This window comes from Schistocerca nitens, chromosome 3 (genome assembly GCF_023898315.1).
Source record: "Schistocerca nitens isolate TAMUIC-IGC-003100 chromosome 3, iqSchNite1.1, whole genome shotgun sequence".
NCBI lineage: Eukaryota > Metazoa > Arthropoda > Insecta > Orthoptera > Acrididae > Schistocerca > Schistocerca nitens.
In genome coordinates, this window is record NC_064616.1 from 921,994,068 (window position 1) to 922,066,156 (window position 72,089).

Consider the following 72,089-nt stretch of genomic DNA (forward strand, 5'->3'; position numbering starts at 1 on the left):
CCAACAATGTCAAAGTCAACATCAACAAACAGTTCACTAACTGTCTCTAATACCTCAGTTTTGTTCCTTTGTTAGACACACTTACCTCAGCAAAAATATTTATCAGCTGAATTCAGTCTAAAAAAGTGCTGCTATAACACTACAGGAATTTTTACGAGAGAGAGAGAGAGAGAGAGAGAGAGAGAGAGAGAGAGAGAGAGAGAGAGAGAGCAAGCATATGTCTAAATACACATGTGCACTTTAACATAACAGTTTCATTGGAATTTGCCAACAGTAGTGAATAATGCATCTCTCTTAATAATATGCAGCCTCACCAGATCTGCAACAACTCCTTTTAGGCAATGGTTGATTGGGTCTTCTGCAATCATGTTTCAAGCATGATCTAAATTTGAATTAATTCTGCAATTGGAACTGTAGTTTCACACATGGTCTATTATTCAGCCAGTTATTTTAGCAATTTTGCATTTTTAAAACTACTGTATTCTGAGCACTACATGTCCAACAAAACTTCTCTACAGCATTTTATCTCTGTTTTATTTCTGCTTTAATGTTTATACAGAACTAAACAGGACTAACATCTGTATTATACTTTCATACTATTTGTTATACAATAGTCAAAAAGTACACAAATAAAAATGAGGTAAAGACATATAAAAAGTAATAACTTAAGTACATGGAATGCAACAGCAAGCACTGTACGTTTAAAATTACATAACAGAAAATATCACAAGGTTTAGGCCAACCACGAAAATGTTTACTGCAGATTATTCATAACCTCCGCCAAGAAGTATTTCATCTTCAGGTCGTGGCTGGCGTTTGTATTTTGACTCTGTCAAAATAAACATTACCAGGCATGCAAACACCACAACAGCAACACCGATGAAGTTAATTAATAATGTTTCAGATGTCAAGTCACTGTATTTCCTGGAATGAAAAATGCGGTAATTAGAGTACTTTTGTTATTTCAAGACTACTGAATTGAAAAAAATTCAAGCAGTAATGGTCATAATTTTACTACTTGCAGGTATGAGATACTCTGGATACTCAAGACTACATCACAATTTCTTGGCACAAAACTACTAACACTTTGGAGGGAGAATATTAAGTACATGGTAGTCTTACATTCAGGTATCTCAGTGCATGAAAACTGAAAAATAAACAATTCTCTCTCAAGTTAGGAGACAAAAGCAGATCAACTAAGTTCACTGGAACAAATGAGATATACCCTTCACCTGTATCAAACAGGCCACCTTATATAGTAAAATATGTATCTTACTTCCATGAAACTATACTTAGTAACTGAAGGAGAAAGTTCAATACTTTCTAAATGAGCGGGCTGGTATGCAGGACCAAGCAGTGAAGTATCAACTAGGTTGAAATTCATTCTACAGTGCAGTGTAACGTAAAGGAGTGTTGGTGCCTTTACTTTGGATGTATACACACAGCTCAGGGATCTGAATGCACTGGACATACGTTCCATATTGTTAAGAAATACCTCTACCTTTCGAGTTAGTATTTATTTGTGTGACTGGTTGTCTTGTCCTCTTATTTTTACCTCCAACAGTCATTTTGCTCTTGTGGATATGCACAGAAATTTGCCTCCTTAGGATGCCATTAAAATCTCTGATAAACTTCTCTGCCTGTAGAAGCACAATTTCTGAAGTGTGTCACTGCATTTAATATAATTATACAACTATGCCATAATACTACCTATAACTGAGTTGTGCTAATTCTTTTCACATCTGCAGACCATAATCTTTCCAGGGTAGGAAACTTAACTTAGCATCACTGAAGGTATTTAAAGTGAGGTCACTGAACTGAAAAACACAAATGTTCAAAACTAAATGGAAAAATGATGAAGTAAACCAGTGAAACCAGATATGTTATTATAATTAATATAAACGAGACACTGCATTTTAATTGTGGTCCAAATTCACAACATGCTCAAAGAAAATATTTTATTATAAACTGAGATAACAGAAGTTTTGCATTAATATGTATTAAACGTAAATAACAGACTGAAGACACCAATGCCTTTCATATAAAAGGATTTCAGTTAGAAGAAGTAACAAATACGCAAATGTCTAGTTAATGCATGCAATTAAGACCACCACTTATACAGCACACAACTGTTTTTAATAACATTTCAATTTGTTGTGACAATTCTAAAGTTACTTATCAATATATATTATTTGGTATCCACAATGTGTCTCGTGTATCATAAGGGAAATGATTACAATGACTTGCCAGACAATTTGATATTACAGTTTTTGTTTTGTTAAGCCACAATTAAGATTTAGTATCGTGCATCTGGTATATTGAACCTTATCCTCTTAAAAATAATGTCACATCCTATGCCCACACTAAGAATGCAAATCCAAATGCAGGATTCTATTAAATTTTTAATTTCTTGAGGACATGATGCAGTTCTTGATAACTGCTTCAAAACTGTACATGACAATTTGTTCCATTCTCTAGGGGAAAAAAAAAAAGAACCAAGTACTGTATTGAATGATTTGTGTGTAACAAGTCAATGCCAAAATTGCAACTTTGATAATGGAAGTTAATTCACACAGCACGTTTCAGCCTGCCTTTCCATTACTAAGCATGGATGCAGAATACAACACAAACTGCTGAAAAAAATGTTTTGCACTTTCACGATCTGCAGTTTGCTTTTTATCAGAAGCCTCACTTTCATTATTCTTTTGACTCCACACAATGACTATGTATGGATACCTGAGTAGTCGGGGTAAAAGTAAACCAGCACTCACTGTAGTTTAAACATATTGGGGCATGGACTGCAAACTGCTTCCTAATTCACACATTCTGCAGAAGGATGCTTTGCACTAGTCACTTTTTTATGAAGTTAACCTGCCTCACAGGTCAATAGGCAAATGGCAAAAATCTCTGCACTGCCTCTTGTGCCTTATCTTCACAACCTCCGATACTCTAACCAGCATGAGATAATGAGAAGTGTAGTTGCCAAAACTCATCTTCCAGCACACTCTGAACATTGAAGTCTGACACTTGTCGCTGAACCCTGTTTGGTGTAGTGATGGCGACATTTCAAGCACAGTCTGGTTAAGACTGTTGCAAGTGCTAACTGTGCATTTCATTTGTGAGTCATTCATGGTTCTTGTTTTTCAAGCATAATTTCTAAAACTGCACGAGTTAGCAAGTGACAGCTTTCCTGGACCCATTGCACTAAGGGATGGGCAGTGCATAGCACACAGAGGCTTTGAAGGGTGCTGAGAGAGTGAGCAGAGGACACAATTGAAAAGCCTGCGTAGTCAGATGTACTCTGTGCGAGAATCGAAAGCAAACTCCAGGAGGTAACAGACAAAATGGATGCACCCAATACAGGAGATCAAAGGAGTCATCAAAGAAGGAAGAATAGGTTGGGTGGCCACACATGGCAGACAAATGGCACGCAAACCTCCTGTGGAGACAGTCACTGCAGTAGGACAGTGGTAGTTCAGCAGCTTCTGCATACATACGCTCAGCCACATTAGTGTAGAAGGTGTCAGTGACCAAATGGATGCCACAATGGTGGATAGTATAGGGACAGCGGAAGAGGGACATATGTGCAGATGCATAAACAAAGCACCCATAGCGTAGTTTTGAACGGACAAGGGACTGGTACAAACTGAGGAGGGTGACGCAATCTGCACCCCAGGAAGCATAATTGACAACACACAAGATGTTGAGGGAATGCGCACATGGGATGACCAAGGAAGTTTCCTATCAAGCATGAGCCCCACGAATTTCGTAGTTTCAATGAACGAAAGACCAACAGGCCCAAGACGTAAAGGTGGTGGGAGAAACCACATGTGCCGCCAGAAATTAACACACAGGGTTTCGACAGTGGAAAAAACTAAAGCCATTGTCAATGCTCGATGAGTAAAGACAATCGACACATTGCTGAAGGCGCGCTCAATGAGATATCTGTGGATAACTGCAATAGATGGCAAAATTGTCAACAAAAAGGGAGCCGGAGATGTCTGGTGAGACACAGGCCACTATAGAGTTAATGGTGATAGCGAAGTGTATGATGCTCAGGCCAGAACCCTAAGGCACAGCATTTTCCTGGATGAAGGTGTCTGACAAGGCAGAACCCACATGGGCCCTGAAAACTCTGCCTTTTAAAAATTCCTCAAGGAAACAGGGCAGGTGGCCACAGAAGCCCCACGTGTAGACAGTATGGAGGATACCAGTCCTCCAGTGGGTGTCCTAGGCTTTCTCCAAATAAAAGAACACTGCCACAGTCTGGGATTTCCACAAAAGACGATTCATGACCTGGGTTGACAAAGGAACGAGATATTGAACAGCAGAACAGTGCGCTCTCATTCTATACTATGCAGTGGTTAGTAAATTGTGAGACTTTGGCCACAATACCAGCCGGGCATGAATCCACCTTCCAAACACAGCTGGTGAGAGAGATGGGGTGGTAGCTGGAAGGAAGGTTTTTGTCCTTACTGGATATGACAGTGACTTCATGCCATCATCTCAGATATGGGCCCTCTTCCCAGATGCGATTGTATGTATGAAGGATAAAGTGCTTGCCCGCAAGAGAAAGGTGCTGCAACATGTGAATGTTAACAGCATCTGGTCATGGAGCAGAGGACCAGGATGAAGTGAGAGCATGATCTAGCTCCCTCACAGTAAAGGCAGCATTGTAGCACTCAATTCTGAGAGGAGGAGGGTATTGCCTGAGCCGCCTCTGCTCATTCCCAATGGTGGAAGGCAGGGTGATGATGGGAAGAGCTCCAAATTTCCACAAAATGGGAGCCCGAAATGTTGACATAGCAATAGGGTCCACAATGACCGTCTGCTACTGTCAGACTGGAAATTGGGGAATGCATCTTGGTCCAAGAGAGCCATCAGAGGTTAGCCCACATGACAGGAAGGGGGGGGGGGGGGTTGGAACAGTTAAAAGAACTAGTGAATGAAATCTAGCCAGCTTTTTTGCTATCACGAAGGATACGACGACACTGTGCACCCATCTGTTTATAATGATTGCAGGTTGCATCACAGCAAGCTTTAGTCCACCAAGGGACTGGGCTATGGCTTGTTGAAGAGGAAGTGCAAGGAATGGAATGTTCTGCAGTGGTAAGGGTAACGTTTGTAAGATATTCCATCTCTTCATCACAGCTGGGGAAATCTTGGACATCCAAGGTTGCCAGGGAGGAGTAAACCCACCAGTTGGCCTTAGTAAGCTGTCAGTTGGGTGTGCACGCAGGTGGGGTACAAGTCGGCAAACAGATAGCACATGGGAAATGGTTGCTCGAGTATGTGTCAGACCAGACCACTCGAGACGACGGGCAAGCTGGGCAGTGCAGAAGGTTAGGTACAGATGGGAATACGTGTGCAAGGGGTCTGAAAGGAATGTGGGTGCTCCTGTGTTAAGGCAGAAGACGTTAAGTTCATTAAGAAGGTCAGCCAAGAGAGCACCTCTTGGACAGGTTCTGTAATAACTCCTAAGGGAATGGTGCACATTACAGTCACCAAGCGGCAGAAATGGGTGAGGTAGCTGCCCATTAAGCTGGAGGAAGTTTGCCTGGTGACATCAAATGATGGAGAGATATAAATGGGACAAAAGGGGAAGGTCCAGTGAGAAAGAAAAGGCAGACTGCAACAGCTTTAAGGTGGGTAGTCAAGGAGATGGGCTGACTATGAACATTACCCTGTATGAGCAGCATGACCCCCACGAGACTGAATGCTGACCTCAGGGGGGGGGGGGGGGGGGAAGAGAATGTCAAAACAGACTGGGAAGAAATGCAAAAGCTTCAAGTGGTTGTGAGGATACAATTTTATTTCCTAAAAGCAGAGTACAAGTGGATGCTGCGATTCTAAAAGCAACTGTAAATCCTCTGTTGGATCAAAGGCCACGAATGTTCCATTGGAGGAGAGTCATGATGAGAAAAATGGAGGAGTGTCAGATCAGAGGCTGCCGAGACCCAGCCTGTGATGACACTGCTACAGGGCACAGAGGCAGGAGCATCCTACTCCTTGAGGCCCACAGAAACACCGGCTGTCTTGTTCTGTCGGTCTCACTAAGACCAATGTAGAAAAATGGTTGGTTGTGCACACCAGCAACATGGAAGTTGGCTGGGCAAAGGTACCCCGTGGCGACACGGTCAGAAAGGATCTTTGAGCCAGCGACGGAGAAGACCATTTGCCTTTGTTGGACTACTTTGATCCTTTCGGGTAAGCAGAGGAAGACTCAGGTGTTGGTTGGTTGGCTGGCTGGAGGAACGTAGGAAGTCTTCACGGGACTACTGCTCTTGTCCTTTCTGGCATGCTGTTTGTGTAGCAGATGACCTCACCCCTTGTGACTAGAGTTTGATGGCCTTTTCTGCACAGCGGGATGAGGGAACTGTGATGCTACCATGACACTGGACGATTTCACATCCTTTCACATCCTCTGAGCTGAATTTGATGTCTGATGTCTGCGTGGCCATGTCCTTCATAGAGTGAGATGTAACAAGAACAGTACTTTAAGTGCCAGATGGTAGAATGCAGGGTTTGCGACTAGCCAATAACTTGCAAGTGACCGGGTAAGAAATTTTTTTCCTTTACCCAGATCTCTTGGACAGCCCATTCATTCATTCATTCATTCATTCATTCATTGAGATGCATGAGAAAATCTTTAGAGGCAGCAGCATGGTCAGCACTGCAGTTGATACATCGGGTAAGAGGAGGTGGACAATCTAACTCTTGCACGCCCCTACCACAGGTTACAGATTTGGCCAGGTGCCAACTAGACATTCAAGTATGGCTGAAATGACTGCACTGGTAGCAGCACATTGGGTTCAGAATGTACGGGTGGACTGTGACAACTTCATAGCCTGCTTTGATCTTTGACAGAAGCACCACTCAAACTTCCTGGCAGATTAAAACTGTGTGCCGGACCGAGACTCAAACTCGGGACCTTTGCCTTTCGTGGGCAAGTGCCCTATCAAAATGTACTTTGCTGCAGAGTGAAAATCTCATTCTGGAAACATCCCCCAAGCTGTGGCTAAGCCATGTCTCCACAATATCCTTTCTTCCTGGAGTGCTAGTTCTGCAAGGTTTGCAGAAGAACGTCTGCGAGGTTTGGAAGGTATGAGACGAGCTACTGGCAGAAATGAAGCTGTGGGGACGAGTCATGCTTGGGTAGTTCAGTCAGCAGAGCACTTGCCCATGAAAGGCAAAGATACCGAGTTTGAGTCTCGATCTGACACACAGTTTTAATCTGCTAGGAAGTTTTGTATCAGCGCACACACTGCTGCAGAGTGAAAATCTCATTCTGGAAGCAGCACTGTATTAAAAAAAAAGTGTGTGGGCACTATGGAGTCATCTACCTTTTTTCCATCACCTGATGGATGCCAATGACACCCTCACCAGAGAGGTATCTTTGGATTTCGGCCTCGGACCGTTGAGCAGCGAAGCGGCAAGCAGTTGTGCCTGAGAATCAGAAGTAGTTTCCAAAAGCAAAGTTCCATTCTGTGAACGAGAGCAGGATTTCACAGGGCTGGCAATTGCATAGACACCTTTCCAAATAATAAACTGATTTACCATCACAATTGACTGTCTTCAGTACATGAAACCACGAGGTATATCTGTGCAGCTGGAAGGGTCTGAATAGTTATCCCATTTCGTTTACATTTTGTAGACTAACTGTGAAGATGATTGGCTTATTGCCAGAAAATCACAATTGCCAGCATTTCTGATGGTGTGTTCCTTTCAACTGGGGGCCCCCTTCACAAGGGGGCACACCTGCTGTAAGTGATTGTTCATACTTCATGTCACACCTCCCAAACATCTTACAGAGGGATCATCGGCAATTTTGGAAGCTCAGGCAATCAGCTCTCCCTGGACCTGGCCTTTACCAGGGGGTGCATGTGACCCAAGGCTGGAAAATGTTACCCAGTCACCTGTTATGTGTCAGACATGTTGCCTGGCCTTCAGAATCGCACGGAGGAAGAAAAAGAGGAACTTCAAACACTGAAGTGGAGGAAGGCTAGGAGAAGGTAAAAAATTAAAAGGGAGCAAAAACCAGGGGTGAGATTGTTCTTATGTCGGCTACAGACAATGCAGAACATTCCCAAAAAACAACCCAAACATGTTCCCAAGGGAGGGGAGAAAGAATAGCAAGAGGATAGACATGCAGCACGGAGGGGAAGAGAGATGCTGCAAAGGTTGGGGCCCCGTGTTAGCCAAGCACGAACCCGCCGAGTAGTGGTGACCCCGAGATGCAATTTTGAGTAGTAGCTTAGTTTTCAAGTCTTTTACAGTTCATTGCTTAGTAATTTTGAAGTGATAGTTATATAACAAGCAGCGAACACATTTACCCCTCAAGAACTGAGCCTACAAACAAGATTTGCCACACTTTTGGTATTTGTTTAGGCATCAAGTATGGGTGGTATTCTAGTGGTGCTAGTTTGGAACGCTCTGCACAAAACAAACCCACCTGCACTTATGAATGGTCTATCGTGTGTTTACATACAACAGTGAGATTTCAGGACACTGGAGATTCAGTGAATAATGTATACAGTGGTTTATTTTAGTTGAAAGACCCATAAATTTTAACAAAATTTAAGGGAACATGATCTAATGTCTGCTGTTTGAAAAATTGAGATAAAATATAAAAAATTAATTAAACCTAATTACAATTAAACAAAATACTCATGACCTAACAATTTCAGAAAGTTAAAAATTATTTGGTACCAAAGTTATTGCAATGTTTCCTTGCATTTCATGGGATAACCTTTAGATTTAGTCATTGCCTCAATTCCACTCAGTATCAAGTCTACCAGGTGTCCAAGATGATCTTGATCGATAACTATGAACCCTGAAGTGAGCAATTACTGTATCATTTCCCTCTTTACTGGGATTCCATCATGTAACTATGTTTTTCAGCCTTTACTCAAAGTTCTCAATTATGTTGAGATCAGGGAGAACACAAGCTACACATTTTGATCAGTCAAGATTGCTTTTCTGACAGTTCTTAGAGCAGATTTTGTTAACTCAGTTTCTTCATACCGTTCACGGACTTTTCTCAACCCGACTTTGTAGTGCCTCCATCCAACCCCTCTGCTATTTCTTCATACGTGTAAGATTCTTCAGAGTGTTACTGCCTCATTCCTTTTACTGTTGTGACCAATGGACAATTTGTGGTACAGGATATATTGTTTTGAATATCGTCTCCTGTCAGCTCAGTTCATTTTAAATAAACAAAGCAGCAGCAACAGCAACAACCTGAGTATTACAGTTGAAACAATGATCAGAATGCTTTTCCTCATTGGATAAAGCAATAACAATACTCATACATTGATTTGTCTGGACAGAATGAACTATCTGCAGCTGCACGAGCATGTAAAATAGTGACTTTTTAAACCACTGTCAGCTAAATATATTTATTTATAATAAAAATGAAACATATTGCATTTTCTGAAAGTGATAAATATTGAATACACAAACTGAAAAGAAAATTACAAGCATAATTAATTTATTTAGTATACCACAACCCATTTACATCTCATGACATTTGATAAAACTAAGGGGTAAAACTTCTTCAAAATTTATGTGAACTTGCATTAAAGCTTTTACAAAAGATGTGGTATGCTTTCATACTTAAGAAGAATGTATCTTGTCTAATTGTGAATGATGTAATACAGCTTTTGCACATTGTGCTTTGAGGGGTCATTTCAATTTTGGATGTGCAAATATAGTTGCATAATGACAAGAAGGGTTGCAGACACTATGTTCACCCACCCCCTTTAATACCCTTTATTAGTATTCCTAACACATTCATCTCGTCTCAAGAGACAGTAATCATACCATTCCAGTAACTTAAGCCACACCATCAGTCGTGCATTATAAAGGAGTGTTCAAGCAACAAATTATCTGCTTCAGTGTCTGTGGAAAATTAACCAAGCTAACAATCTTTTTTATCCATAGTGTCAATAGATATCAAAGAAACAATGTATTAATCTTTCAGTTTTCTTTTCGTAACAGGAAAAGATCTGAACTTTTGAGTTAAAATTCCTGCAAGCAGTCCGAAAATTTCCAGTTATTTACAGTTTTCGTTTTATGAAGACTAGATTATCTTGGCAGGGGGGGGGGGGGGGATATAATAATAATAAATAATAATAACAATAATAACAATAATAACAATAATAATAATAATAATAACAATAACAACAACAACAACAACAACAACAACAACAACGCACTTCCTGTGGGAATACACAGTATGGGTAACACTTTAATGTCCCACCACTAACGTGCCATTTGATAGCAAAGCTAATGTTAAATAATAAATCAAATTAAAAATATATTTACAAAATAATTAGTGACAGCAACAGGTCTTCATGTGACAACACAACGACCTCTTAGCCACAAACAATCCAGAGCTGACAGAGAGCATCAGGACTGATACAGGGATTAGTGATCACAAGGTCGTTGTAGCTAGGCTCAATGCTCAATACTGTTTCTTCCAAATCCACCAGAAACAAACGCAAAATAATTTTATTTAAAAAAGCGGATAAAGTGTCACTAGAAGCCTTCCTAAGAGACAATCTCCATTCCTTCCGAATGGACTATGCAAATGTAGACGAGATGTGGCTCAAATTCAAAGATATAGTAGCAACAGCAATTGAGAGATTCATACCTCATAAATTGGTAAGAGATGGAACTGATCCCCAGTGGTAGACAAAACAGCTCTGAACTCTGTTGTAGAGGCAACGGAAAAAGCATGCGAAGTTCAGAAGAACGCGAAATCCCGAAGATTGGCTAAAATTTACAGACACGCGAAATTTGGCACGGACTTCAATGCGAGATGCCTTTAATAGGTTCCACAACGAAACATTGTCTCGAAATTTGGTAGAAAATCTGAAGAAATTCTGGTCGTATGTAAAGTACACAAGCGGCAAGACGCAGTCAATACCTTCGCTGCGCAGTGCCGATGGTACTGTCACCGACGACAGTGCCGCTAAAGCGGAGTTATTGAACGCAGTTTTCCGAAATTCCTTCACCAAGGAAGATGAATGGAATATTCCAGAATTTGAAACACGAACAGCTGCTAGTATGAGTTTCTTAGAAGTAGATACCTTAGGGGTTGCTAAGCAACTCAAATCGCTTGATACGGGCAAGTCTTCAGGTCCAGATCGTATACCGATTAGGTTCCTTTCAGATTACACTGATACAATAGCTCCCTACTTAGCTCTCATATACAACCACTCGCTCACCGATGGATCTGTACCTACAGATTGGAAAATTGGGCAAGTCGCACCAGTGTTTAAGAAGGGTAGTAGGAGTAATCCGTCTAACTACAGACCTATATCATTGACGTCAGTTTGCAGTAGGGTTTTTGAGCATATACTGTATTCAGACATTACGAATCACCTCGAAGGGAACGATCTATTGATACGTAATCAGCATGGTTTCAGAAAATATCGTTCTTGTGCAACGCAGCTGGCTCTTTATTCGCACGAAGTAATGGCCGCTATCGACAGGGGATCTCAAGTTGATTCCATATTTCTAGATTTCTGGAAAGCTTTTGACACCGTTCCTCACAAGCGACTTCTAATCAAGCTGCGGGCCAATGGGGTATCGTCTCAGTTGTGCGACTGGATTCGTGATTTCCTGTCAGGAAGGTCGCAGTTTGTAGTAATAGACGGAAAATCATCGAGTAAAACTGAAGTGATATCAGGTGTTCCCCAGGGAAGCGTCCTGGGACCTCTGCTGTTCCTGATCTATATAAATGACCTGGGTGACAATCTGAGCAGTTCTAGGTTGTTCGCAGATGCTGTAATTTACCGTCTAGTAAGGTCATCTGAAGACCACTATCAGTTGCAAAGCGATTTAGAAAAGATTGCTGTACGGTGTGGCAGGTGGCAGTTGACGCTAGATAACGAAAAGTGTGAGGTGATCCACATAAGTTCCAAAAGAAATCCGCTGCAATTCGATTACTCGATAAACAGTACAATTCTCAAGGCTGTCAATTCAACTAAGTACCTGGGTGTAAAAATTACGAACAACTTCAGGTGGAAAGACCACATAGATAATATTGTGGGGAAGGTGAGCCAAAGGTTGCGTTTCATTGGCAGGACACTTAGAAGATGCAACAAGTCCACTAAAGAGACAGCTTACATTACGCTCGTTCGTCCTCTGTTAGAATACTCCTGCGCGGTGTGGGATCCTTATGAGGTGGGATTGACGGAGGACATCTAAAGAGTGCAAAACAGGGCAGCTCGTTTTGTATTATCAATTAATAGGGGGGAGAGTGTGGCAGATATGATACGCGAATTGGGATGGAAGTCATTACAGCAAAGACGTTTTTCGTCACGGTGAGATCTATTTACAAAATTTCAGTCACCAACTTCCGCTTCCGAATGCGAAAATATTTTGTTGAGCCCAACCTACATAGGTAGGAATGATCATCAAAATAAAATAAGAGAAATCAGAGCTCGAACAGAAAGGTTTAGGTGTTAATTTTTCCCGCGCGCTGTTCGGGAGTGGAATGGTAGAGAGATAGGATGATTGTGCTTCGACGAACCCTCTGCCAAGCACTTAAATGAGAATTGCAGAGTAGTCCTGTACATGTGTAGATGTAGAACAGGAATACTTAGTTACACACCACTTTTCTTCCTTGCATTTTCAATTCCCATGGCTCTATATAAATCAATATTTTTCTTCAGTCATCAGTAACAGTGACAAGTCACCGACTACTAAAAGAGCAAAATTATATGCACATTATTTTTATTAATGAATTTCTCAATCAACTACTTTTCACTGATATCAACTTTTGTGAATGAAGACTGACAGTCTTAAACTAACCCCAAATACAAGCTCTTCACATGCCCGACCAACCAGTGAACCTTTACACTCCCAACTCAAAAATATAAATTTCTGCTACTGTCACCATGCTCTTTCCCTGGTGTGCAAATGCAGTTTTTTAAAAATCATGATTTACTAAACATTCAGTACAAAAATTTTACTTACGGAGTCTGCATGAAGAATGCCTTTTCAGTCATACCAAGAAGAGAAGCAGCGACAGAACATACAAAGGCCATATTTCCAAAGTATACATGTATAGGCAAATATGCCGACCTCAGTGATATTTTTAAGCCAGGGAAGAGAAATGTGATGAACCCAGTTATAAACTGAAACAGAATTTGTTAATTATTTGTAGGAAGCTTTTTAATAGTTTGTGTTGTTAAGCTTAGAAACATAAGCTTAATGTTTTAATACAAATGCTTTTAATTTTTTTTTAATACAAACTAAGCAAGATCATTAACTTCTGACTGCTAAGGAGAGTGTGCAGTATAGATACATTGTGCTGTCATAACCCCAGCATATGAAACAGCTTATACGCAGACTTCTAACAGTATGTTAAAATGGACCAGTCCAATACTTTACTTGATAATGTCACCTCATATACATAAAAGTACGTTGCTCTCAAGCCCTTTATATAGTATGCCATAGTATAATATAGCTTCTTGAATATTAGTAGATGATCATACAAAAGTGAAACTTTATTCGTAATTTAAAAGATTTATTCTCTCAAATATGACATCCACAGATGATTCAGAGAAAAAGAGGTTAACTCTTAAGAGTTCTGTGATGTTTTAGTGTTACTGGTGTTTACTGACAGGTTCTGATATTTAGTTGCTTAGATCACTTCCCATTATCTTTAATTACAAGTAAAATTCTTATTGTGCTGCATCATACATGTAAGAAAAACTGTTGCCATTTAATGTTTTATTTTTGCCTATCAAACATGTTTCACCTATGTTCTGATATGCAAAAATACAACTCAGTTGCAAAAAGTGGAAGTTTCTCTTACCTATATTATCATGGGCTCTATAGTAAGAAGTGTGGCGTAGAGGTTAACAATGCTAGCTGGTGTCCTGCAGGTCACTAGTAATTTTTTATGTAGTGTTCCTCAGTTCTGGAATGTTATTTAAATATCTTATGAACATGATGTCTGAATATTCAAGGTTGGCATTAACACCAGCATTCTAGGATGTTAATATGAATAGTGGCACTTTTCATGCAGGAGTTCACTTCTGTTCTGGCTGTGTGGGGGTGTCAGTCCGCAGTATATGTGTTTTCAGCACTAAGTATATTACTTAATTAACAAGTCTGCCCTTGGATTTGGACTCCGTTGTGGTTCTGACATAGAAAGATGATTAAGCATAATTTAAGTAGCAACTGATTAACAATGGTTGCAAATAATATGTATAAATTCTTTCAATGGTATGTTTTTTGCTTGTTCTTTATTAATTATATTTTACATTGTGAGAACTGGAATGAGGGTGATTACATATCTACTTTGTTTTCTGGAGGTACCTGATGGGACTTTCCCGTCAATTGGTTGCACTTTAACTGAACATCAAAATAAACTGTGCATACAGCTGTGTGGAGATATTAACATTATTATTTTAGTAATTTATACAGCCAAAAAATAAGCTTTTATAAATGTCCCACAATGGACTCTAGAATTAGCACAGTTCATGATCTTCCTTTACCACCATTACACTGCTACAGCAATTTCCAACAGAAATCAAACCAGGTAGTTGAGGCAGGAAGGTATTAATCTAAACAACGAAGTAGAGGAAGCAATGTATTTAGTCCATCAAAGATGATTTATACAATCTACTTTAAGTTTACAATGTAGAAAGCTGACTGGAAAGGAACAACTGTGTGTTGATTTCAATTCATGGAAAGGGAAATGGTTGGAGAATCTACAGGAAACAAGCCAAGGGAAATACATGAGCCATGCACCCAAGCAATATGTTGTTGTTGTCGTCGTCAGTCCAAAGACAGGTTGATGCAGATCTCCATGCTACTCTATACCGTGCAAGCGTCATCATCTCCAAGTAACTATTTTAACTTGCATCCATCTGAATCTGCTTACTGTATTCATCTCTCCCTCCCTCTGATTTTCACCCTCCACACTTCCCTACAATATTAAATTGGTCATCCCTTAATGCCTCTAAACATGTGCTGCCAACTGATCCCTCGTAGTCAAGTTGTGCCACAAATTCCTCTTCTCCGAATTCTGATCATTAGTTACATTATCTACCCATCTAATCTTCAGCATTCTTCTGTAGCACCACATTTCTAAAGCTTCTATTCCCTTCTTGCTTAAACTGTTTATCATCCATGTTCACTTCTATACATGCATACACCCCATACAAGTACATTCAGGAAAGACTTCCTGACACAAATTTGTTAACACAAAGTGTAGCATTCTCTTTTTCAGAAATAATTTCCTTGCCATTGCCACTCTACATTTTATATCCTCTACTTCCACCATAGTTATTTTGCTTCCCAAATAGCGAAGCTCGTCTACTATGAGTGTCTCGTTTACTAATCCAATTTCTTCAGCACCACCTGATTTAATTCAACTACATTCCATGCAACAAAAACAAAAGGAACAAATAACATATGAATGGTGGAAGTCACTTTAGGCGATTCAACTGAGGATTCTTTGTTAAACATTGTTTATTTTAATAACTAAACACTTAGCATAGTTTCACAAACTAGCATGAAGATAAAGGGGACATGCACGTGAAGAAAGAACCACCTATGAATTCCAGAAATTGTCATATCAAATGGAATAATTCTAATAACTATCTTTGACTTGCTTATCAAGGTGAATTACCTGTGAATTCAAAAATTTAACAATTCTACATTTCTTCTAACACAAACATACACAAGATACATCTCAAATGTTCATTGTGGAAAGACAATATTGTTCATTTAAAAATAAGATATTTAGTTTTTCTTATCGTTCAGTAATCTGTTGACAGTTTCACTTTTGCATTGTCTTACACTAGATCAAGCTCTTGCGCATAACTCTGTGCCTCTGGGAACAATGAAAAATGACATTTATCAATACCATTCAGTCTTTTTCACAACTGACTGACTTTCCTAAGATTAACACACACTTAGCAAACATAACTTCCACAAATTTTATAGAAAAAAGATTGAAAACATTATGTCCATGTTTGAATTCGCACGCAGCTTGCAAGTAGTCTTCAGCACACAAATACAACACTGAACTTTTTTTTAAAAAAGCGTAACAACAACAAGTGCTAGTTAGAACTTAATGTGGAAGTTTGCAAAACTTATGACAAATGTTTTGTTACAGTTAAGCTCTGTTAACACTACAAATGCTTCTACGCAAAAAGTTTATTTTCTAATACCTGGCAAGCAAATAGTATAACAGCTGTCAACCCAATCCAGCTGTGAAGTGAGTACATATTAGGAATTGGAGGTGTAGCAAGGTTGTGTGAATCGAAGACAGCCTGAAGGCCAATCACAGATAATATAAAAGCAATTATCTGCATCACAGCATGGGTCACCTTCAAGTGGTACTTGCGGAAATTTGGATAAGCACGATACACCATGACACCTGTGAAACAAAAAATAAGGATAACATTCATATGCATAAACTGCATCTTAATAAATATTGTTTTATGCCATACAATTTGCACTTAACAGATCATCCAACAGTAGAGAGGCTCAGCTCTTTTTTTTTTCCTTCCCATTCATTCCAGAAGTCTAGACTCATTCTGAAAATTTAAAGTTTCATCGTATGAATGAAGCTACGATTCTACTGTTTTTCATTACAGTCTTCTGATCTAGTCGAGTCCTTTCACAAGTGCAACCAGCACAAATGTTCTTGTGCACTACTAGAGTCTAGAAATGCCTTCCAGTAAATTACCCACTGAAATGTTTCAAATAGTTGAAGAAACTGCTATGGACATTAGATCACCAAAGGGTTGAACACTTAAGGTGACAACCAATAAATGAACTTATTTCAGAAGTCCACAACTTTACATCGCATGTATCTCCTTTTGTTCTGCTCATTTTCTGGTGGAGCACAGTGGCATGACTGTACTGAACTGCTTGGCCATTGCTACTAAGTGGATCTATTCTGATGAAGCTTGGTACATTATGCAAAAACAGTCTGAGACATAGCAAGTTGGAAACTACTCCATTTTCTGTGTGTTCTGCTCCCATGAATAAAATGTTTTCACTCTTATTCTACATTTAATATTGCTGCACACGCAATATGAAATACATGGAGGCATACATCAAATTGTTACTTAAGATAAACTCCATTTGAATGTATAGTTAATTTTTTATTTTACCTTCCTAATTACAAGGTTACAATTGGTTTTAGTATAAGCCTGAGCAATTTAAAGTTATGGTTAACCTAAATTACAATGTCATCTCATTAGAAACCATTTTGAGCTAATAGGCATCATAGGTGGTATTGTTACCACTCATTAGAAAGCAAACATTTCCAGTTTTTTGAAAACATTTTAAATTAATTGAAAATAATTTACATATGAAATAACTGACATTAAAAGTTTGAATCCTAATTTCAAATGCCTGTAAGATTCTTAACTTAAAAGTATTTTATTGCCATGTTTTCTGAATCAGAAAACATTTCTCACTAATTAATTTAGTCACTATGATCGAGAAACTTAGGATCATAACAGACTGATTTCAAGCTGGATGCCATACTTTTAAATAGGGGATGTCACACTGCAGATTAATAATAATGTTCCATGTACTTTTATAATATAATAACCTGCAACACTTACCATATACCATATAATAGTGATGTATTAGAGTCTGTGCAAAATAGTCAAAACTAACTATTTTCAAAGCATTGAGGAGTTTCATAAATCTCACCATATTCTTACACCTGTCTAAATAGTCACCCCTCCACCAAAATCATCAGTCTGTCTGGCAACATGTTAACTCCTGTGTGTATCGAAGTGAAAGTTTGCTGTTGGGAATAACACTGAACATCTATGCAGCTTTAAGCCTGCAACAGGCAAACAATGATGTAATGAGAACCCTGAGCGAGGTATACAACACAAAATGTCTTAAAATCTGTGCTGTGACATCATGTCTAAGATGTATGTATTGTGTGTGAATCCTCAAATTATTAATATTTGACCACTATTATTTCTGCACAGTGTATTTAGATTGGTGACTGTACAGCAAGTTTTGTTATGTGCACTTATTTCCATGTTTGTCACTGTACATTAGACCATTGTAAAGTGCAACAAATACTGTGCCTCTGACTAATGGTTGAATTAGTTCTCTTCTGGATATGTTTATGAAGGAAGAGGTATGCTTCTCTTTACCTGTGCAAAACTTATCTGTAAAATGGGAACTGACCAACAACAAAGTTATAGTGCAAATAAAGGGGAAGGAGCCATATTTAAAATTCACTTATTGCATAGTCTACATCAGTGTTCTGCAACTGGTGTGCTGTGGCACACTGTTGTGCCACCACAAACTGAAGGGTGTTATCTGAACATTTAAATATTACTGTAAGAAATTAAGGTAAGTCTATTTTAGACACTACAAATTTTTATGTTTGAAAAGAAATTTAAATTGAATTATTTCTTTCAGTTTTAAGTAAAAAGGTACTTATTTATTCTTTATTTAATACATGCTGATAACACATTTTCACACAAACTAAACATTTTATTTATTCAATATTATTGTTATACCTTGCTTAAGATGATTTTATTCCTGCCTGTATCAGTATACTGGCTATGCCATTAAGATATGAGTTCTACGTAATACCACATTTTTCCCTAAAATTCTGGGTATTACACCCTCATTTTTATTGCCTTAGTTCGATATTTGTTCCAGTTTTTAACTAATTCTTAAACTTTATTTACCTTTTCGTTCACTTCCAAAGGACCCACAAATTGTCAGACAACAATACAGTATTTAAGTTTGACAATATTGTTATTACTTTCTGGACTTCTCAGAGAGCATTTCAGTTCAGTTTTATTACAGCTGTGCTCTGCACTAACGAATATTGCGATTGCTACACCAGTATTTTCTATTACAGTCTTTAACTTTTTTTCGATATGGATAAGTTCATTGTATGGTGTCATCTGACCTTGAGTGCAATTGCTGAAACCATTGAACCCAAAGAACGTTGTTCAAAGTCAATACAGTAATGATTATCACTCTTATCGGTTTCTTTGGTGTGGTGTTGTCTGTTAAAACTAATGCTGCTGCAGTTCCCATTAAATTGAAACATTTGTCAAGAAAACATTCCTCTCTTTTAAGCAAAGATATGAATCATTTTTGTCAGTTGTTCGAACAAAACGAAAACAAGCGAAGCTTAGTGCTACATCAGCACATGTACAGGATGTCTTACCTTATTGTATAAGGTATCTTACCTTATTGTAAAGGCCAAAAAGAATCACACACAGTAGCAGAAACACAGTAAATGCCCACGTATAAAGAAATGGTAAAAATAGTCCTTGGTTCAGAAGATGCTAATGAAATTTAAAAACCTTTGTCTGCTGACACCATCAGCTGCTGAGCGAGTGACATGTCCGGAGGCATCAAATTATGAAAAAGAAAATAAAAACCAGTTTTAAGTTCTCACTTCAGATCATTTCAAGTAATTTCTTTTTGTGAAGAAATATTTTCTGACTAATAAATTTGTGGTTTGCAATGAATTACTGGGGGAGAACTGCATTATAGTTAGTACAGAAAGTTGCCTGTATGACATGCTGAGTGAAAGGAGTTGTGGGTAATGCACACAAACTGAATCCTAACAAACTGATCATTGTCTCATTCACTGGGAAGCCACTATTTGAAGTCTTTGCCATCTCCTCTCAAAATTGTAATGTGCAAAGTAGTGAAACCCATGGTTCTAAATATGTGGCTTTTAGAGAGAGAGAGAGAGAGAGAGAGAGAGAGAGAGAGAGAGAGAGAGAGAGAGAGCGTGCATGCATGCTTGCATGTATCCATTCATGTATGGAGCATGTGATGAATGGTTGTTTAAATGCCTCTGTGCGTGCTGTAATTAATGTAAACTTTTCCTCAAGCACCCTATGTGAGCACTGCATATGGGTTTTAGTACATTCCTAGAGACATCATTTAAAGCCAGTTATTGGAACTTTTTAAGTAGGCTTTCTTATGACAGTTTACATCTATCTTCAAGAGGCTTATGGTTCAGCCAAACAAGCTAGCAACCATTTGTGCTGACCTCAGCATGCATTCAATATCCCTTGCTAGTTCTATCAGGTATGAATCCCGAACACTAACAATATTTTAGAATGGATCACAAGTTATTTTTAAGCAATCTCCATTGTATACCGATTGTATTTCCCAATATTTTACCAGTAACTGAATTCTAATCCCCGATTTACTCATGACTTACATCTATGTGACCATTCCATTTCACATCCCTACACAGTACTACACCTAATTATTTGTACGATTTGACCAATTCTAACTATGTCTCACTAAAATTACCATCTTAAGATAAATTTTCATGTCATGAAAACACAGTTGTGAGTTTATGAACATTTAAAGCACGTTCAAAATCTGCACAACATTCAAATCTTATCAAGATTTGACAATATTTATGCAGCTTCTTGCTGACAGTACTTCATTATAGTTAACTGCATCATCTAGAAAAGTCTGAGGTTACTATTAATGTTGTCCATAAACTCAGTAATTCACAACATAAACAGCAAGGGACTCGCAGCAGACTTTCCTGGGATACGCCCGAAGTTCCGTCTACATATGATGACCAGTCAGCCACGAAAACATGCCGACTCCTCCCTACCAAAAAAATCCTCAATCCAATCACTTGATACCGAACATGATCATAATTTTGATCGTAAGTGTAGATGACGTACTGAGTCAAATGCTTTTCATAAATCAAGAAATACTCCACCTACACAACTGTCTTTATAAAAAAAAAAATTCAGTATCTTAAGGTAGGCAAGTGTGAGTTGGGTTTCGTATGATCAATATTTTTGGAATCCACACTGGTTGGAATGGGGAAGATCATTCTGTTTGATATCTCATTATTTTGAGCTCAGAATATGCTCAAAGATTCTGTGACAAATTGACGTCTAGGATATTGGGCAGTAGTTTTGGGGATCATGTCTACTACTATTCTTGTAAATAGTTGTGACATGTACTTTCTTCCAACTACTGGTCCCAACTTTTGTTTAAGGGCTCTATAATACAGTATAGTTAGAGGGACTAACTTTGCCACAAATTCAGGATAGAATCTGACAGGGATTTCATTGTTCCCTGGAGCTTCATTCAATTTTAATCATTTCAGCTGTTTCTCATCACCACTGACAGTAACACTTTTCACCCATCTTTTCAGTGGTATGATGGGGTAGTTCTCCTGGGTTTCCCTTTGTAAAGGAACATTTGAAAACTGAGTTAAGCATTTCAGCTTTTGCTAAGCTACCCTCAATTTCAGTTTGTATCTCATTCCCTAAGGACTGCACACCTACTTTAGTGCCACTAACACTAACAGCCTTTACATATGGCTGTAATTTCTTTGTTTAAGTCCATTTGACAATATTCTGCTACAGTGATCTAAGGCTTAACACACTAGTCTCTTGACAATTGTGTTTCATTCAGCACCTCTATCTATAGATGTAAGTTTTGTTTTACATCTATTATGCAGTAGTCTGTTTCCTTTAGACAGTTCTCTGCAGAGACTGTCTACCATGTAGGTATCTTCCCATCATCAATGGTTCTACTGGGCATGTATCTATCCTGTACATGGTCAACTATCCTTTTAAATTTTAGCCATAGTTCCTCTACATGCACCTGTCCTGTGTTGAAAGTTTCAAGTTCCTCATTAATATATACCTATTGCCTTTTTTATCTAGTTTACTGAACATATACCTCCTACTTTATTTAATTTTCCTTTGTACTTTGGTAATCACTGCTGCCACAATCATGTCATTGTTACCGACACCAATTTCGACGTGGACATCCTCAAACAGGTCACGTCTATTTGTTGCCATTAGATCTAATATATTTTCATAATAAGGTAGGTGTTCCTAACAATCTACTCTAGGGAGTTTTCAGAGAAGGCATTTAGTAATGTTTCACAAAATGTTACATCACGCCCACCATTAACAAAACTGATTTTCCCCAATTGATTATTGGATTATTTAAGTCTCCACTGACGACATTGATTGGTTACACCACAAGATGAGTCTGGTGGGCAATACAAGGATCCAGTTACCTTTTTATGCCCACCCCTGATATTGCATCTTGCCCAACAATTGCTCATGCAGCTTCAATTTCTATCATGGTGGATCTGAGTTTCTTGTTTACTGTGACACATACACCACTTCCAGTCCTCATTAGCCCATCCTTTCGATGTAAAGGAATTTCCTCCCAAAATCTCAGAGCTATCAATTCCAGGTTTCAACCAGCTTCCTGTACTTAGTATTATGTGAGCTTCGCTGCTTTTCAGGAATGCTTCAAACTCTGGCACTTTGTTGCGAATGCTTCAGCAGTTAACTACAAGAACTTTAATCCTCTCACTTGTGGGGGAATTCCTTAAACCTCTGGGCCCCCTACAGCTGTCATCTGGACTTGATGGAGAGTCATCCAATCTAAGAAACCCTTGTGCACACCCCACACAGAGCTAGCTACCTACACAGCAGCCTTTGATGTGTAGTGCACACATGACCCATTTTAAGGGGACCCTACAGCTCTCAACTCTATGGTACGAGTTCAGGAAGTCACAGCCTAGCTTGCCACAGAACATTCCAAGTCTCCGGTTCAGTACTCCCACTCAACTAAGAAGTGTGGGGGAGAGGGAGCAAGCACAGTCTGTTCTGCAAAAATGCTGTGAATTGTGATCTTCAATTACACTCCACGTGTAAGGCTGGTATTCTCAGTCTTAACTGGTAGTCACTAGATGATCCAAGTATGACCTCTTAACTCTGACAGGCATTTGTTTCAACATGCACCATAATCTGCAGTTAGTTGCATTCTGTCATCAATGGCTGCCAGAATAACCTCTTAAGTATGCTGAATGAGGCCCCAGGCAAACACAGAGCACTGTGTTCCTGTCCCTTGCTGCCATTTCCCAAAAGGGTACCATTAGTCGGCAAGAAGTTTGAACTGCTGATGGTTAATTGACACATAAATGTCTACCATTTTGCACTTGCCTCTTACTGACATGGAATTAAGTAAATTTGTCCACAAGTGGAGAGTCCCACTGGCTCAGTTTCAGTTAAAGACAGCAACTTCTTGTTGTCGGTTACAGGGATTAGTACAACACCCTCGGTTATCTGTCATCTCTCTTTACCCCATATAGGATGCCTAGCTCTACCATTGGCATGCCAGTCAGTCAGAGTCAAGTGGACAAGTAGTGAGATTCTATACTTATCACGGAGAACACTGTATCTACAGCAGAGGATAGCACTTTATGTACCTTTGGTACTACATGATTCTAGGGAGCTCTTCCAACATATCAATTCGCAGCACCCAATTGTTTGAAAATAGTCAGGGAGATTTCCAGCTGCTTGTTAACATCAACTAACTCATTTTTTGTTTGTGAGACCAGCATTCACAGTCGTGCTGCATTGTGGCTGGTGCACTGTTTTACAGGGCAGTGAACAAATAACTTTGAAGTACACCTGCTGACTATCTTAATCCGTTTATCTAAAGAATTACTAATTCCATGTAAGAATTTAAGCAAATACACAAAATGAGATTAAGGAAACAGAAAAAGCTGTGGTAAAAATTACTAGTTTCTTAAAACTTTTACACTAAACTTATGGAACCTGTTGTATATACACTTTTTATATTTAAAAATTTATTTACAGTTGCTGCAATCACCCATGCCTAAAATTGTGAAACTTTAAGGTTAATTATAGCCACAAAAATGTAGATAGTCTTTACTCCTCTTGAAAGGAAAAACTAGATTTAACAGTTTTAGTTACAACATATGCTACAGTAACAATCAAATGCCAATTTATTATGAGTTAGTTTATGCAAAGGACTACTGTTCTAAAAAATATTAGAAGAGCCCAAGTACGTTTTAAGCTCAATTGATAAAAAACCAGCACGATTTTATCACAGCACTTGCAAATGTGAAGTTGCACAATACATCACAGTACAAAAAAGTATTGATAAAATCAATAAAAGCTTGTTCAGAAATTACACAAACAGTAAAAAATGCGAATCTCAGCACATGTGGTTTCTGCAGTCTGCTTTTACATATACACAAATGTGTAAACTGAACAAATTTTTTGCGTGACTACACTGGCATACCAAATATGAACACTGCAATGTCAGTCTATATCAGTCAAAGTCAAACTGTTCAACAGTAACAAAGCATGTCTTCTGCCTGGAGCAGTAAGGTATTAACAAAACAGAAAAATACAAGGTAGAAACAAAAATATTAATAATGCTTTAATATTATCCATCCTAGTCAAAATAAGTTAAATTTGTGGATACAGACAATTTAAAATTGCCTGTGTGTCACTTTTCCAACCATAATGCCCTCAACTACGGATAACAAGGTGTTTGATTTAAAAAAAAAAAAAAAAAAAAAAAACGTTCAAATGGCTCTGAGCACTATGGGACTTAACTTCTGAGGTCATCAGTCCTCTGTAACTTAGAACTACTTAAACCTAACTAACCTAAGGACATCACACACATCCGTGCACGAGGCAGGATTTGAACCTGCTACCGTAGCGGTCGCAGGGTTCCAGACTGATTTGCCTAGAACTGCTCGGCCACACCAGCCGGCAAGAATTTAAAGAACATTTAGTAATCTTACAGCAGAATTTCAAAAACATTTTGGAGACAGTGTAGAAGATTTTGACTGGATTTGTGATCCATTTGTGGATTCAAATCATCTTCCGAATACCTTAGGTTTAGGCTTACAGGAAAAACTGGCAGATCAGAATGCAGACAAAACAATGAAACCAAAATTTTTTTGAAGTCTCTTTATATACATTTTGGTTGTAAATAAACAGTGAATTCCCAACTATGTCCGAGACAGCAGTTAATGTGTTATTAACACATTCAACTACTGTTATTTACTTTAAAATTCGTATTAAAAGGTATTCCACAGTGAATTAATGTTAATAAGTTAATGAACTTGTGAGCCTATTACAGTTTAATAATAATAATAATAATAATAAGAATAAGAATAAGAATAAGAAGAAGAAGAAGAAGAAGAAGAAGAAGCATTGAAAATGAAGTAATAGACGATACAGCAATTTTACACAAATCTTCATAATGGATTTCAACACACCCAAGTAGTTCAGACAGATGCCACTACACATCCTAACCTAAGCGATTTGTTTTCAAGTTAATCCAGTCACTGTCCTAGTATGATTAAAGTCAGTCAGTGCATTCCAAAGTTCTTTGACACAAAGTTATGGTCCAAGTTCTTTATGAAACTTATATTGTTGGAACAAAGTGCATTTCTAAGTTTTAAGACTGAATATGTCTTATTTATTCTCACCTGCAGGAACTTACTTCTACAGGAACATAATTCACTGAACAACAACATAGTTGCCATCAGTGCTCAGGAGAATGTATTCATACAGTTATATCCTGCGAGCACTTTACATGAGAAGGAGGGTTAATAGCGTGCCAATATATTTTTACTAACTATCCTATTTTGTTCATAAAAATTGCAGATGGTAAACTGTGTATATGACTGTTTACACTTCAATTTTGCTAATTTTAGTCACTCTCATATGGGTAGTATCTGGGAGACAGTAACATGTTACCTAACTTCTCTGAAGGCACACTTCCAGAACTGTGCAACTAAGTCTCCCCCTGAAACACTATGTTTGGGTACTAAATGGCTAGAAATTGCTCAGCAAATGTGTAATCCAACACTACCAGGAAGCCTTCTTGCATTTTGCAGCAATTATTTAACTATGTTACCAACCAGAATACAATAAATGTGAGCTATTACTACAAGAGGTGCCAGAATGGACAGCAGTGTGATCTTCAGAGAAGAAACATTGAAGTACCGATTTCAGTATTTAGTCTTCACTGTGTACTGGCCTTAAAATGGAAGATGCTAATAAACCAACAACGTTCATCTGACTGACTCTCTGAAGTGCCCAAACTTGATAGAATTTTTATTTAAAAATTTTCAAATATAACTTATTTTTCAGACCCAGTTTTACATTTCTTTATGCAGTATGACTAGTTTCAATCTCCATGAATCATCTTCATGATTTGTGTAACTACATCAGCAATACACATAGCCTAGTCAACAAAGAGCAGAAAAAGGTCTAAGAAGGCAAAAATTCATTCAGTCCCAAATTTTTTGTACAGCTGGAGGGCACACCATGAACAACATACTAGAACTCTCAAACAGTGGAGTTTGAGTGTGTGGGCACGGGGACATTTAAAAGCAACTGTTTTCCATTAGTGCCTCTAAAGTCACAGATTGCAGCAAAACTGTTCCCTAGTTCAAAATTAAACTACTCTGTGTTTCCTATGAAAATTATCTACTCATTTTTTTTTCTCTAGAACTAATACTTTCCACATAGCAGGGGATGGAAAAAAATCTGCAGGTTATTAGGATAGTTTTAGTGGTATTAATATTTTTTTTCAATGAAGGGGGGTTAAGAACGAAGTGCAGCAGAGCCATGATTGGGATAAATTATGTTCTGGTGGTGTAATAATGGGGGGGGGGGGGGGGGAAATTAGATCTATTTAGCCATCCTGGTAGGCAGTTTTACTGTCTTTCTAGTAAAGGTGACTTCCGTCACCATTACTGCTGATTATTTTTCAGTTTACAGACAGACTATACCTCCCCAGCATTTCCTGTCCTGTTCTCTTATGAGAGTACACAAAGTAACTTCCCTGAGTTCAAGTTGATTCAGTGGATTTACTCATTCCCAGTTAACAGAGCTTTTATGTACAATACAAGGTATGTTCCTATAAACAATGGCTGAAAGTATCTTTTTAGTGTTATGTTCGCAGGGACCTAGGCAGTGTTGGTGGGAGAAGGATTGGCTTGGTTAATCCAGCACTTTGCTGTTGTCTATTGTTGGCAGCATAAGGCAAGTAACCACTCTTCCACTCAGGAATTTCTGGCACCTGAGTAGGCTGCATTGAGTGGAACCACTTATCACACATTCACAGCCCGTCTTACGATGTGGATGTGAACCTCTAATGGGATGGAACTGGTCACGTTTAAGCCATAGACAGTAATCTCCTGTAATGCATTGTTTGCCTTAAGCTTCAAATATTTGTATGTAAGTCTCACAACACCTAGATGACTTCTATTGGTGAGGGAGCCAATTTAAGCCTCTGGGCTACTTCACATGTTAGGAGGGCTGAGACTGGGGCGATTCATTTGATTCTCCCTCATGTTGTGAGAAGTATTCCAGCCAGTGATAGTGTAGACAATAAAATCGGCATTGTTGAATCCGTGTTGACAGCACTTTACACTTGGGGCATACTGTTCAGTGTGTTAAGACATTTGACAGCTCTAGTTGCAGAGTTTGGGATTTTTTGACTTAAGATCTCACTTACCAGCTGTAAATAAGTGTTCACTCAAACTCAAAATAATCCCCTTATATGAACATAAACTCAGTGAAGTTCTTTTGTCTGCTGACATAGGATGACTAGACATTAAAAACTGCAGTGGTACAGCTTGTCTATAAATTGAAAGCAAGCAGCAATCATGGTGGGAAGTCTCATTTTCTGGAAAAATGCTGCAACTGCCTTACAAGTGACTAAGTTGGTTGGTTGGTTGGTTGGTTGGTTGGTTGGTTTGGAGGCGGGAGAAGGGACCAAACTACAAGGTCATCTGTCCCTTGTTCCTAATAAAACAACGCCACAAATGTGAGAATAAAACAGATGAAACATATAACAAAACGGAAAGGAAGGGAAAGCCACAAGAACAAAGGGAAGACAACGAACACCAGAAGGAACAAAAGAGGATAAGAAAACAGACACTCTAGAAACAGAAGAGAGTAAAATATGAAAGATTACAGTGGCTGGCCAACCACAAGAATAAAAAGCGAAAGCCAGCCACTCTGCAATACATTAAAACCTCCACCCTAAAAGCACTATGGCGGAGGACACAGAGGGACAAAGGACATGCGCTAAAACCTACATATAAGTATAAAACCCACTCTCATGCATAAAACTTGAAACTAAAGCTGCTGTGGAGGCAGTTGCCCAACACCGAAGGCTGGGTGCTGGGAAAGTTAAAAGTCTGCCACATAGCAGCTAAAAGTGGGCAGTGCAGCAAGAGGTGGATGACTGTCATTTGGGAGCCACAGCGACAATGAGGTGTGTCCTTGTGACTGAGTAGGTATCCTGCGTTAGCCACATATGGCCAATGCAGAGCCAGTAGAGGACAACTGATTCCCTGCGAGAGGTCTGCACGGAAGACTTCCACACATTCATAGTCTCCTTAATGACACACAGTTTGTTGTGCGTGCTGTTATGCCATTCCGTCTCCCAAAGCCAGAAAACCCTGCTGTGTAAGACAGAACACAGGTCAGCTTCAAAGATGCCTATCTCCAGGAGCGATATCGGCGTCATCTGTTTGGTTAGCCTGTCGGCAAGTTCGTTGCCGGGGATTCCGACATGTCCTGGGGTCCACACAAACAACGGAACGGCGGGACTGTTCCAGGGCAAAGATGGACTCCTGAATGGACGTTACCAGAGGGTGGTGAGGGTAGCACTGGTTGATAGCTTGTAGGCTACTCAATGAGTCAGTATACAGGAGAAATGACTCGCCAGGGCATGAGTGGATGTACTCAAGCACATGAGATATGGCCGCCGGCTCTGCAGTGAAAATACTACAGCCAACTGGAAAGGAATGCTGCTCAATATGTCCTCCATGAACATATGTTAAGCCTATGTGACCATCAGCCATTGAGCTGTCTGTGTAAAGCACTTCACAGCCCCGGAACACGCCAAGAATCAAGAGGAAGTGACAGTGGTGAGCAGTGGGGTTAACAGAATCCTTAGGGCCATGCAAAAGGTCCAGGCAAAGCTGTGGCCACAGCATACACCATGGAGACATACGTGAACGGACTGCAAGTAGAGGTGATAAAGGGAAGGACTCCAGTTCGGAGAGAAGGGACCGCACGTGAACCACAATTGTTAGCCCTGATCTGGGCCGCCGATGCGGGAGATGGACTGCCGTGGGTGGGAAACGGAGACGATAATTCGGATGCTCAGGGGAACTATGAATGTGTGTTGCGTAACTAGCGAGCAGTTGCGCACGTCTGATCTGCAGTAGAGGGACACCAGCCTCTGCCAGTACGCTGGTCACCGGACTCATCCTGAAAGCTCCTGTCACTAATAGAACCCCACAGTGGTGCACAGGGTCGAGTAAATGCAATGTTTAAGGTGCTGCATAAACCACACACCCATAGTTAATTCAGGATTGGACAAGCGCTCTTTAGAGCTGCAGCAGCGTAGAGCTATCTGCACCCCAATTCGTGTTGCTCAGGCAACAGAGGGCATTGATGTGCTGCCAGAACTTCTGCTTAAGCTGATGAAGATAAGGGAGCCAAGTCAATCGAGCGTCGAAAACCAGTCCTAGGAACTGATATGTCTCCACTACAGTGAGTGGATCATCATTAAGGTAAATTGCGGGTTCCGGATGAACGGTATGACGCCTACAGAAGTCCATGACACACGACTTTGTGGCTGAAAACTGGAAGCCGTGGGATAGAGCCCATGACTGACTGCGCCTTGTGGATGGTTCCCTGGAGGTGCTGCTCAGCAACAACAGTACGAAATGCAGAAGTCATCTGCATACAGAGAAGGTGAGACTGAGGGCCCGACAGCTGCTGTTACACCGTTAATGGCCACTAAATAGACACAATATAGAGCCCTGCAGGACTCCATTGTCCTGGATATGGATGGAACTATGGGAGTCACCAACTTGTACACAGAAAGTACTGAGCGACAGGAAGTTTCAGATAAAATCTGGAGTGGTCCCCGGAGACCCCACTCATACCATATGGCAAGGTTATGTTGTCGCCAAGTCGTGTCTTACACTTTACCTAAGTCAAAAAAGGACAGCAATCAGGTGTTGCCGTCTTGAAAAAGCTGTTCAGATGGCAGACTCAATGGATACAAGATTATCAGTGGTAGAGCGACCCTGGCAGAAGCCGCCCTGACATGGGGCCAGCAAGCCACGCGACTCCAGGACCCGACCCGACCCAACCCAACATACCATACCATACCATACGTTCCAGTAGCTTACAAAAATGTTGGCGAGGCTGATGGGCCAATGGCTATCCACATCAAGTGGGTTTTTACAGAGTTTGAGCACCGAAATGATTCTCTCCTGCCACTGTGATGGAAAGACGCCATTGCATCAAATCCGGTTGAAGATAACTAGAAGATGTCACTTGTAGTCAGACGAGAGATGTTTAATCATCTGGCTGTGGATGCGATCAGGCCCAGGAGCTGTGTCAGGGCAATGTGCAAGGACACTGAGGAGCTCCCACTCTGAATGGGGCGTTGTAGGATTCACTGCAGAGTGTAGTGAATGAGAGGATGTTCCCTTCCAGCCACCGTTCGAGTGTGCAAAAGGCTGGGGGGTAATTCTTCGACAGAGGCTCAAGCAGTGCTCAACGAAGTGCTCGGCAATCGCATTTGCACCTGCACATAACTCGCCATTTATGTTAACGCCGGGGACAGCTGTTGGGGCCTGGTACCCGAAAAGACATTTGATCTTTGCCCAGACTTGGGAAGGTGATGTGTGGTACCCAATGGTGGAGACTTATCTCTCCCAACACTCCTCCTTCCGTTGTTTAATAAGGTAGTGAACAAGGGCAGAGAGCTGTTTGAAGGCTATGAGGTGCTCCAGGGAAGGGTGCCGCTGTAGAGCTTGCCGACGCTCCTTGATTGCCCGAGTAACTACCATCAGCCACACTGAAATGTGTGGCGGCCCCAGTATTTAAGAGGCAGAGGTCGAATTGTGACAGTTAAGTTTCGACATCTCTGCCTCATCAAGTAAGCATGGTACCACCCCACAAGGGGTTATGGGCATTAAAATCTCCCAAAAGTAGGAAAGGTTTAGGGAGTTGATCAATCAGTGCAGCTAATACATTCAGGGGTACTGCACCATCTGGAGGAAGATATACATTGCAGACAGTTAGTTCCTGTGTCGTCCTTATTCTGACAGCCACAGCTTCAAGAGGGGTTTGAAGGGGCATATGTTTACAGACAGTTTAGGACATAAATGTCAACTCCACCTGACACTATTATAGTCGCAACGGTTCCTGTAACATCCCTTATAGCCACGGAGGGTAGGGGGTTTGCATTGCTGGAACCAGGTTTCCTGGAGGGCAATGCAGATAGGTGTAAAGCTTAACAGTTGCTGTAGCTCAGCCAGGCAGTGGATAAAACCACCGCAATTCCACTGGAGGATGACATTGTGAGACTGAAGGCAGGGAACATTCAATGAGGCAGTTTACACCTCAGAGTCACCTGCTGCCACTGATTTATTGCCTGAGCAGTCTATATCCATTGTATCTGAAGGTCTGGCGAGATCTAGGTCCTCAGCAGACGCAAAAATCTCCACCCCATCCTCAGCCGCAGAGCTTGTAGGTAGCGTTTGTGTGTCTGCCACCGCAATGTCCTTGGTCTTAGCGGTTTTCTTTTTGGATTTCTCTCGCTGCTCCTTGGATTTCCCTGGCTCTGAAGACTTCACTCGCTCAGTCTCCAGGACTGAGGATGAGCGTGAAGCCCTATACAAGTGACTAAGAATCTATTTTCCCTCTGGTAGTGTGGAACAGTATGTTTGTATTTACATAGAACCCAACCATATCCATTTCTTGTTCTATTATTAGTAGCTCACAGCTGTATTGCATCTAGTGTTAAAGCACATTGCAGGAAACCCCTTCCCCAATGCATGTGCGTGTAGTATGTTACCTGCGATTCATAATGTGCACTTCGGAATGGTCGGTGTAACTTTGTTAAACACCCTGTAGTTGCTTCTTGTGACAGTGGGGAATGGCCTACTCAGACTTCAGTTTGCAGGCCTACAAAGTAAATAAGTACATGACCACAATCTAGTGACTTTTCCTTGTCCTATGACCTCCACCTGTCCTCCCTCCTCCACCCTGCTACACCTGCAGAATACGATTTATTCCTTAATATGACTAATTCACTTATTGTACATACATTCACACTTTTGTCTTAACCCACTTTATTTAAGAATAAACAATTCTATATTGTTAAAATAATATTCTTAATCTGAGGTTCTTCCATTTCCTCCTCGGCAGAAACTATAAGTCCTAGAGAAAAATGAATAGGCCCTTTTTTGTAGCAGATCTAATGTAATTTAATTTTTGACTAGGGAACATTTTTTTCTAGAAACTACAGTTTAAAAGTGATCTTTAAATACCCCACAAATCCATAATCCCCAAAAGATTTTTAGTATGTTGTTCATGGCACTACCTCCCACCAGTGTACAAAAATTTGAAGCACCACCAATTTTTCCATCCCCTTGTTCTAATATCCTGAAGCTTACTATTTAACACAAAAATATCATTTTATGATTCTTCATTTCCTGCAATACTGAGAATTAGTCTCACTTACCAGACTTTTTTTCTCTTTTTACAGTCAATTACCTTTTGCAGAGCTTCCTAACACCTCAAAAAATTTTGTGGATGAGGAAGTTTAGTGTATTGGCTTGTAGAAAATCATGTTAACAGGACAACTGAAGATACCCTCAAATTCCCTCAACCACAGGGTAACTTTAACATAGCCAAACTTACACTCCTGGTCAGGGAATCTGTACATTGAAATTAATGACTTGGCAATAAAAACTAAATCCTCTAGTCTTGCTCTCACACACAAAACAGTAATCTAGAATTAAACTTAAATGGATTTAAAATCAAAACTCTTACACCTAATTTATCTAAGCTCCCACTAAAACTCTTCTACTCTTTTTTAATCACGGGATCTATGGAAAATAAATCTTCGAAAAGTGAAAGTAATGAAGTACAAAAGCAATTATGAAAACTGTGCCTGTGTACTACTCCTTAATTATCATTAACATAGTCTTGTGTGACATAGGGATGTCTAACTACATTATGCATTCTTATAAAATGGTAGTCCATAACATTTACCAGAAGAAAGGTCCCCACTTTAGAAAAAACCTGTCACTTTTCCTTCAAATTACAATTAATTCTTGTGTTACTTCATATTCAACTAAGTATAACAATCCTTATTGATAGGAAACAAGGTACAAAACACTGAAAGAGTTATTTTGCTATGTACACTACTTTCATATTGTTAAGTATTTGCAATCACCAACACCAAATATTTTTGATTTACAGTGAGTGAGACTAATTTTAGATACTTAGTTTTACTTTTTAATAATTAGGCATTTCCAATTCTTACCTTATTTGTGTGATCAACAGTCAAGTATTGTGTGCCAGAATACTGGAAAACTCTGAACTAGATATAGGGGTGCAATGACCATACAGAAATTGTGTCTTCTGGTGTGGTTTTATCTATTACAGATTTTAAATGACCATTATTAGAGTGCTGGATGTCCCACACCACAGGCCCCCCACTAGTCTCTCCCCCCGATGACTCAACACTGGGGGTATGCTCTCAATAAAAAAGTTCCTGCTTCTGAATGTCAATGGTTGGTTGGTGTTACGGGACTAAACATTGATGTCGTTGGTCCTGCAGTCAAGAGGTAGTTCAACTTGAGTTAGTGACTTCCATCAGAAATGCATTCCAATGTAGATATGTAGGAGCCATAAAAATTGAGGCACTCAAGGCAACACTGATGCCAGAGTTGTGAAATAATTTACAGAGGAGTACATGGATTGGGCTGGTATGTACATCAGAGCAGACATGGGGATGCACCTATGGTGAGTGAAACCCCACCCGCATCTGACCCCCCACCAACTATCTAAAGATACGACAGTTACACAGGGAAGAATGTCTTTTAGTCAAAGATTCAGAACAGTAAATGTGAGAAGGCTAAAAATGTAATGGACATCAATAATAAATACAAGAGTAGTAGGTAAGACTGTCCCTTGAGCTTTGGATGCAATGGTGGCTGTCCCACCTCTGATCCATTATTGATCACTCAGTATGCAGCAGAGAGCTATTCCTAAAATGGGGAAACAGCATGTGAAAGAAAAAGAAGCAAACAATCTCAAAACCAATTAGAACAGTAAAAGAGGGCTGTAAGAGGCAGCTTGCAAAAGGAAGTAGGGGGTGAGGGTCTCCCCAGACCAAGCATGCAGTGGCAGACTACCTTAACTCCAGCCACCTCATAACTGCCCCAAATGTAGTTGGGAGCCTTATATCTGAGACTACAAAACTGAGAACCAGTTCAATTGTCTGTGAATTAACTGCCAACATTAGAGGCAAAGTATTCTGAAGATCTTGCTCAGAATGGAGGGCCAGAAGGAGGAGAAATTCACCAGGATGTGACCTATTTGTAAGGCTCCACAACTAGTGTAGGGTGGTTCATTATATGAAATACAACAATGTTTTCGTCTGGTGGATTCCTTCTGTCACTAATGGAAACAGTGGCACCAGGCTGCAATAGTATCCTTGACAGTGTGGAGATTATCATGAGGCAGCAGCCGACAATATGTTGGCCTATCTCTGAGGGAGCAGAGGCTTTATTTGCAGTCTCAAATCTGCATTTGGGATCACCAAAGTGAATGTGGGGCAAGTAATCACTTCCCTAGCCAAACAGTTTGCCAATTCATTTCCTGGGACACCCATATGATGTGTGACCCAGAGAGACAACTGATCAGGCAGTAAGACTAAGGTCAGAGGCAGATCTCTCCGAGGGGCAAGAGTAACAGTGATTGATTGCCTGGAGATTGCTCACCTAGTCACTGCAAATTAAAACACAATCAAGTGAGGGTTGTTTGGTAAAATTTAGGGCTCTTAATAGCTATCAGCCCTACTGTAAAAACAGTGTCCCCAGTAATAAATTTTGTTCCTGACTGGTGGGAGGCATAAAAGCCTATCTTGTCCTTGCCATAGTTTTAGAACTGCCAGTATAGATCATGGTAGCACCCCAACACACTCTTAACTGACAGGAACAGATGCTGAAAGGTCATGGGGCAACGAAGTTTAGGACTGTGGAATAGATCAGTCCTAATTCATCACCTGAGTACCCACTAAAAGGGGAAGTGAGAGGGTGAGTGCATTCTAAGGTTAGGCAGAGATTCTGGCAGAGGGCTGTGAGGTGTGTTCGAACTGGTAACCGCAATCGAGAGTGAGTACCAGGAAGGTCAATGTCCTTTGTATCCAAAAATGATGTGATACGTTGTATGATTAAACTGTGTTATGGTTATTGTGTAAGCGAGCAATAATTGGTACCGACAGAGCTGAAGAGGGAAGATTCCCACTTCAAAAAGGAGACTATATTTGACTAGACCCCAAGGTTCCAGTGGCCAGTTAAATGCCACAATGATGGACTGGGTCTAAGAATTTTGAAATAAAGTGCTGCTGAGCTGTAAACTTGGAATTGTAGTCCAACTAAGACAAGACTACATACCAGTAAATACAGAAGAGTAGCACGATATGCACCCCATGAGGTGTGTGCAAGGAAGCAGAGTGTGCTTAGCCCCTGAATGCAGTTGACTAAAATGGGGCAGCAAAGTCCATTTATCATCAAGCAGATGGCCCAAAATGTGAGACTCTGCAACAATGTTTATGTGCTCTATACACAAGTAAAATCCTGGGTCAAGATGGACCATAGTATGACAAAAATGCATGACCAACATTTTAGCAGGAGAGAACTCCAAACCATGGGATAGCATCCAAGTGGAGGCCCTTCAGATGGCTCCTTGGAGCTGGTGTTCAGCTGAGGCTATGGACTGGGAGCTGTACCAAATGCAGAAGTCAACATACAGTATTCAACCTGTACTGTATTTACTCTAAGCCGCACTTTTTTCCGGTTTTTGTAATCCAAAAAACCGCCTGCGGCTTAGAATCGAGTGCAAAGCAAGCGGAAGTTCTGAAAAATGTTGGTAGGTGCCACCACAACTAACTTCTGCCGTCGAATATATATAGCGCTACACAGGCATGCTTTGTAGGCACAAAGATAAATACTGGCGCCAAAACCTCTGCGTCAGTAAATAAATTTTAAAAAAAGGTGGAAGACGAGCTTTTTTCTCCGCCCCGAGTTTCGACCACTGCATTTTCATACATTATTCAACGAAGTAAATACAAATTCCGTATTGTTCATCTTCGAATGTAGCAGAATTTCAATGTAATACGAAAATCCGACTGGCAAGACTGTTTGGCATGTTTGTCAATATGGCCAACTCTACGTTCTGAATTTTTTCCTACCTGTGAGAAGAGATGGTTGCTAATAGGAACCTGATGAAATGTGAATCACATGCAGTATTCTCTTTACCATAAGAATACGAATATAAACATTTTGCCATGTATTCTTTCGTGTTTGCTGCTATCTCATTTAAATCCTGTCGGCCTAATAAACTACGAAACTGTAGTGAGACAACAGCAAACGCGGAAGAATATACGTATCGTGTCATGTTAATATTCGTATTATTCTTATGCCTAATAGTTATACAGTCAGAAATGAAGCACGGCAACTGACTAGATTTTTAAATCTAAGATGACTAATTTCTGTGCAGAATTTGATGTACTAAAGAAGCGGCTGCAAAGATTTTCAAACGGAGAAAAAATTTTCGCCTAACTCTCGTTTAGAACTATGTTCTATCATACGCAGTCTTATTTGGTTCTTGTTGATCATTATCAAAGAAAGCAGCAGTGTAAGTAACAACAAATAGCAGTCTCTTGCCATTGTTTCGCTAATGAGACGATTCCTCTTTTTTTAATTTTAAGCGGCGGTAGCGTGCAACGCACAAAAGCAAGCAATGCCGCGAGCGGCGACAGGCCGTAAACACGGACTATCAGAATGCGACAAACAATACATGACAGTACAGTAATGCAGTTTCAGCTTAGAGTGACGTAAACACCTATAACAAAGAAAACAGCACTTATCAGATCAAAGCAAAATAAGCAATAGATTCAAACCAGACGAAGCACGTGAAAAAGGAAGGATACCCGTATAAATACGGACGGAGCGCCTGACGCATAGCAATGGCTACCTGGTAAAGCTTAACTGCTAAGCTTAAGACTCGAACCAAACTACTGTAGCTGCATCGTCATTCGACCTAAATTGTGTCTCATATTACAAATGGACCAACTGTTTCGATTCGGAGGTGCGGCCTAAAACTTTTTTCTCCCCTTTAATTTCGAGTCTCAGATTTCAGGTGCGGCTTAGATTCGAGTAAATACGGAAGTGGCCCCAACAGCGGTCACTACCCCACTGATGGCAAACTGTGCCAGTCAGCACAGAGCAATGTGGAATGCCATTCTCTCGGACCCATAAATAGACAAGTTAAGTACCAACACCAACCTGAACAACTGGTGAGATAAACAGATGAAAATGGATAGGGGGCCTCAAAAGGTCCATTCATGGAAGGTAAGTAAAATGGGATGCCTTATGTATGTGGAAAAAGATTGAAATTTAGAAAAAGACCATTGGATTGTCATTTTTAATCTAACCATATGGTCAGTTGATGACCATCTCTCCAGGAAACCACATTGCACACTGGTAAGGGGACGAAAAGCCTGATATTTGAGAACCCAGCATAATCTGAGGGTAGACATCCTTTTAAGCAGTTTGCAGAGCATGTTGGTAAGGTTAATCAGTGGATAGCTATCAACAGATATTTGTTTTTTGCCTAGCTTAAAGATTAGGATGATATTTCACCACTGCAATGGGAAGATGCCTTCAGGCCAAATATGGCTGAATAACCTACATAGATTGAGCCCTTGAGTAAAATTCAGATGTAGGAGCATCTGATGAACTGAATCCAGGTCTGGGGACCAAATCGTGATACAAGGCAAGAGCATGAAGCAGTTCTCAGTCAGTGAAAGGTTCATTATATAATTTGGCTCTGTGGCAGTGGGGTGAAACGGGGGAATGTCCAACTTCTATAGGAAGCTTTAGTGTAAAACAGCTTAAAAGCGAAGATGGCAGCCTGTGAAGAATGCCATTTGAGATGCTGCAGGACCCTACGATGATTCTGAATAACTGTTGGAATGTCTTTGGTCCATCATGGGATTGGTTGGAGCACATCAATGAAAGAGGAACAGCATTCCCTGCGGCATGGCTGTGTTTGAGACGTCTCCCTCAAGCTCGCCAATGCAATTTGATAGATGGAGTGGAGGAACAGCAGCTTCCTCCTCCTGAACTTTGTGTCCGGGATTCTCATGAGGGCTTATTTGCTGTAGGCATGGGGACAGATTAAGAATGAGCAGATGTGGGCCCTTTAGGTTGTGGCTCCTGCCAATGGCTAGTGTCTAGTCTTTGCTATGTGGGTTCTGGGGAGAAGGGTCACCTGTAGACACTAAGAGGAAGCTGCTGCTCCAGATGGGTGTGGGAAATGGTTCCGACAGACTATGTTGCAGGAACTAAGAGTTGAGGGTGGTGGTAATCTGGTTTGGAAAAAAATTGAGATGGGAGTAACTGCAGTCGATTTTGCATAATTGGTCATCACATCAACAGGATGCAGGAACTTTTTTTCCTTGCCTCAATATGCAACAAGCAGCAAGTGATTTTATTTCCATTTTTGATTACTGAGCAAACCAGTAAATGTTCAGTGCAAATGACACACAGGCAATTATGATCAAGGACAAGCTTCATGGAGTTATTGTATACACCATAAGTAGCTTTTACTGGGAGGCTATTTTCTTATTGTGTGTGTGTGTGTCAGATTTTACAGCTTGTTACCCAAGATTTGCTCAGAGATTCTTGTGTGTCTGGAGTATAAGGTCTCTATGAAAGATAAATCCTAACATCATACTCAAAGTGCTAAGTGGGACAATAGTCACTGGTATGTCACCTAATCATTTACATGTCTGCACAACTTTAAACTGCAGCAGAGGTGGCCTTAATAGTGATCCAGGGCACAATTTTTCCAATGAGTCAACTTCTCTAAATTTGTCATTTGTTTCATAAAAATTAATTCTTTTGTCACCATAAACTTACCTCCATCTGTTCTGCTACACACCACACATTAAGCAAATTATTTAACTCACAGTAGTCTCGTCTGTCCCCTGCCCCATGGGGAAGTCAGGTAGGGAAAGCAGCAAGATTGTAACTGCCTGTGTTGAAATATCTAGACCTGTGTCTAGACAGCTGAAGCAGAATGTCTACTGTGTTAGTTCAACTGGATGTTTCATACATGAAATGCCCACTCTGATACCACCTACTCCAATCAAGGACTCTCCCCACAAGCACCACCCAGTTGCAGCATGTGTGAGAAGCTAGCATTTCTTGCATCAGAAGTAGTGATACTGCATTGTTAGGGGGCTCTACTGAAAGGCTGCATAATGATCCCAGCATGCTGGATTCGTGTTGGCCTTTAAGCACATATGAGTTGATGCAGTTGCAGTGTGCAGAAAGTCATCTAGGCAGTAGACACTATTTAAGGCATTTTTCCTCCAGTCACCCCACACTACAGGAAAAAATTTTGAAAATTGAGGTCAAACAAAAGGTGACCAAAGTTACTTCAGCCAAAAGTGATGTAAGGGAAATGAATAAAGATGTTGAAAATGGAACGTGGGGAAATAAACAGATGAAAGTCTGACAAGGGAACCTCCCCATAACACCCCCCCCCCCCCCCCTCAGATTTAATTATAAGTTGGCACAGTGGATAGGCCGTGAAAAAACTGAACATAGCTCAATCGAGAAAACAGGAAGAAGTTGTGTGGAACTATGAAAAAATTAGTAAAATATACAAACTGAGTAGTCCATGCGAAGATAGGCAACATCAAGGACAGTGGCAGGCAATGAGCGCCGTGGTCCCGTGGTTAGCGTGAGCAGCTACGGAACGAGAGGGCCTTTGTTCAAGTCTTCTCTCGAATGACTAGTTAAATTTTTTATTTTCAGTTTATGTGACAAACTCTTATGTTTTCAACACTTTTTTGGGAGTGATCATCACATCCACAAGAAAACCTAAATCGGGCAAGGTAGAAGAACCTTTTCACCCATTCGTCAAGTGGGTCGACAACCTATTCCTGTCATGTGACGCACAGGCCGTCACCAGTGTCATATAGAATATATCAGACGTGTTTTCCTGTGGAGGAATCTGTTGACCTATGACCTTGTGATCAAATGTTTTCGCTTCCCATTGGAGAGGCACTTCATTTTGTCTACTAAACGCACGGTTTTGCGGTGCGGTCACAAAACACAGACACTAAACTTATTGCAGTGAACAGAGACGTCAATGAACGAATGGACAGATCATAACTTTGTGAAAATAAAGAAAGTAAAATTTTCAGTCGAGGGAAGACTTGAACCAAGGACTTCTCATTCAGTAGCTACTCACAGTAACCACGAGACCACGGCGCTCCTGAGCTCACGAACTCCTTGATGTTGCCTATGTTCCTCCTGGACTACTCAGTTTGTATATTTTGCTTACTTTTTTCATAGTTCCACACAACTTCCTATTTTCTTGATTGATCTGTGTTCAGTTTTTCAAGGCCTATCCACTGTGCCAACTTGTAACTAAATCTGAGGGGGGCACGATGGGGAGGTTCCCTTGTGAGACAGGAGATTTCAGTGCAGGAAAAGAAAGTAGGTGTTGCAATAGGGCATCCAAATTTAAAAATTTATATAATGTCAGTACTACCACCATTGCTAGTTAATCCAATAGCAGATGTCTTTGCAGTATGTTATTTATCATGGCCACTATGATGGCTAAATATCTTTACTATACATCCACAAATGTGAACCAAGTTCTTTGAAAGAATCTGCGAGATGTTCAATATTCTTACTCTTCATACATTATCAACACTTGAAGCTCCTTTGTGAGAACTGAAAAGAAATCATCACATCTGACAACAGAGAACGTACCTAAAATAAAGTAACATTTTGTCTGCAAATCAACAGAGTGGAACATACTTCCAAGTGGAGATCAGGCTTGTCAACATATTCATTGACTTTTATAGAATTACCCACATGGACAGAAGAATTTTGCACTCTTCATGTGACCAATGACTCCTTTTTCCAAACCCGCATGGCTTTGGCTCAAACAGATTACAAGTCCAAAAGTTAATTTGTCTGCTGTAACCTCATTTAAAGTGGAAGACTGCTGTCACCTGTACTCATAAATTTTTCTGCGACAAATTTTAATGAATAACCTATCGACCATCACATGCTACGAGAAGGTAGTAGGCATAGTCTAGGTTCAGACAAACAACTGAGGAAGAGCTGTAGGCTAGCGTACAAAATAAGAACAATGAAGGCCTCCAACTCCTGCGGCTCACTACATTAACCTCTATCTGACAGGTTCCAGCACCTTTTTGGATACGTTAACTACACAGTTGCAAACTAGGCAGAGATGAAAAACCAATATTCAGGATGTAGCTGTAAGCAATGTCTGCATACACAGGCATTCTAGTACATTTGAGACTTCAAATGTCCACCCTCAAGTCTTCTACTCTTTATTACCCCACCTGGCTGTCAATGGGAAGTGGGAACACCTCAGACATTTTAAAATCCAGAACAGCATCCCTCATTTGCAACTGAGGTAATTTTTCTTAATTATAAAAGATTGAAAGATTTACCAGTCTTTCAATCTTGTTTTATGGGGATTACACCATAGTCCAAGACATTTCTCTGCCTAACATTCCCTCTTCCAGTGCTAGACAAGATGGATGCTACAACAGTTCAGAAATCAATTACAATCTCAAACAAGCTCAGCATGCCAAACAGTTTATACATGCCCAGCCGACAGGTGGTTCATAACATCGGACCAGTGCCTCAAATTATGGAGTTGAGCCTGTGTTACTGAGCTTTATGTAGTACTTTGGCCCCCAACTTCCCCAGTTTCAATCCTCCTCCTCCTGTTTCCGTTGCTTTTGTGTTTTTGAATTTCTATGGCTCCTCTGTACCTCCTACCAAAGTAACAATACAACCTTGATAAAATCATGGTATCACATAAATGAATTGGGTTGTTTCATGGTTTCAGTGCACATTCTGCTACTGCTGATTTATCCATGTTGCCCAGATGACAACTGATCATCTTCCTTAAGGTGACTTAATGCTTCTTTTTGTAATTTCAATGTACACTTTACTGTATGTGTATGGGATTTTATATACTGTGGTATGATGTCACAAACCAACTGTTTGAGATTTTAGTTACTTTCAGTGTTTTATTCTCAATGTCTCCAGCATTGAGAGACTGAACTTTAGGCTGATAAATATGCTGTGGACCACAGCCTAATATCAATAAAACAAATACCATAAAAAAATTGAAAGACTGTCTTGTGCGATGAACAGTTAAAAATAAGTGCTCTTTACTCTATTGCCAGTGGTTGCCAGATACAATATTTAAAAGACAACGAAGTCCTCTGTACTCTACTCCCCAATGTAGAAGGGCCATTTATTGAAGGAGCAAATGCACTTACACACAAAAAACGAATTAAAGAAACTTCCCTAGCAATCAACAGAATCAATTTTTGTCCTAATGGCAGCAGTGAAACTTCACAGGATGGATTATGAGAGACCCTGCATAACAGAGCCACCCCAATGCACAACCCCTCTACGAAGATTGCATTGAACTGTATCCCAAATGATTATTTCACTCAGTGGTATCTCAGAGGTTCTCATTAAGTTAGGGGTCAGGTGACCTAGAAGAAAGTCAGGAGCAGTTGGAGGACGGACATATGTATGTCCCTGGAGCTTCCCTTTAACTATTTTGACAATTTAGGAGTGACTACTTTGTGCATTTTCTCTTTGTCAATATGCATCACCTGAGTTGCTCAAGGTGAACAAACTAATGTACACAATCTAACATTAGACTCTTTTATCCTTTCCCTGTTTATGAGATATATATTAAGGTCATGAAATACAGAAATACGAACGTCAAACAGCCAAGATTGGTAAATACAACTATTCTGATGACTGGTCTTGGTAATCTAAGTTGCCATCATCAGATCTGTAAAGCATACAGATTAGAATTTTATGCATAATGAGACATACACTGATTGGAAACTGCATGACTTGTTGGATGTTCAAGGAATACTGTGATGAGTCTTCCAACACATGGTGAAACAGTGTCCACATGTCATGCAGTTGGGCAGTTACTACACATTACAGATGTCCGACATAGGACTGATAGCGAACTGCAGTGGAACTAATACCAGACTTTAATGCTGGATGGAGTACAAGTGTGTGGGAACATATGCAGTGCACCAACACTCTTAATTATGGGCCTCAACAGTCTACAACCCATTAATGTGCCACTGGCAACAGCACACTGGCAACTACAGCTGAAATGAGCATGTAATCATCGGCAGTGGACATTGGTCCAGTGGCAGAGCATTGCATGGACTGATGAATCCCGATACATTCTTCATCATGCAGATCGGAGGGCATTAATCCGTTTTCTTCTGGGGGAACAGCTCTTTGACACCAGTACTGCGTGATGAAGGCAAGCTGGCAGCAACTCCATTAAGTTCTGGGGAACATTCACATGGGCATCCATATGTATGGAGCTCGTGCAAGGCACCACGATTGTCAAGGAGTATTATACAATGGTTGCAGGCCATGTACACCCCTTCATGACTATTGTGTTTCCTGATGGCAGTGGCATTTTTCTACAAGATAATGCACTATGCCACGCGGCCAAGAGTGTGATGGAGTGGTCCGAGGAACACTGGCGAGTTCCACTGATGTGCTGGCTTTGTAGCAATTCTCAGGTGCATTTTGAAATGTTAAAATATGTCTGACCTGTATGGACATATAGTGTAACATATTTCTGGTCTTTTAGACCAGTTGTCTTATTATAGGATATTTAAGATGCACAATATGTAGATTGTGTGTACACATTTATTGAAGATACATAATATATGTATTTGTCACTTCTGTTCATGAGCTCAGCTTGATGAATCTAAGTGGTGAATGCAGGTCACAGGAAAATATTAGCTGTTAAATATGCCATATTTTATGTTGATGGTTTCTCATTGTGCACAATGTCAACCACACTATGTGCTTTCAATATGTATTTGTATCCTATAGTAAAACAACTGGTCTGCAAGACCAGAAATATGTTTTTCAACAATGACACAGAGAGATCAGACATTTTTTAACCTTTCAGCACACACCTGAGAAAGCTGAAATCAATATTGTGTAAAATAAATGAACGATTAACAGTGTAATGACACAAATTTCTTTCAAAAAATTCCAGGGTCATTGCATGCAGGTTCTTTGTGTGGGGGTATGCCAGTTTTCTTGTATGGTCTATTTCATCCCTATGTATCTGTTCTCAATATGGTTGTGGGCTGGTGCAGAAGGAGGCCAATCGAGAAATCTCATTCTGTTCTGGAAACCATCCATGCGCCAGAACTCATGTGTACTGGAAACCGATCCTGTTGGAGACAGATCTCAGGATATACGAGGGTAAGACAATTATCCGCAATTTAATTATTTTTGTTTATTTTGGTAGTACTGTTGTTTTACGTTGACAACACATGCTTTGTTTATCTGTTGTTATATCTTTGCAATTTTCAAACTGCTAGGTTAGTTTCTTTATTGCTGCCATGCTGTTAATCATGGCTGCTTTGCTGTCTATTTGCACCAAAGAAGAGCAATGTTTAGTCATCCGATTTGTGGTCGGAAGGCATATCAAGGGCCGAAATTCATCAAAGACTTTCGGTACAGTATGGGAACATTGTTTTTCTACAACAAAGCGTCTATGAATGCATTGAAAAATTCGGAAATATGAAGGAGCTGGATGACCATTTACCGCCACAAATGTCTAAACCATCGAGCGTTCACGTGAAATGATTCTCTTAGACGATCAACTATTAACGAAGTGGCACATCGTCTGCAAATTAGTCACGGTTCTGCCTACGAAATCATCCACAACAGACTTGGGTTTCATAAAGTTTGTGCAAGATAGGTCCCAAAACAACTCACACAGTTGCATAAACAAATGGGCTTTGATATCTGCAAAAACATTTGGATTGCTATGGTAATGAAGAGGACAACTTCTTAGACAGGATCATCACTGGTGACGAGACATGGCTCCATCATTACAAACCGGAGAGTGAACAGCAGAGCATAAACTGGAAATATCCAAATTCGCCATGCAAGAAAAAGTTCAAGACCCAACCATGAACAGGAAAACTGATGCTTACAGATTTTTGGGATGCACGAGGTCCAGTACTGGAACATTATGGGGAAAGGCGCACAACAATAAACAGTTTATATTACAGTGAGATGCTTACTGCCAGAAAATTCAAAGAAAATGCCGAGGATTGCTGTCAAAAGGTGGTGTGTTGTTGCTTGGCACTGCCTGTCCGGACACTACTGCCCACACTGCTGAAATGCTCCAGAAACTCAAATTTGAAGTACTAGATCATCCTCCATATAGTCCCAATCTTGCCCCTTCTGACTATCACTTGTTTGGTCCACTCAAACAGGCATTAAGGGGCTGTCGATTTGCCTCCGACGAAGCAGTGAAAGAAGCCGTGCTTTCTTGGCTCGCAGCTCAACCGAGAACCTTCTTTTATGAGGGCATCAGGAAGCTTTTACAACATTGGACCAAGTGCATTGAAAGGCAAGGAGACTATGCCGAAAAATGATGTTCTAGTAAGTTTTCTATTTGATTACAATAAAATTTTGTAACTATTTTGTGGATAGTTGACTTACCCTCGTAGTTGTCATAATGATGGAATCTTAGTATTACCTGTGACTTGAGTATACTGGACAGCATTAAGTCTGCCATCTATCCTGTGTAGCATACCAAGTCCATGGGAAAACATCCACGACCAAACTGCCACATATAGCCTATGTATCTCATACTGGTCCACCCAGCACTGGAAAATAGCTATTTGTTGGAAAATACTACATTCTGTCAGCCATAATACATATTTTCCTCCTCAAAATCTAATCCGTATGGGCAATGATAATCAGAGCTTCTCCTTGACAGTTACAAATTTGCTTTTTATTTTTAGTCAATGCTCCTGGAACTGCCAACAAATCATGCCAACTGACACAGAAATTTGGTAACATGTTTCAACTGCACTGTATTTCGGTAAAGATTTTGCCGCGATTTTTACAAGTTCATTACCATGGACTATTTATGCAAGACCCGTTTCCCACATGCCTACCATATTCTTCAGTATCAATATCGCGATACTGTTTTATCCATTGCTGTACAGTGTGTCGAGGAACATAATATGCTCCAGCCTCTGACACCTAATTAATTTCCTCCACAAGAGCAATGACAGTCACATATAGCCTGTTGATAATGAGGCATACACATGGATCAAGAATAATGTGGTTTGACAAATTGAGGTCATTCAGGTGATGATTGGTGTGTGGGTCACTCAACTGCACTGTCATCAGCACCCGTACAAAGTCCCAATTTTTTCACAGACCAGTTTTGTACACAGTCCAATCTATTCACTGTCATGAATGAGGATGATGAAACGATCAAGACAACACAAACACCCAGTTCCCATGCAGAGAAAATTTGCAACCCGGCCGGGAATCTAACCCGGAACCCCGTGATCCAGGAGGTTGTTCAGGTATCTAACCCTGAATTTTGTAGTGCCGTTTCCTATTATAGAATGGGGTGATGACAGACATAGCTCACCATAGACTGTGTCAATGCCGATTAATACTGCCGCCAAATGTGAGAATAAGAAACTCACAAATGGTATTCCCTTTGGGTAAAGTGATCCTACAAGGAAGTTAAGCAGTTTAGTCTCTGCATGTGTCCAGACAAAGTGTACCTCATTATGTTTTCCTTTAAAAAAGAACTATGTTACCAACCATCACACTTTAGCACTTTACTACATTTGTAAAGCTGGCTCAGTGTCTAAAGCTGTTACTTGCTGACTGACGACTAATTCAAATCCTTACACTAGTGGTTTTTTGTTTTTCTCGTGAGAATAGTTAAAAGTATTTAAAAAGTGAAGAATAACTACTCTGTGCAAAGAGTAATACTAGATACAGTTACAGAAAATAATAACTGTGTATAATTTCATACAATTATTCACACAGTCTTGTTCAATATGCATTATGTAGACAACGTGTGTACACACTGAATGCTTGTTATGTCACTTATCACCCAATACATTGTCTAAGTTCAGAAAGAAACTGCCTGGACAATACAAAATGATATGCATTTGTTTACCTGTTTCTTCAAAAGTTAGAGCCTGGTCACCTGAACCCTTTTACAAGAGTTACTTTTGAGTGGTCTCCACAAGCATATGAATAACTGCCATTACCGCATTCCTACAGGAGATGTTCAGTTTCAAAGTTTCATCCACTGACTGGATGCTCCAGCAGTTCAGCAACCTGGGCTGGTTTAGATCAGGGCCATATGTTGCCGCAATAGTGTTTCTATACTTCTCGTAGGCTGACACTGTCAGTTTCGCATAGCCAATGGGACGAAAGTTTCATGTAACCAAAAAGAGGTGAGGAAAGAGGCAAGTATTTCTAGCACCAAAATTCAATTTGTCTTGCTCACTGTTTTTTCGTATCCAAGTTACATGATCTACTTGCCTGCGATTACCGCAAGTGTATTCAATGAATTTGAATGCCTTAAGTGATTTGGTTCTCTATGGAAACATGTATCATGGATTAATTGCCAAGAAATGAATATTTATCAAATGGGGTTAAAAATGGCTGACAGAATCAAAGGTCTCTGTCAATGGAATCATCTGAAGTGCAGCAAAAGCTGCCCCTTCTCTAAACGTTCCACCTGAAAGAATCCATGGTGTTCCGAAAGTAAGTTAAAAATTAATACCATTCTACATTTTACTTATTTGTGGGTCTACGAGTACATTTAAATTTACATGCTGAGAATTTGACTTGGTTAAGCAAGCTGGTTGATGAGAGAATTTTTATAGAGAAATTTGTGTAAGCACATGCAAGACAGAATGAGAAACTTTATGAAGGGCGAATTGTTGATATGACAATCTCTGTGTGGCAAAACGAAGTTTCGCAGAGGGGGGAAAAATGCCGTTTTTCTGGTAACCAAAGAATATTTTGGTAGGGGCAGCGGCAATATAAGACTTTTTTCTCCAAAGGATGTTCCAACACTAACATGAATCCCAAACTGATGTTTAAGGATGCGACAAAAGGTGTCCAAACAAATACTATAGATTGCACATGGGCAGCTATTAAATGGTTCCTGCATGGTATAATATTGCTGCAAATATTTGGCCATCTTTCATAACTATGTCATTTACCATAATTTTTATGTTCGGATGTGAAGGTTTGCTTGCTAGTTGTTGAAGCCAATGAAACTGAAAGCTAAAAAATCTGCTTGTGGTGACAGACTGATCTACAGCTTAGCTTGAGGTCTATGTTAGATTGAGATGTAAGTGACTAAAAAATTAAATTACATAATATTACTCTTCATAAATATTTTGTACCATCAGATAATAAAGCTAAAGACACTTGGTAAAACCTGCTAAACTGGAAGACCACAAAAGAATCTTCTCAGAACATAAGATACCTACTTTTTCTATGGCACTGGTAAAACAAACGTGTGACAAAATTTATATGGAAATTACTGTAAATGCCAAGTTCTCTAAATTCTGCACATTGTTAAAATTAATTTTTGAAGAGAGACTGAGAAGCATAGCTGAATATGTGCAGGCACGAATCAGCTTTCTGATTAAGTGAGTTGGTGCAAAGGGCACAGTAGTATCTTCATAGGCCAGGAGTCTCCAGCAAGTGTCACTGTTCAGCAATCAAGAACAAAAATGTGTAAGGAGTTACCTAAAATAAACGGAGTAAATCAAGGAAAATTGTACAACAGGGACCAACTGAATGGGAAGTACAGCTTTCACGGCACTGACCTCATTTGAGAGGCTGGAGCTTCTCTGTTCAGCCATCCTGATTTGTCTTTTCCTAAGTCATGGGATGGGTCCTGAATCAAGCCCACAGCCTACTACTTGTCCTATCCTCAGACCAATCTGTCCTATACCAGCAAATGATGTGTTGCATATTTTGAGCAGTTTATTTGCATTTTATTACCTTCACAAAACCTAAATCACTGAGATGTGACCCTTTGATGCTTAAAGATTATAAAATGTGTGGTGCTGTGCCATCTAAATCTTCAGTGGTGGTACATTTCAGTTTCCATCAATTCCACCAATTTGTTTTGCATACAGCACAAAGCCATTCTGATTGTCTAGACAGAGGAATAATAAAAGAGAAATTCAAACAGCAATTACATTTAGTCATGTAACCACTGTAGTACATGTCCTTGGGTGATATACACTGTATGTTCACTTACTAACATGTACGGTGTAGCATGGAATAACACCTTTATTGAAAACTTTACTATCAACGTCCTGTAATTAAGTTTAAAATGGATCCCTCAGTTGATTAGTAACATTCTCATCTCTGTTGTCACTTTCAGTAAGTTGATTACATAACTATTGATGTTATGTCATAAGGTACATAGCATAAAAGTAAATATTTACAGTAGTTGCACCAAACATACTTACCATTTCCAAGCAAAAAAACCATTCCAATCAGCATCAACACTGGGTGCCAATTAAATTCAACTGATGGGTTTGAACGCCATGAAAATCCTCCTTTGTAGTAACCAGCCCAAACGACAACCATTACAACTGCTGCCGTTCCTGTAAGCTGAGCCAATCCATAAGCTAAAGTGAAGCCTTCTTTGTGATCGTGATGAAGTGCCTCCATTTTTCTGGAACAGCAAAATATGCTTGAACCGCCAATTTACACGTTAAAGAAACTACAATAATGGCTTATGTTACTTCACAAAAATGTATGATGCTGGTACCGCACGTACTCTAAAATACCGTAAATTCTATTATTTATTTAAAGACTGTCATCTCAAACCAAAATTAAGAAAATCTGGCAATGCGATCTGATCTTCAAAGGTCCCGAGTTACACTACACATACCACGTATATTTCATGTAGTGAAAAATATTTTTGACGATTGTAATAACTCTAAATGGAGAATTGCACTGCAGTTTGTACCTATAAGTTCATCAACAAATTATTCATACAGTAAACCAGCATTTACAAGTGTCGGCGACTATGCGATAACATTACAGAGAGTACATGTTTACCTAAAGGCTAGTACGAAAACAGTACTGTCTGCACTATACATATTTCGATAATCATAACACCAAACTAACTTAACTTTCAAATGGGGCTGTTGTTCAAGACATGTGAACTAAAGCTTATGCTATCTCTGTGGGCAACAGGTAGTCTATTGATCATACTGGTTTCAAACCATCACCAAAGAACGCTGAACGCTTCTCGTTCAAATTCACGATTTTCAGGACTATCAAAACAAATGACAAATAATATCGCATATTATGGCCATACCTGTCACACGAAGTTTATTACCCTTCAGCTCCTCACCGGCAACAGCTGGCGAACTGTCAATACTCTTAGACAGCAGCGACATTAAAAATCGATCGAAGCACTGGCTTCTCTAACTTCGTTTTTTCTGAAATGTCGTAGCCTTCTGTATAACTGCTAGGAGGCCGTGACGTTGGTAGCTCTGATTTTCTCGTGAGAATAGCGGAGTTTTAAAGTTTAAAATCAATGTTCACTGGAAAATGACTTTTGTGTTTGCTGTAGAGATGGGCAAACTGAAACACGTAACTGTTTCGAAACAAATGAAACAGTACAATGTAATGTTTCGATACGCAGTTTCGAAACAGTGAAACAGTTCGTATTTTGTAATTTAATAAACCTACACATTTTATCATCTTGAATGTCTACTGTATAAGTATGTCCATACAAGCACAAATGAGGTGCGAGAGCGATAATCATATCGCAGAAAGTGTGAAACTATCACTTAGACGTCTTGGCAGGTTCGTATTTCCTGCAGCAAATGCGCTGCTTTCGTGTCCTGTGACTTTCATACTTTTCAATTGGCTGAGGACAGCCATAGCTGAAGACAGAAGAACCACCACGAACGGAACTGGAGGTGGGAGCAAACTGCAGAAACAACGGATATGCTACTGGGATTCCCACATTCCGTTAGTATGGGTAATATACCCATCCTGCTAATTTCCATGCACACAAGGGAATCATTGTGGATAATGGGCACAGTGACTATAGACTCACAAATAACGCCAAATAATTCGAATAAATTACAAAATATGAGAGAAAAAAATATTGTCTTTTAAGGTGTTTCGAACCGTTACTATAAATTCACCATGCTTCCCAGTCCTTCCCGTTCGCCATTACACTATCAGTGATATGTCAAACAGATTGCTTGTAATTATACCTACATCAAATTTATGTATATGTCTAATAACTGTCACTCTACGCCTTGTTTTATTCAAAATGTTGTAGGCTTACTTGCGTTTCTTAATATGATTACTGTACATGACCAGAGAAGCGTATGTTATAAAAAAAAGTATAATTTAACTGAATGATTTTCACATATTCATTATTTTGAATGTGAATAGTATGCGTTGTTTTATTGTTGGTTAGTGTTTATAAAGTAGATGTTACGCCATTTCGAAATAGGACAGTCAGCTAGAAACGAAGCTTTATTTTCGGATATCTTAAGCTTCATGCTATTGCTTGTCAAAAATATTTCGACACTCTTGAAAGTGTTTCATGAAGTGGTATGTTGTGTTTCAGTACCTGTGCCGAGCCCGAATCTCGTCCGACACAGAGCGGAATGAAACATCACTGTTTCGATACAATCATTCCGTTCCAAGCACAGGTGGACTGAAACAGCTTTATTTTGAAACAACGATACAGTATCTGTGTTTGGCTCGAGATCGAATCTGGTCCGAGACAGGGGCGGAATGAAACATCACTGTTTCGAAACAGTGAACCACAGTGAGATCGAATCTGGTCCGAGACAGGGGCGGAATGAAACACTACTGTTTCGAAACAGTGAACCACAGCCGTTCCGAAACACTGAAACAGTTCCACGTATCGATACACTGTATCCAAATATAGAAACAGTGGCCAAGTCTAGTTTGCTGTGAGAAACTAAATTGTCAAGTTCTGCTACTTATCAAAGGTAAAGAATAGATTTGCTTCGCTGTGCAACAGATTGAAATCAATAGTTTGTAAAGAAAAGCTAATTTTTCTTCCAAATCTGTATATAATGCTTGGGATATTTATGATGGTTGAGATACGCATATAGGTTGAATTCTACATATAATGATTTAATCTAAGACTCAAACTAAGGCTATGACACGACCGGGAAAGCGTCGGCACAGTACTTTTTTGAAGTTGTTAGGCTACACACAACTGAAAGTTCAGCATTGGATTTTAAACAATGTTCTGTCATATGCAATTAATAATGAAAGATTAAATTGTTACACCGTCACTCTTCTAAAAAGCGCGGAACTATATGCAACTGATTTATGTCCTACAGTCATCTGTCTTGGTTTTCCTCTAAGGATTTCTTCCGAAGTATTATCTGCACAAATGGAAGACGTCTTTACGGTCACTCACATCAGCCACCGCGCCGAGTGTTACTAACTAAGTTACACACAGTCCCTCGTGATGCTTCTTGCTGAAAAGAGCAGCCGTTCTGAGGATAATGAGACCTGTGACCTCACGTTACACCTATGTCACATAAGTTAACTGGTAAAATTCTTACTCTCAAAACATTCTTCTAAAACAGTTTCATATTTCTAAAAGAATACTTCCCTCTTCTGTTTTCACTAAACTCTGTTGACCTACATTAGCTTTTTCTTTGTCTTACAATTTTCAGTTCTTTTTCATCGCATAAGTGATATCCACAAGTCTCATAGCTGTCTACTTTTTATATCAACGCGATTTTTTTTTAAAACCAGAACATACTGTATCTAACAGAGATATTTTTAATACTAGTAGTGGCAATGAGCAACATGGAAACTCATTTGCTGCAAATCTTCATATTTTCTCGAATTTGGATTTCAGGATGCTACTAATTGTTAATCTTTCACAGGCAGCACAGAAATAGACACTGGCGTATTTCAATAAAAACAAATACCCTGCGCATTCATTCTGGTTTGTAGTTTCATGCACGAATAATTGGTGTGACGAAACGAAATCAATATTGCAATATCTTCAGCCTCAGTTCCATGACACATCACGACAAGCTTCAGTGGAACCCCAGAAAACCGATGAAAATTGCAGCTCTTCAGCCAATCAACACTATAGTTATAACTTCACTTTTACCAAAACATCCTCTATGTTTCTGCTACTTTGATTATATATTTACAGTACTGTTTAGATGTCTTCCTGAGGTAAGTCGACAGCCTTCTGCCAAATTAAATTAGTCTGATAGCTGAGCCTGAGTGCTCTGCAAGCTTTGAAAACAACACTAAGAGAACTTTATTCTCAGCTTAGGGAAACTCAATAATAATACAGCAATGAGAGTAATATCAGAGGTTCAGTTTCCACCTCCAGTCATGCCACTTCTAGTTGCTGCAGTAGCGTGATGATGTCACTTTCGATAAAAACCTCAGGAAACTTCAAAATGTGAAACTAACCTACTTATTCTATGTCAATGTGTTGGGAAAAATCGATAAGGAATTAGATGAAGCCTAATTGTCTTTAGTTAAAATGTCAGAAAAATTGCCTGAATGTCCTTTCTGATCAGTCCCATTTGAGTGTATGAGAACCATATACAAGAGAGAGGAAACTAACAGCTCTTCTGTCATATGAGAGATATCAGTCAGCAATGACAGGAATTTCTGCGCTGAATCCAGACATGAATGAGGCAGCTAGCGACCAATTACATAATGACAAATAGATAACTTACAGAACTGAAATGTGGACAATAGTGCCTCTTTATGTACAATTAAGCAGCAAAATAGACTCATACACTCGATTCATGCAAAATGTAGCAGGTTTGATATAATTAACTGTTAATCATCTAAACGAACGTGTTCCACGCACCGTAATACACCAACAGACGACAGGAGGCAAAGACCACTATAAACAAACTGTAAATATCTTACACGATTATTCCTTTTTACATTGCAGTTTGTGGTTTTAAATCTAAAAACTGCTTTGCTCTATCACGTTAATTTTTGAAAATATCGACACGATTTCATTTTTCATGGAACAATCTTCGTCGGATATACATTCAGTGAAATTATCCTTTTGTATACAGTTGTTGCGTACGGTACATAGAAATATTTTCAAGGTTAATTGCCGTCAGCTGGGTGTAACATTGCACACTGGAGTCACTGCAGGTTAATTCTTTTTATCGAAGTTGACGAAGAGTCGTTTCTAGTGGTTCACAGCAACAGCAGTACTTTTGCTCTCATTCGTGCATAAACAGATGATTTTGAGGCCTACATAGTTTTGCTGCTGCAGAATCGTACATTGCTTGGTAAACTACATTGATGATACTAATTCATCACGTATATGATCAAGACTGAAATCAGAAATGACTCTTTTAGGCCATAAACGAGTATAAAAAGAGCACTTTGTAGTTTCACTTCTGTTGACAGTATTTGTTTTCGTGTGTGTGGCTGCGTAACACACAAATTTCTTGAAAAGAGTGTCACACCGTTTCTGAGGAAAGTGTGTGAACTGTACTTCTTTGATATGAAGATAGAGGTAAGGTATGGGTACCAAGATTTATCTACTTGACATGTGCATGCAATTTGCACATTTTGAAGAAGAACAGTCCCTTGACATTTCGAGTTTCAATGGTAGGGCGTGAAGCAAGAAACCACACCACCAACTGTTATTTCTGTTATGACAGACACCACGACAATCTCCATCAAAACTCATGTACCTGTAAAATATCCAGAATCTCCCCAGTTTATAAACCAATTCAAAATGATCTTGTCACTTCTCCAATGGCATCAACAGCCGCAGTTGACGAAGAGATGCAAGGAGACAAATGATTTTATATCTCTTTTCAACGTCTGTAACTCTAACTACCAATCTGTTGAAGATATTCAGGTGATAAATTATGCTAAATTTCGGGATCTCGTATGGGATTTAACACTAACAGAAGGCCAAGCAAAACAACTGTATTCACGTCATAAAAGAGATCAAGTTTTGTGTGCACCAGGCACGACTTCGTACTTTCGACACAGCCGAAGAGCTTGTGGCATTATTTGCTGATGAACGAATGTGCAAAGTCGTACGTAAAGCCTCGGTGAGAACATAACGTGGAAGTGTGCGGCTGTTCATTGATTCATCTGAGTGAGCCAAAACTGAAGGCGGTATAACTCCACAAGGGAAACATATGCATCAGCACTAGTTGGAGATTCTGACCACCTAAAAGCGAAATACGAAAGCAAGTTGCTAGGTCACTTTTTTGACAATATTACTATCGCTAGTATTTGCGGTGATCTGAAAATAATCACCATTCTCGTCTCGTGAGAATGCAGACAGTACTGCCGTTCGATCAGAAAGTGGGACAGCTGAAATGGAAACCACCCCAACGTAAAGCAGAAATGGCCATCATGCGCTGTTGTTAATGTCACCGGTGCGTATAAGGTTGGGGCTTATGAAGAGTTCTGAAAATGAGCTAGGTAAAGGCTTAGATGCATTTCGGTACCTGTGCAACAAGTTTCTGGGGTTGAGCCATGTAAATGTGAAAGTAGGTGTGTTCGTAAGTCCTTAAATAAGGAAAATAATTGCCGACAGAGCCTTCCAAGACTTACTGAGTGGTACTGAAAGTCATGAATTCAAGTCAGACTAGTCAGCTTTCCTGGGAAACGTAAATGTGAAGTGTATTAGTGCTTAGTTGCAACACGTCGCTCAGAAGACATATCTTTGAGTCGCATCTTGACTTCTTACTCCGTAGATGGGTATGGAGTCACGCTATCACAATTGATGGAGTGCAGCGATATTGGCTGACTACTGCTGGAAGCACCAGCATGACATTCCAAATGTTCAGTACAAACGCTAGTTTATAGTCAAGAAATTCAAACCAGTAACACCTTAAATTGACGCAGTATGTGTACACTATCTGAGCACACCTGTGTGCCCCGGACACACACGTGCAACGTGAAATTGACCACACGATGCCACGAGAGACGGACCCGCCAGTATAAGAGTACGCGAGAAATGTTGTGTTGTCAGCAGAGAACCTGGGCTAGTTATTGGACGTCATCTGAGTAGCAAATCCATTAGGGATATTTCAACGCTTCTAAAGCTTCCCAGAACGACTGTTGGTGATGTGACTGTGAAGCGGAAACGCGAAGGAGCAACCACAACTAAACCAAGACCAAGCGGACATTATGTACTGAGCTGACAGAGAGGGACCATCGAACATAGCCGAGCGTTGTTGTAAAAAAAAATCCCTTGAAATAAGGGACAGGAATCACTCTCCTGTTCCAAAGTGCTAACAGTAGTTCAGCTATGACGATAACTATGCATACGGAATTAAAAAGAATGGGATACAATGGGTGAGCAGCTCTTCATAAGGAACACATTTCTGAAGCCAACGCTACGCAACGATTGAGGTGGTGTAAGAAACGACATCACTGTATCGTGAAGGACTGGAAAGGAAAGATTTGGAGTGATGAATCACGCTATGCCTTGTGCCAATGTGAAGGAAGGGTTTGGGTTTGGCGAATGCCTGAAGAACTTCACGTGCCATTATGTGTAGCGCCAACAGTGAAAAATGGTGGATGGTGTCACGGCATGGCGGTGTTTTTGGTGCTTGGGGTGCAGTCCCCTAATTGTGTTTAATGCAACGCTAAATGCGGAAAGATATGAACGCATTTTACATATTGCGTACTACGTACAACAGAGGAAGAGTTTGGTGACAATGATTGTTTGTATCAGCGTGACCTGCACCCTGTCACAAAGCACCACCCGTGAGGCAATGCTTTGTGGACAATAAATGAAATGACCTGTCCATTGACACACTCTGAACTCAATGAAACACTTCTGGGATGAGTTAGAACGTTAACTTCGCCCTAGACTCCAACGTCACTACCTTTTCTGGTTTCGGCTGTTGGAGAAGAATGGGCTGCCATTCCTCCCCAGACATCTCGACACCTCACTGAAAGTGTGTCCAGCAGAGTTCAAGCCGTCATAATGGCAATGGGTGTACACACCCCATATTAATGTCTACTAACAGTTATCTGCATACATTTGATCAGATGGTATATGTATCTATTTTCTGTGTGTATTACACGCCACGCCATGTTAGTTAGTATTTCATTTAGTAATGAACTGAGTCGCCAAAAGTTACAGAAATAATTGTGTTGTGGCGTGATGCAACTTCACGGTCATTGATCACAGGTAATAGAACAGTTACACCCGTATGAGTCCAATACCTAGAACTAAGTCGAGGCACAGTGGCCGGTAAATAGTAAGCGAGAATCCAGCCAACACAGTAACCCGAAGAGTGTATGTGGAGTATGGAAGAGTGATCATCTCGTGATGCGATAGGAGCGCATCAAGGTAACAACGAGGGAATATACACACGAATCTGTCTGTGATTTGCTTTCCCAATCTCCTTATGACGTCCCAGAGACCACTGATTGGCGTCATGATCCCCTACATAGAGCCAGAGATTGTTGGGTTGGGTTGGGTTGTTTGGGGGAAGAGACCAAACTGCGAGGTCATCGGTCTCATCGGATTAGGGAAGGACGGGGAAGGAAGTCGGCCATGCCCTTTCAAAGGAACCATTCCGGAATTTGTCTGGAGCGATCTAGGGAAATCACGGAAAACCTAAATCAGGATGCCCGGATGCGGGATTGAACCGTCGTCCTCCCGAATGCGAGTCCAGTTTGCTAAGCACTGCGCCACCTCGCTCGGTGGCCAGAGGTTGTGTCTGCCGACTGGAGCACCGCTCCCAGTGTAAGCTGGCGGTGCGGAGGGCAAGTTGACGAAACTTGTCGACGAGTCTCTATCGCTGTCACTGTTGGATAAGGCATTTTGGCCCATTTGAACACGTATCAAGTATGATATTCGAATGTTGCCGCTAGATGAGATGCATGGCACAGGTGTAGACACGATATCTGAGCGGATTTTACACATAGGTGTGTAGTAAACATTGCAGCACGTCGTGGGTTAACCGACTTTGAGAGTGGAATGATACTCGATGCAAAACGCATGGTTCATAGCATATCAGAGATCTTTGCAGGTCGGCTAGGGGTATTACATATTTTTATTATGTATCTATTTTTTAATGTTACTTAAAATCCGTCTTGATTGCAATTCTTTTTTTATTCATATGACCGGTTTCGGTTCATTCAGAACCATCTTCAGATGTGAAACTTGCTGGAGTTGGACGGGTTACTGCTGTAACTGAAATATCAGATCTGAAGATGGTTCTGAATGAACCGAAACCGGTCATATGAATAAAAAAAAAATTTGCAATCAAGACGGATTTTAAGTAACATTATAAAATCACTGATTGCTGTTATCCCATAAGACATTATGTCTGTTTTGCGAAATCTAATTTTTTGATTACAGTATTCCCCTGCAGTGTTCAAGTTGTCTCTTACATGCCAACTAGGATCGTTGCTTCAGCAAAGGTTGTTTGTTCCTGTAGAACGTGCTGACAAACAGTCACCATGCACCGCTGTGAGTACCAGTAGGGAGCATGGGAGAGAAATCACGTATTATTGGCTGTCGGCTGTCACATGGAGCGTTGGATCCAGATGGCACTCTCTCTCTCTGGGACTGGGTTTCAGCTAGCAATGATGTCAAATCTCTGCTGATCTCCCAATTTCTCGCACCTAGTTCCGACATTACAACATGTAATGTGTGGTTTTCATGAGCAATAGAAAGAGCGGAAATGATGTTTATGTTTATCTCTATTCCAGTTTTCTGTACAGGTTCCGGAACTCCCGGAACCGAGGTGATGCAAAACTTTTTTTAATGTGTGTTGAATCCTGTACATTGTCTTGGATGGTGAATGTTCTTCAGAGACAAAGGTATCGTCAGGAGAACCCCATGGAAGTATGATAGAGCAGCTCCTGTTTTTTGTATACATAAATGATCTGACGGATAGTGTGAGCAGAAATCTGCGACAGTTTCCTGAAGGCACTGCAATGAACGGGGAAGTGTAGTCGCAGGTGACTGTGCAGAGTGATATGAGGGTAATTTCTATTTTTGTGATAAATCGCAACTTGCTCTAACTGCGTAAAAATGTAAGTTAATGCCGATGAATAGGAAAGACAATCTTGTAAGGTTCGAATACAGTGCTAGTGCTGTGCTACTCGACACAGTCACTTCGGTTAAGTATCTAGGCGTAACGTTACAAGGCGACATAAAATGAAACGAGCACTTAAGGCTGGTTGTTGGGAAGGCGAATGATCGACTTTGATGTATGGGGAGGATTCTAGGGACGTATCTGTAAAGGAGACCATATACAAAACATTTGTGCGTCCCATTCTTGTGTACTTCTCGAATGTTTTGGGTCCCACCAGATCGAATTAAAGGAAGACATCGAAGCAATTCAGAGTCATAATGTACAGATTGCGGAACGATTCTACCGCTACCAACGTATATCTCGCATAAGGACTGCTAAGCCACCATAAGAGAAGTCAGACCTCGTATGGAAGCATGTAGACAGTCGTTTTGATCCTCGCCCCATTCGCGAGAGGAACAGGAAAGGAAATGACCTGTCATGGTTTGAAGTGCCCTCTGCGATGCACTGTATGTGGCATACATAGTATGAATGTAGATATAGATGCAAACCTTCAGTATCGCAGGGACAATGTTTCCATACCTGTAAACTACTGCAATGGACAACAAGTTTTTGATGATCGGAAGTCACGTCATCCCTACAGAATGACAGGGGGCTATAGGAAGTCTGATGTGAGGAGGAGTTTGATATTACTCGGATCGCTGACGATTTAAATGTGGAGCAGAAGGAAGTCAGAAGGGTGGAAGGGAGGGCGCAGGGGAGAGAAAGGGGCAGAGAGGGGAGATGGAGGAGATAGGGAGGAGAGGGGAGAAAGATAGGGAGGGTGAGGGTGAAGGAGGGTAGTGGGGGAGCAGGGGGATTGGAAGAGGGGAGAGAGACGGGAGGAAGGAGATAGCATCTAGAGTTAAGTATAAATCACTGTAGGAAAGAAAATTAAAGATTATTGTAAATGGTTGGCTTGTTGCCATATGTTTCACTGAGAAAGTGTATTATATTTGACAAACTGCCTGTTAGCGTCTGTCTCGGGTTCTTCGGCCGACGTTCCTCTGATTATTTTTCTGACGTTTCGCCAGCACGAGTGGCTGGCATTGTCAGAGTTTCACCCTCCATTGCTGGTGGTGGACTAGAGCCGAGCTCGCGGCCGCAAACATTTGAGTGGTCTTTTGCCAGAACGAACTAAGTGACAGTTAGTTAGTTTTGAGAAACAAATGATTGAAGTTATGAGTTTGCAGCAACTTATTTATTCAAAAATATTTATGGTTATACATGTGGTATGGTGCATAATGTGTGTGAAAAACGTTTACAAGCATTTTGAGCCTTGCAGCACATTATTTAATTACAGTATGAAACTTAATGCTGCAGAGATACAATGTAAAATATCCATGTACGTCAGTTTATTTTGTTTTCACACCCCATTAACTCACTTCAGATACAAGACATAAAGTAAAGTTTTCTTGTTTTTGTATTATATTCATACATGGATCTATCTGGCAACGGAAACACACAGAAATAATTTAAGTATTTATGTAATACAGCATTATTAAACAATTTTTGGAATTAGGAAAGAACATTATGCTTCCCTATTATCCATATGGGTACTGTATTACTCATCTTCTTCATTACTGCCATTGCTCATTTCTGTTACTTCAGCCATTTTGAGACCCTTATAGAACTCATGGTATACTGGGGGTACATACATTAGAAGGCTCTGAATATCTTTCAGTTTCTCAGGGCGTAAAGAGCGCGCCCTGGTGAATACAATGTAGGCAGTGCAATTTGACTAAGGGAACAGTAGTGAGCGTTTAGTCGTTTATTGAAATATTCTTCCATGTCATTGTGGCTGTGTTTGTACTGCATTACCCCGGCTTCTCTTCTGAAAATCTCATTTCCTTCATCCTAAGCCACTCAATTTTTTCTCAAGAAATATTTACTTTTCTGTTAGTCATTGCTTTTTCCAGTACCACAGCACTTTTGAAGTCACTACATTCCATTTTTACAACATCAAATTTACCTTTCTTCACTCTGGCATTCTCAATAAAACAAGCAAGTGCGCCCGCATCTCGTGGTCGTGCGGTAGCGTTCTCGCTTCCCACGCCCGGGTTCCCGGGTTCGATTCCCGGCGGGGTCAGGGATTTTCTCTGCCTCGTGATGGCTGGGTGTTGTGTGATGTCCTTAGGTTAGTTAGGTTTAAGTAGTTATAAGTTCTAGGGGACTGATGACCATAGCTGTTAAGTCCCATAGTGCTCAGAGCCATTTGAAGCCAAGCAAGTGGATGTGGGTCAAATATTTCTGGATAACGTCGTAGTTTCCTCTCTATATCCCCAAAATCACCGTCATTCGAAAGATACAAGTGACCAGGTTCAGCAAATTTTTGGGTATTTTGTTCAATGTTATTTTTGTCACTCTGAACAAAATACATCCAAATTGTCACAATTTTAAAATTCATATTTTGCCCCCCCACACGAATGTGACCATACTAACATCCTTGGACCAAGATCATGAGATTCCATATACTTCAACACACAAGAGCCCCCTCTGTAGCTCCTCTTCAAGCTTTGATTCCAGCACGGAGTAGCCAAGCGGTTCTAGGCGCTTCAGTCTGGAACCACGCAACCGCTACTGTCGCAGGTTCGACTCCTGCCTCGGGCATGGATGTGTGTGATGTCCTTAGGTTAGTTAGGTTTAAGTATTTCTAAGTTCTAGGGGACTGATGACCTTAGAAGTTAAGTCCCATAGTGCTCAGAGCCATTTAAACCAAGATAAGACTGTGGAATCTCAAGAATCGCAAATCAGCTAGAAGCTGGCCCAGTCTTTGGAAAGATCGGCAGTTTTCTACGAACACGTGATGTCCACTGTATTTCGTTCCCGTCCACAGAGGTAAAAAGACTTCGTGCTGTTGAAGACGATCTAGGTATTCGATAGTCGGGAGAATACCGTGTTACATGCGAATGTGGCATATTATATGTTATTGTTGTTGTGGTCTTCAGTCCTGAGACTGGTTTGATGCAGCTCTCCATGCTACTCTATCCTGTGCAAGCTGCAGTCAAAATCAATAAGAGATAAGACTGTGCCGGTCGGGGTGGCCGAGCGGTTCTAGGCGCTACAGTCTGGAACCGCGCGACCTGTACGGTCGCAGGTTCAAATCCTGCCTCGGGCATGGATGTGTGTGATATCTTTAGGTTAGTTAGGTTTAAGTAGTTCTAAGTTCTATGGGACTGATGACCTCAGAAGTTAAGTCCCATAGGGCTCAGAGCCATTTTTTTGATTCCAGCAATGCACTGCTGCCTTTCCACTTTTAAAGTCATGAATTCCAAGATTATAGCAGGGGAGATGACGTTTATAGTAGTTAACACCTGTTGTCAATTTTGGCAGCAGTAATGCTTTCTGCAGATCAAATGAAAAAAAATAAACTGTAAGATTATCTTCTGCCTTGGAGTTCTCTATATCCCTTTTCAGACAATCTCTTGCACCTTCAGCTTTCCTTTGGTGCAATTCGTGCTCCGTTCTTAATCTTTGTAGCTTCTCAGTGTCTACCTCACCAGACATAAGTGTCTCCTCTGCTTTAATCAGCGTATGTAGCATGTCGCATGTTTGACATGTATCCTTTTGAGGCGGCTTGAAACTGAGATTGAAGCCTCATCTAAATACTTTTTCGTACAGTGATTGTCTGGGAGGTTTAACGTTTGGGATCTTCTTCTTTCAGCTTGTCGATGAATAATCTGTACATCAAACTAAGATTACGTCTGCTGTCCAAGTACTTTTTTGACAAATCTCTTCTGCAGTAGTGACTCGATGTAGTGGGAAAACTGTTAATATTATTATGTGTGGTATCGATAGCTACGATGCCACGGCGTAGGTGCAAGTTCTCAGGCTGGCACTACGACAGACACCGACGACAGCGCCCTCTAGCAGGCGCTGTGCAGCTCTACGAGCGCCGCTCCGGATTCAGCCCATTTGATTCCGAGTAGACGATCAAGCAACATTGTTTCTATTTCATAGTGGGTGAGTCACTACAGATTTTGCCTTTGCAACTTGATGTGCAGCTTCGCACCTACGTACTTATCTCAGCCAAAGTTAAGTACAATTGATGTATTGAAGTTATTGTATGGTGATATAGTAAGACCACTTTTAATTGCGGTACCAAGTGTTCTACTTCACCTGCTCCTCCTAGCTTCCTACATTCGGCCTAACTTTCAGATTTCAGTAGCAGACCCACGCGCCGCCTTCCAGGCGGGATAAAAAATTATGGATGTGAATAATCATTGAGTCAGCACTTTTATTATGAGGTACGTGTTTTTCGCTCTGGTCGCATAAAGAGCTTGTCTCTGCTTTGGCTATGGCTCGATGCACCCTGATGCCAGACATCTGTAGAGTCTTTAGATAAGTTTCTTTGTATACCTCCACATCATTTCCATCCACACTAGGAATATAATAGTTCCTAGAAAACTTCTTCTAGTCTGTTTTAGAACGCTACCTTTTGATGGGAGCATTTTTAGCTGAACCATATACAGGGTGTTTCAAAATGACCAGTATATTTGAAACGGCAATAAAAACTAAACGAGCAGCGATAGAAATACACCGTTTGTTGCAGTATGCTTGGGACAACAGTACATTTTCAGGCGGACAAACTTTCGAAATTACAGTAGTTACTATTTTCAACAACAGATGGCGCTGCAAGTGATGTGAAAGATATAGAAGACAACGCAGTCTGTGGGTGCTCCATTCTGTACGTCGTCTTTCTGCTGTAAGCGTGTGCTGTTCACAACGTGCAAGTGTGCTGTAGACAACATGGTTTATTCCTTAGAACAGAGGATTTTTCTGGTGTTGGAATTCCACCGCCTAGAACACAGTGTTGTTGCAACAAGACGAAGTTTTCAACGGAGGTTTACTGTAACCAAAGGACCGAAAAGCGATACAATAAAGGATCTGTTTGAAAAATTTCAACGGACTGGGAACGTGACGGATGAACGTGCTGGAAAGGTAGGGCGACAGTGTACGGCAACCACAGAGGGCAACGCGCAGCTAGTGCATCAGGTGATCCAACAGCGGCCTCGGGTTTCCGTTCGCCGTGTTGCAGCTGCGGTCCAAATGACGCCAACGTCCACGTATCGTCTCATGCGCCAGAGTTTACACCTATATCCATACAAAATTCAAACGCGGCAACCCCTCAGCGCCGCTACCATTGCTGCACGAGAGACATTCGCTAACGATATAGTGCACAGGATTGATGACGGCGATATGCATGTGGGCAGCATTTGGTTTACTGACGAAGCTTATTTTTACCTGGACGGCTTCGTCAATAAACAGAACTGGCGCTATGGGGAACCGAAAAGCCCCATGTTGCAGTCCCATCGTCCCTGCATCCTCAAAAAGTACTGGTCTGGGCCGCCATTTCTTCCAAAGGAATCATTTGCCCATTTTTCAGATCCGAAACGATTACTGCATCACGCTATCTGGACATTCTTCATGAATTTGTGGCGGTACAAACTGCCTTAGACGACACTGCGAACACCTCGTGGTTTATGCAAGATGGTGCCCGGCCACATCGCACGGCCGACGTCTTTAATTTCCTGAATGAATATTTCGATGATCGTGTGATTGCTTTGGGCTATCCGAAACATACAGGAGGCGGCGTGGATTGGCCTCCCTATTCGCCAGACATGAACCCCTGTGACTTCTTTCTGTGGGGACACTTGAAAGACCAGGTGTACCGCCAGAATCCAGAAACAATTGAACAGCTGAAGCAGTACATCTCATCTGCATGTGAAGCCATTCCGCCAGACACGTTGTCAAAGGTTTCGGGTAATTTCATTAAGAGACTACGCCATATTATTGCTACGCATGGTGGATATGTGGAAAATATCGTACTACAGAGTTTCCCAGACCGCAGCGCCATCTGTTGTTGATAATTGTAACTACTGTAATTTCGAAAGTTTGTCTGCCTGAAAATGTACTGTTGTCCCAAGCATATTGCAACAAACGGTGTATTTCTATCGCTGCTCGTTTAGTTTTTATTGCCGTTTCAAATATACCGGTCATTTTTGAAACAGCCTGTATTATTGATGTCTGCACATTCCAAGACCCACTTCCATAAAATGTGTCAAAAAAATTTCTATTCTCCTCATAATTCGTTTTTTTGCCAGCATTTTTCTCTATATGAACAATTAAAATCAACAAATGTCTTTCTTGGGACAGTCTCCCCTTTGCTCTTAACATAAGTTTCCCCACTATTTCGGTTCTTCTTCCGTAGGGTTTTCTTCCATTGTTCCCTGTTTCCTTTTTTTCTTCTATTCCCAGAAATTTCATGATCATCTGAGAAACAAAGTACTTAGATCTAGAAATTCGTTTTAAAAATTGACTTATTAAGATAATGCATTTCATTACTTTGGTGGCTGACGAATGTATTAGATACAATATTTAGATACAGAGTGAACCATTTCCACGTTAAATCATATTTCCCGCCCTAAATAAAGAGGTACACCCCCGGAAATGGAAAAAAGAACACATTGACACCGGTGTGTCAGACCCACCATACTTGCTCCGGACACTGCGAGAGGCCTGTACAAGCAATGATCACACGCACGGCACAGCGGACACACCAGGAACCGCGGTGTTGGCCGTCGAATGGCGCTAGCTGCGCAGCATTTGTGCACCGCCGCCGTCAGTGTCAGCCAGTTTGCCGTGGCATACGGAGCTCCATCGCAGTCTTTAACACTGGTAGCATGCCGCGACAGCGTGGACGTGAACCGTATGTGCAGTTGACGGACTTTGAGCGAGGGCGTATAGTGGGCATGCGGGAGGCCGGGTGGACGTACCGCCGAATTGCTCAACACGTGGGGCGTGAGGTCTCCACAGTACATCGATGTTGTCGCCAGTGGTCGGCGGAAGGTGCACGTGCCCGTCGACCTGGGACCGGACCGCAGCGACGCACGGATGCACGCCAAGACCGTAGGATCCTACGCAGTGCCGTAGGGGACCGCACCGCCACTTCCCAGAAAATTAGGGACACTGTTGCTCCTGGGGTATCGGCGAGGACCATTCGCAACCGTCTCCATGAAGCTGGGCTACGGTCCCGCACACCGTTAGGCCGTCTTCCGCTCACGCCCCAACATCGTGCAGTCCGCCTCCAGTGGTGTCGCGACAGGCGTGAATGGAGGGACGAATGGAGACGTGTCGTCTTCAGCGATGAGAGTCGCTTCTGCCTTGGTGCCAATGATGGTCGTATGCGTGTTTGGCGCCGTGCAGGTGAGCGCCACAATCAGGACTGCATACGACCGAGGCACACAGGGCCAACACCCGGCATCATGGTGTGGGGAGCGATCTCCTACACTGGCCGTACACCACTGATGATCGTCGTGGGGACACTGAATAGTGCACGGTACATCCAAACCGTCATCGAACCCATCGCTGTACCATTCCTAGACCGGCAAGGGAACTTGCTGTTCCAACAGGACAATGCACGTCCGCATGTATCCCGTGCCACCCAACGTGCTCTAGAAGGTGTAAGTCAACTACCCTGGCCAGCAAGATCTCCGGATCTGTCCCCCATTGAGCATGTTTGGGACTGGATGAAGCGTCGTCTCACGCGGTCTGCACGTCCGGCACGAACGCTGGTCCAACTGAGGCGCCAGGTGGAAATGGCATGGCAAGCCGTTCCACAGGACTACATCCAGCATCTCTACGATCGTCTCCATGGGAGAATAGCAGCCTGCATTGCTGCGAAAGGTGGATATACACTGTACTAGTGCCGACATCGTGCATGTTCTGGTGCCTGTGTCTATGTGCCTGTGGTTCTGTCAGTGTGATGATGTGATGTATCTGACCCCAGGAATGTGTCAATAAAGTTTCCCCTTCCTGGGACAATGAATTCACGGTGTTCTTATTTCAATTTCCAGGCGTGTATTTCTTTCCAGAATCAATATTCCTCTCCCCTCATCATTGTGTGCCAGCACTATCGATTGTGCAGTGACCTTAGATTTGTCGCTCCTGGTCATGGTACATTCTGGGATGTGAAATAAACATCGTGACCTAAAATAAACGAGTTTATTCTACAAAGGAAAGTATAACTGGTTATTAAAATCCACTTACCATCTGATGATTGAGAGGGGCCATCACTAGGTTCATATCATCAGAAGAGCTCGTCTTCAAAATGAGTGTCGTTTTGCCGGCTGCGGTGGCCGAGCTGTTCTAGGCGCTTCAGCCCGGAACCGCGCGACTGCTACGGTCGCAGGTTCGAATCCTGCCTCGGGCATGGACGTGTGTGATGTCCCTAGGTTAGTTAGGTTTAAGTAGTTCTAAGTTCTAGGGGACTGATGACGTCAGATGTTAAGTCCCATAGTGGTCAGAGCCATTTGAACCAAGTATCGTTTTCTGCCATTGCGTGGGGACGAGCGACCGAGCTATGTACCGCGGTAGCCATCTTGTGATGTTCCAAGGTTCAGTTTGGAATAAGACAATGAAATGTACCAACCTTCTGCCAAAGAAATCCCTTGCCTCAGCAACGAAACGCGGCGAGTTATCAAAAAGTTCGTTTTGGCCTAAGATAAAATGAAGCCCCACCATTTTAAAACTGTGAATAACACAGTTTTTTTTAAAAAAATGTCTCTTATTTCATTCTGGCATAAGACCACTCATTTGTACCTGGTGAGCCAACGTCCAAGGGCTTCTCCATGATCATTTATGGTGCAGTTCTCTTGGTACTTGATGCGGTCGTTCGCTGCAGCACGGGAAGCCAGGATCTGTTATTACTTTGAGGCTTTCTTCTTTTTTGTTGAAGCTATTCTCGTGTTTATGTATTTCTATAGCTTCTCTGGACAACCGGGCGTGTTCTTCACTACAGCAAGAACTTTCATGTCGGCGAATTCTAGTACGTAGTCCATCTCACACAGACTGTGCTCTGTCACAGCTGAGTTCTCCACCTGCCCCAACCTGCAATGTTGCTTATGTTCTGTGATCCTGATGTTGATTGATCGTCCAATCATTCGAACATAAACTTTTCCGCAATTGCATGGTATGCGGTATATTACCGGCATTGCAAGTGGGTCCCTTTTCTCCTTTGCCGATATGAGACACTCTTTGATCTTGTTTGTCGGTTTGCAAATAGTCATTAGGCCGAGTTTGCGCAATATACGACCGATTCTGTCCGTGACTATGGGAATGTATGGCAGAAAGGCCGTACTCGACATTTCATTTTCTGATTTGTCACTTCGCCGAATGTTTGTTATACTTCTAATATAACTTATAACTTGTGGAGTACCCATTGCTCCTCTGCCCCGGGCGGCAGAATTTGGGGGGGGGGGCGCAAATTTTGGGGGGTATTATTTATTTTTTCTTAGGAAGATCCTTAATGTTGCATTCATGCTATTGTGACTATCTAGCAAACAGTTCTTTGGAATGAAATGTTCAGATCAAGATGCAATACATACAGTGCTAGTGCCTTTTAGACTTCTATTACAAGTCTACGTTATGACAATGCCAATTTGTTGAAAAACCGTCCCATAATCAAATCATGGCTGCGCCTATGAAGTGCGATAGTTATTCGAGAAACCACTGTTGTCGCGCTTCAGCCTTATTGCACCAGGCGTCACGCAGTTGGCAGCAACAATCAGAATACTGACTCAAATGATGTATTAAGCTATCTGTTCTAATGCTTAATTCAAAATATTGATACCATTATTAACTTATTGGAACTCCATGCTTGAATGTTAATATTTTAATAACAATGTGCATCAATGAAGTTAAATTAAATTATTTAATTGTATTTGCAGCAATACAAGAAAACTGCCAGAATTTCGGCTGTCGACTATCAAAAACATTTTCCATAAATCGGCGAGCCTCAGCCGAAAATCGGCTGAGATGGCAACACCAGCTGACAGGAAATAGTTTCACACTAAAGCTCTCAGACATTATGCACGCCCAACCTACCTTCTCCCGTCCCCATTTATTGTTGGGGGGCGACGGCGTTATATGGCACATCATTGTTTTCTGTTGTATTAATATCTGTTGTTCTTCTGTTGTGTATTTCAATTTGTTTAATAACTTGTATAGTAGTGGATGGTCGAAAACGGAGTAGTGGGGCGATGTATAGAAAAAAAGCAGAAGAGAAGAAGAAAAAATAAGTGAGGCGTTATCTCAGATAAGAAAATTGGATTCTTTTCTCACAAACCCTGCTGTCAGCAAAGAAAACAAAATATCAGGTAAGATTCTATAATATAAATTGAATTTAGTGTATTTTGTGAAATGAAGAATGTTGTAAAGGAGACTTTTCTAAAAACAAATGTACCAATTGCAAAGTTGTAACTTAATCCCAATCAGAGACCTTTAAATTATCTCTAACGTCTCCAAACTGGAAATCGGCTTGCACTTACAAATAAAAATGGCCGCCATTGAGTAACGGTGCAAGGTAATTTTTTAAAGCTGTTTTGAACTGCTCAATTATAGGATAATCACATAAAAAAATCAAAATATTTGAAAATGGTCAATCAATCCTCACTGGATCACTTCATATTGATTGACTCAGGGATCAATCCCTTACTATTACTGTAACACTACCACAAAAGAGAAGGATGAAAACAAATTACTCAAAGACAGTAAATCTCTCAAGTTCAGTATGGATTATATATGTTTTGGTTTCAGGTGAAACCGCAGATGGCCCGAGTACGAAGGTAAAAGACGACACTGTGAAGAAATGTGAAACACTACTTTCTGGAACATCAGCTAGTGTTCAACAAAAGGATGAAACTTCTGAGTTTCATTTTGATTTTAACGATCGTGGTACATGTCCAAAGAGGTCTTCTGACTCTGAAAGATGTAACATTATAAAAATGAGAACAGAAAATGAACATGATCCTGACATCAGTAAGAGCCTCAGAGAAGGTCGCAGTTTAAGTAAAGGTTGGTTTCTAAAGCAGTTAAAAAATGGGACAAGTTAAAAGATCATGGCTAGGTTATAGTGAGAGCAAAAACGCTTTATATTGTATTCCCTGTACATTATCTTGTCACTTAGGCTCAGATTCTGAGTCAAAATCATTCTTAGCCAAAGAGAAAGGGATTGTTAATTGGAAAAATCTTAGTGAAAAATTGCCTGCCCACGAAAATTCAGCAAACCATAAATATTATTTTTGCTCTTGGAAGGCTCTAGAGTCTTCTCTCGGAAGCGGAGGCATTGATAGAGAGCTGCAAGACCAGATAAAAAAAGAGGAATCTCACTGGAGAGCAGTGTTGCACTGTATTATTGATGCTGTCGTTTTTCTAGTAAAGCAAGGAAGTTCATTTAGAGGAACAAAAGAAGTTGGTGATTTTGGTGATCCACAGAGTGGGAAATTTCTAAATACCATTGATCTTATATCACACTATAGTGTCCCCCTTCGTCTGCATATTGAACGCCACAAGAAAGAGCAGATTAGCTATTTTTCCAAAAATATACAAGAGACTTGATTACCAACAAAATAAGACAAGACATAATTAAAGATATTTTAGATGCTACAAACTTTTCATTGATGTTTGAGTGCACTCCAGATATAAGCCACAATGTGCAGATGACTTTCGCTATGTCAAAGCAAATGACTCAGAGGCTGTGGAAAGTTTTGTTGACTTTTTTATAGTTACGGACAAAACAGGAGAAGGACTTAGTCAGGAAATACTGAAACCAATAGAACAAGATGGGTTGAACATTAAATACTGCTGAAGTCAGTCTTATGACAATGGGGCAAACATGGCTGGAAAGTACAAAGGGGTCCAGTCAAGAATACCTGAGAAGAATAACCTGGCCTGTATCGTACCATGTGCTGCTAACTCTTTAAATTTAGTAGGAGCACATGCAGCCTACACATCTGCTGAAGCCCAAACGTTTTTTTGAACTGTCCACCGTTTGTATATATTCTTTGTTGGTTCCACATCAAGATGGGAAATCTTACAAAAAAATGTACCCACAACATTAAAACCCCAGAGAAAGACTAGGTGGTCTGCAAGAATAGAGGCAGTTGAAGCAGTTTATAAGCATTTTCATAAAGTTGTAAAGGCTCTGGAAGAAACTGAAACTAATAAATTCTCAACATCAGAAACAAAAATAGAGGCAAGGTCTATTTTAAAAAATATGAGAAAACTCAAATTTATTGCCTTAACTTGTTTCTGGTATGCAATATTGAAAAAAAATAGATTATGTTAATCAATTTCTGTAAAGAGAAGACCTTACAATTGATAAACCTGTTCGAATCATTAAGGCCTTTTAACTTTCTGAAAACTTCCAGAGACTCCTGTACCTCTGAAGCTATTTCTGAGCCCTAAGTGCTAACAGAAGATAATGAGGTATCAAAGGTAGTCTCAGAAAAAAGGATCAGAAGAAAGAAAAAAATGACCGATGAGCTTTGTGAGGATGAAGTATCCAAACATTCACAAGAAGATTTGTTCAGGATGTCCCTGTTAGAAATAACTGACAGAGTAGTAATGGGGCTGAGTACCCGGTTTGCTGCACTGGAGAACATTAGTGCAAAATTTAGTTTTCTGTGTGGTGTCCAAATCCAAGAAATGGAGGACTTAAAGGCCAAAGCAGCTGAACTGTCTGATATCTACGCAGAAGATCTAAACAAGGAAGACTTTATTTTTGAAATTGAAAGTTTCAAACATCATGCCCTGGTAATAGAGAGAGACTTGTAAAATGCCACTGCATCATCCACATTAAGTTTGATTTATAAAAATAAGTTGGTCGAGGGGTATCCCAACATTCCTGCAGCCTTAAGAATATTCCTTACCATACCAGTTTCTGCTACCTCTGGAGAAAGAAGTTTCAGCAAGCTGAAACTAGCTAAAAATCGTTTGAAGAGCGTGACTGCTCAACAGAGATTAACAAATCTCCATAGAGCACAAATGAGCTGCTTCCATAAACTATGATGATATCATAGACGTTTTTGCAGCCAAAGAAGCTCGGAAAGCGAAGTTTTAAATTGATTATTGTATGAGATTTATGGTATATTCTTGTATATTTTAAAATTGTTTATGTTTGTTCTCTTTGACCTTAATTCATTTAGTAAAATAATTTAATGTTGTCAGATACTGACATTTATTTCGAAATATATTACCCAAATTACTCCCAAAAATTTCTGATTTTCATGAGTAGGGGTGAAAGAAGGGGCGGCAAATTTACGCTACCCCCC

The 72,089-nt window shown here is 40.6% G+C and overlaps 1 protein-coding gene across 1 annotated transcript; it reads right to left on the minus strand.

Moving 5' to 3' along the window:
* Positions 1–546: 546 nt before the first annotated feature.
* LOC126248993 (transmembrane ascorbate-dependent reductase CYB561) lies at positions 547–50,373 on the minus strand. Its single transcript, XM_049950568.1, has 5 exons — positions 50,220–50,373; positions 49,360–49,568; positions 16,200–16,408; positions 12,988–13,148; positions 547–924 (listed from the first exon to the last, which is right to left on the minus strand). Exons 2-5 carry the CDS (start codon positions 49,562–49,564, stop codon positions 765–767), a joined length of 735 nt encoding a protein of 244 aa, XP_049806525.1. The 5' UTR covers positions 49,565–49,568; positions 50,220–50,373; the 3' UTR covers positions 547–764.
* Positions 50,374–72,089: the final 21,716 nt, after the last annotated feature.

Excerpts from the sequence above, each read along its gene's own strand:
- LOC126248993 (XM_049950568.1), bottom strand. The coding sequence starts at position 49,564 with ATGGAGGCACTTCATCACGATCACAAAGAAGGCTTCACTTTAGCTTAT. Across the intron at positions 13,149-16,199 it reads TTATACTATTTGCTTGCCAG|TTTATAACTGGGTTCATCAC; the intron begins GTATTAGAAAAT and ends ATTCTGTTTCAG. Across the intron at positions 925-12,987 it reads GCATTCTTCATGCAGACTCC|GAAATACAGTGACTTGACAT; the intron begins GTAAGTAAAATT and ends TTTTCATTCCAG.